At 41.8% G+C, this 60,948-nt stretch overlaps 1 protein-coding gene and 1 pseudogene across 1 annotated transcript; one reads left to right on the top strand and one right to left on the bottom strand.

Annotated features, from left to right (window-relative positions):
- Nucleotides 1–11,093: 11,093 nt before the first annotated feature.
- On the bottom strand, nucleotides 11,094–11,637 carry LOC127696806 (centromere protein H-like; annotated as a pseudogene).
- An 8,096-nt stretch (nucleotides 11,638–19,733) lies between these two features.
- On the top strand, nucleotides 19,734–60,453 carry Xpo1 (exportin 1). The gene is made up of 25 exons (XM_052199759.1): nucleotides 19,734–19,832; nucleotides 24,668–24,799; nucleotides 30,644–30,745; nucleotides 34,064–34,136; nucleotides 40,858–40,919; nucleotides 41,425–41,469; nucleotides 42,521–42,702; nucleotides 42,921–42,969; nucleotides 43,051–43,170; nucleotides 45,075–45,203; nucleotides 45,795–45,953; nucleotides 47,274–47,471; nucleotides 48,452–48,590; nucleotides 48,779–48,960; nucleotides 49,043–49,199; nucleotides 49,293–49,456; nucleotides 49,867–50,001; nucleotides 50,595–50,778; nucleotides 51,153–51,259; nucleotides 53,322–53,516; nucleotides 54,910–55,078; nucleotides 57,753–57,887; nucleotides 57,974–58,133; nucleotides 58,609–58,705; nucleotides 59,407–60,453. The coding sequence occupies exons 2-25, from the start codon at nucleotides 24,674–24,676 to the stop codon at nucleotides 59,551–59,553; spliced, it is 3,216 nt and encodes a 1,071-aa protein (XP_052055719.1). The 5' UTR covers nucleotides 19,734–19,832; nucleotides 24,668–24,673; the 3' UTR covers nucleotides 59,554–60,453.
- The last annotated feature ends 495 nt before the right edge of the window (nucleotides 60,454–60,948 follow it).

The following is a 60,948-nucleotide window of genomic DNA, read 5'->3' on the forward strand; positions in this document are numbered from 1 at the left end:
TGGGTTCCTCATGTGGATCCTGGGAACCGGTGCCCTCACAGCCCAGGCCTCTTGCCAGGGGCACCACAGAAGGGAAAGGCAGCAGCAGTCGCCAAACTGTTCAGCCAAGGGCACAGGCCAGAGAAGGAACAGGTGAGGGAGAGGGAATGCCGCCTCGGAGGAGAACGGGGCAGGGGGAGAGTCGCCAGTGAATTCTCTGTGCCCTCGACTTCTGTCCAGAGTCCTGTGACACTCCTTGTTATGTGTGTGTCCTCTCTCTGCGTACACATAAATATAGTTAGACAATACCAATGTCTCCGCTCATTTCCAGTGAATATACCATTTCCATTAAAAAACAAGAAAATGTTTAAAGATATTTCTTGTGGTGGCAGCGGTGGCACATGCCTTTAATCCCAGCACTCAGGAAGCAGAGACAGGCTCTGGGTTTGAGGCCAGCCTGGTCTCCAGCACAGCTGGAGCTACACACAGAGAACAGCTCCCCCCCCCCCCAGTCTCAAAAACATTAAGAACAAAAAGGTTTCTTCCTGGGTGTGCTAGCACACACCTATAACCCCAGCAGTTGGGATTTAGAAGACCAAGAGTTCAAGGTCACCCGTGGGCAGGCTGGTCTGAACTCTGTGAGACCAAATCTGAAAGACCAAAAGGAACAATGATAACAAAGGGCCAGGGTCATTTCAGAAGATAAATGGGAAGATATGTAAAGGCAGGGGTGGGGGAAGGCCTTTGAAATGGCGTCCTTCGAATGAGACACAACCGTCCAGTCACCGCTTACAGAACTAGGTGCCTTCACCAGTTCTGCACAAGAACAGGCCCATGGACAGTCAGGTGTGGGCAGAGGGGGGACTCAGGGGCCTGGCGCCTCTGTGCTGAGCTACAGACAGATTCCGGAAGTCATGCCTACAGCTGTGGGCACCGTGGTGAGTCCACCAGGCTTGGCTCTAGTCAAACTAAATAGGTCCCAACAAAACCAAAGTCATGACTGGGAAAGGGGCTGTGGTGGTAAGGGCTCAAAGGGAGGGGGAGAGAGGGGAAAAGAAGAAAAAGTGGGGGTGGGGGAGAGCAACCGGAATGCATTACACAAGGCCTTGAGGATCTGTCAGAGATTGCCTAAGGAATGCATATGCGCCTCCAGGTGCTGTGGCCTCCGGATGAGAAAAGGAGGTTGAAGTGGGAGGCTTTAAGGAAGAAGAAGAAGGAAGCTGGAGGGAGTGCAGGGCTAAGCACTTACCATTCCTGCCGAGAACCTGGGATAGGCAGACAGATAAACGCACACACACCACACACCACACACACACCACACTTATATAAGGTGACTCGAGGTTGAGATGTAGATTAGTGATTATTTGCCCTTCCAGGCCCCGGGTTGGGGTGGTGGCACACACTTTCATCCGAGCACTCACAGGCAGAGGCAGGGGCCAAGACACCTATTGGGGGCCTTCATTTTAATGGTTTCTTAGGTGTATAACACTTGATCCAAGGGCTGGAGAGATGGCTCAGAGGTTCAGAGCACTGACTGCTCTTCTAGAGGTCCTGAGTTCAATGCCCAGCAACCACTCAGTGACTTTCCACCATCTGTAATGGGATCTGATATCCTCTTATAGTAGGTCTGAAGACAGTTATCGAACTCATATACATAAAATAAATAAATCTTAAAAAAAAACCAAGTTGACCCAAGTTAATCATACTGATATCTCTGGACTCAGGATTAAAAAAGTTTGTGTGTACGTTTCTGAGATGGTTTATACTTGGTTGGTTAGTTGGTTGGTGTGTCCCCCATCCTTTCCTCTCTAGATAGTCTCGCTCTATTTTTTTTTTTTTTTTTTTTTTTTTTTTTTTTTTTTTTTGGTTTTTTGAGACAGGGTTTCTCTGTGTAGTCCTGGCTCTCCTGGAACTCACTTTGTAGACCAGGCTGGCCTCGAACTCAGAAATCCATCTGCCTCTGCCTCCCACCTCTGCCTCCCAAGTGCTGGGATTACAGGTGTGTACCACCACGGCCCGGCAATAGTCTTACTCTAGAACTGGCTGTATAGCCTAGTATGGCCTCAAAGTTGTGACAAACTCTTGTCTTGGTTCCTTAAGTGCTAGGATAACAAGTGCACAATGCTGTCCATATTAAGCAAATGTTTTGTGCAGAAATATAATAAGGATTAAGGATATAGCTTGGTGGTTTAGCATTTGCTTATCATGAACAGGGTCATGAGTGCAAGGCCAGTACTACTAAAAAAGGGAGAAGAGGAGGGAGGGAGAGAGAGATTCTAAGGTAATAACTATAAACTCTCATGCGATAATCCTTTGTTTTAAAAAAATGAAATTCTATTTGTTCATTCATTCCTACCCCAAACATTTATTGAGCACAATTTCCCAAGAGAATAGTGGCTGTGGCCTTTAATTAGAACTGTAAAAGACACTACTGTAGAGTGGAAAAAACAAGAAAGAAAACAAGCAATTAAGACACTGGTGGGTCTTTAATCCCAACACTCGGGAGGCAGAGAGAAGCAGTTCTCTGAGTCTGAGGCCAGCCTGGTCTACAGAGTGAGCCTCACAGAGAGAGCCTTTCTTGGAAAACATCACAGGAACAACAAAAAGACATTCTAGTAGATTGAACATAACCAGTGGCACAGTACTTGCCCAGCAGGCATGAGACCCTTCAGTCAATCCTCAGTGTTCCCTTGAAATCAGCGGAAGTGGGATGTGGCTGCTGGAGTCTTCGGAAGTCGGAGACATCCTCCTGAATTCACCACCCGGCTGTGTGCTAGGGTCTAGAGCTATAACCCTAAACAAGACCGGTAAGTCGAGGAGGGGAGAGGGAAGCCTGCCAGCGAAACAAGAAGAGAGAAGCTGGAGGAGTCCCCGAGGGCTTGGCATTGAGTACAGAGAGCGAAGCACCGAGGAGCCTCCGAAGGAAGGAGGCACCGCAAGCGCCAAAGCCCCGGTGGGCTGTAGGGAGAGCGGTCGGCGGCCGAGATCACAGCGGAGGGCTATTTGGGGAGATACCTTGGAGAGCCTGGCATGCATCCCAAGCCACTCTGGGGGATCATCAGGGAAATGACTGTGGAGTTAAAGGAAACTCTTCAGAAGTTGAGTTGGAACTTTTATACCAGGGAAGGGAAGGGGAAGGGAATGGGAGGGAGAGGCTTTAGGCTTTTTGTTTTTTGTTTTTTCTTTTGTTTGTTTTGTTTTGTTTTGTTTTTCGAGACAGGGTGTCTGTGTAGCCAGGCTGTCCTGGAACTCACTCTATAGACCAGGCTGGCCTCCAATTTAGAAATCCACCTGCCTCTGCCGCCCAAGTGCTGGGATTAAAGGCGTGTGCCACTACGCCCGCTTTAGGCTTTCTAAGCAAGCTCTTTACCAACTGAGCTGTATCCTTAGCTGCCATGCATTTTTTTACTGATTTCTTTTCTCCTCTCTCTCTCTCTTTCTCTCTCTCTCTCTTTCTACAAACTAGCAACTGATTATAAATAGTTAACACGCCTGTTTCTGTAGCCAGATTACCCGGGTTTAATACTAGTCACTTCCTAGGTCTTTGCAGGACTTGAACAGGCCACTTAACATCGTGCTCCAGTTGAGCTGCATCTGCCTCATAGGAGTGATGTGAGAATGAATTAAATGGATGTAAATACAGGTGCATTTTGAAGCCAGGTATTGTGCCTCACACTGCAACCCTAGCACTTGAGAGATTGAGGCAGGAAAATAAGATGGGGGGGGGGACCTCCATTAATAGAGTGGTTGTCAACAATCATAAAGATTTGAGTTCTAATACCAGCACCTGCCTGAACAAGAAAGAAAAAGCCAGTGCTGTGCATGATGGTGTATGCCTTTAGCCCTAACACTCAGGAGGTAGGATCAGGCAGGTCTCCGAATTCCAGGCCAGCCTCGCCTAGTGTTCCAGCCAGCCAGCAGTACATACTGAGACCTATCCCCAAAAGTTGGAAGTGTATATGCCAACACTGTTTTCAGGGTCAGTAAAAGAGCAGCCGAGGAAACAATGTGGAGACTCAGGCAGACAGACAGACAGACAGACCTACATGGTGGAGAGAACTAGAGAAGTGAGCCTGCTATCAACCTCTGTCTCTAGGGTTGCCTGCAAAAACACACACACTAAACCAAAAACAAACAGAAGAGATGTTCAAGGTCATCTTGGTTTCACAACAAGTTCAAGTTCAGCCCAAGTCCAGCAGATCCTGTGTCAGACAAAGAACCAGACATGGTGATGCGTACCTGGGATTTCAAGACTCGGAGGCAGGAGAGTCAGCAAAAGCCCAAAGCCAGGTGTGTGTTCCTATCTGGTTCTCCGTTGTTAGAAGTGCTTACTTCTCTTGTGGAGGACAAGTTTGGGCCTGAATACCAGTACTGGGAGGCTTGCAGCTCCCTGTGACCCCAGCTCTACAGCATTGGAAGCCTCTGGCCTCCTTGGGCACAGAACTCAAGTGTACACACCCATACACAGACCTGCACGTGCAGAACTAAAGACAAAACAAAACAAGCTGGGCAGTGGCACCCAGCACTTAGGAGGCAGAGGCAGGAGGGTCTCTGTGAGTTCAAGACCAGCCAGGGCTACATGGTAAGACCCTGTCTCAATAATAATAATAATAGTAATTGTAATAATAATAATAATAATAGCTCAGTGAGAGGGAAACAGACTAAGGCTATGCGTTCAGGAAAAAGAAAATAAAACCTCTTAAACTGAGGGCAAATTTCTCAACAATGAGAAAAATGTGGTGGTACCATTTTTTTTAAAGATTTATTTATTATATGTATGTGAGTACACTGTAGCTGTCTTCAGACACACCAGAAGAGGGCGTCAGATCTCATTACAGATGGTTGTGAGCCACCATGTAGTTGCTGGGAATTGAACTCAGGATCCCGGAAGAGCAGTCAGTGCTCTTAACCACTGAGCCATCTATTTCTCCAGCTCCGGTGTCATTTTTTTTTTTTATCCTTCAGATTGTCAAGTCACCAGAAGTTTATTAAGACAGCTGAGCTGGGCAGTGGTGGCGCACGCCTTTAATCCCAGCACTTGGGAGGCAGAGGCAGGCGGATTTCTGAATTCGAGGCCAGCCTGGTCTACAGAGTGAGCTCCAGGACAGCCAGGGCTACACAGAGACACCCTGTCTCGAAAAAAAACCAAATCCAAAAAACCAAAAAAAAAAAAAAAAAAAAAAAAAAAGACAGCTGAAACGCTGTGGGAAACAGGTGCTCTCACCTAATGCTGATGGAAGTGTAAATTGATTTAATCCCTGTAGAGGCCAGGGCAATATCTGTCAAAATTAAAAATGCATAGACCCTTTGACTCTACAATACCTGCTAGGAATTTGTTCCTCAGATGTATTTGCACAGGTACCAATTGATCTGTGATGAGGAGATTCATTGCAGCTGTGTTTGAAAGGGCCAGGACCTGGGACTAATCCAAAGGCTTTAAAGTAGGAACTGGTAAACAAATGCTAGTTTATCCATTAGATGGAATACTATATTATCAAGAAAAAACCAATGTGCTATAAAAGAGGGGAAAGGGGTATCTAAGAGACTCCATGATGAAACTCTCCTAATCCTACCATTTAGAAGTCTGAGGCAAAGAGGTGACACTGTCGCCGGGCAGTGGTGGCGCACGCCTGTAATCCTAGCACTCAGGAGGCAGAGGCAGGCAGATTTCTTAGTTCGAGGCCAGCCTGGTCTACAGAGTGAGTTCCAGGACAGCCAGGGCTACACAGAGAAACCCTGTCTCAAAAAAACAAATAACAACAACCCCGCCCCCCAAAAAGTGTAAAAAGTTATCTAGTATTCACAGAGATAGATACATAGATGGATGGATGGATAGATAGATAGATAGATAGATAGATAAATAGATAGATAGAAGCAACAACACAGCTAGATTTGTTAAAATAGTTTATAAAGCAGGGCATGATGGTGCACACTCCTTTAAGCCCAGCACCTGGTAGGCAGAGGCCGTAGATTTCTGTGAGTCCCAGGCAGGCCAGGCCAGCCTCAACTCTACAGTGACTCTGGGTGAACCAGAGCTGAATGGAGAGACTCTTGTCTCAGAAACAAAACAAAACAAAGACCACATGTAAACCTTTAAGCAATTCAATTTAAACCTCAAGTTTATGAGTCAGGTATGGTGGTACAAGCTTATAATCTCAGTACTTGAGGCTAAGATGAGCAGGGCGTTGTGAATTTTTTTTTTTTTTGGTTTTTTGGATTTGGTTTTTTCGAGACAGGGTTTCTCTGTATAGTCCTGGCTGCCCTGGAACTCACTCTGTAGACCAGGTTGGCCTCGAACTCAGAAATCTGCCTGCCTCTGCCTCCCAAAGTGCTGGGATTACAGGCGTGCACTACCACCGCCCGGCTGTCGTTGTGAATTTTAAACCAGCCTAGTATACATAGTGAGTTCTAGAATAGCCACAGCTACCTAGTAAGTCCTTGGTTTGTTTTTGGTTTTTTTAGGTTTCTTGTTTGTTTGTTTGAGACAGGGTTTCTCTGTGTAGCCCTGGCTGTCCTGGAACTCACTCTGTAGACCAGGTTGGCCTTGAACTCAGAAATCTGCCTGCCTCTGTCTCCCAAATGCTCCCAAGGGATTAAAGGTGTGTGAAACTTCTGCCCAGCTAAGTCCTTGTTTTTTAAAACAAACAAACAAACAAACCAGTTGCAACTGGGCATGATGGCACATGTCTATAATCCCAGTTCTCCAGAGATGAAAGCAAGGGCATTGAGAGCTAAAAAAAAAAACCCTCTACTAGGATGAGGCTGACCTGGAGCTGACTCTGTAGACCGTGCTGGTTCTGAACTCACTGAGACCCATCATTGTCTGCCTCACGAGTACTGGACCTAAACAAATAAACATAGGTAAGAACCCTGAGCCCTGGAGCTGACTCAGTGGATGAAAGCGCTTGCCTTTAAGCCTGAGAAGCGGAGTTCAAGCCTTGGAACCACATAGGAAAGAAATGACTCCAGGAGGAGTTCTCTGACCTCCACACAAGTGGAGTGACACTCACACCCACAGACTTAACCTACGCTGCTCTAGTCACTTAGTCATGGCTCTATCAAGGTGACACCATGACCACAACCACCATGACACAGCAACCCTTATAAAGGAAGCCATTCAACGGGAGCTTGCCCATAGGGGCTTGGTCTGTTCCCATGGCAGCAGGGTGGCAGCACACAGGCAGCATGGTGCCAGAGAAGGAAGGGGAGTTCACATCTGGATTCACAGGGAGAGGAAGAAAGCAACCAGGCCTGGCTTGCGCCAGCCCCACCCACAAGCAGACAGCTGCAGCATTTACTATTCCCACATTCTTAGGTTTTAGTTGATTCCAGATGTCATCAAACTGATAATCAAGAATAGACATCAAATGCAAGAATAAATAAAAGTAAAAAATTTCAAGTAAAATTTTGAGGTGTTATTTGTAAATTACATGAAAAGCAAACCCAATCTGAAGAAACCCACCTTCCTCTTTAGTGAGCGTCTCACTGTGTAGCCCTGACTGTTCTGGAACTCACTGTGTAGACTAGGCTAACCCCAAAGCCACAAAGATCTGCCTGCTACTACTTCTCAAGTGCTGGGATTAAAGGTGTGCACCACCACCACTCTTGGTAGCAGGGACAAATACAATGTCTTGCTCCCTAGCCTAGGCTGGCCTCAAATTCATAGATCTTCCTGTCTCGGTTTCCCAAAAGCTGAGATTACAGGTGTGAGTCACCACTCCTAGCCTAAGAAGGTGTTTTGGGAGATGGTGGTTCTTGGATCAGAGTTATGTGCCACCATACCTGCCCTGCATTTCCCTTTCAGGAAGAGAGGAGAGCCTCGTCGTTGTCCCCCCCCTCCAAGAACGGACTCTTCTAATACAGTCTAACTGCACAGGAGCAGAGGCAAGGAACCTAGAAAGAACCTAGAGTGGCAAAGGGTGCCACAATATCAGTGCCCTGGAGGCAGAGGCAAGGCAGAGGTAGGGGGATCTAGACATTAAAGTCATCCTCAGGTACCTAGAGAATCTGAAGCCAGCTTGGGTCACATGAAACTGAAAAATAAAATAAGCGAACAAAGAAATAAAGATAAATAAAAGATAAACAAAAGATGGGGAAGAGGCAAACCTCTGATGAGAATACCTGTTTTCATTTTCTAATTTGTTTTCCTTTCTTTCCCTTCTTCTTCTCCTCCTCCTCCTCCTCCTCCTCCTCCTCCTCCTCCTCCTCCTCCTCCTCCTCTTCCTTCTCCTTCTTCTCCTTCCCAAGACAGGGTTTCTCTGTATAGCCCTGGCTGTCCTGGAACTCACTCTTTAGACCAGGCTGGCCTAGAACTCAGAAATCCACCTACCTCTGCCTCCCAGAGTGCTGGGATTACAGGCGTGTGCCACTACCGCCCAGCTGTACTTGGCTTATAACACTAAGTTTTCAAAGAATAGTCAGATACAAAGAGTTGTTTAGCCTGGGTAATTCTCGCCATATTGCAGTAACGTATTCCCTGTAGGAGCAGAATTTGGAATAGAGATGTGCATTCCTAAGGAAGGGTTTACTTGTCCCCTGAGCAAACCTTGGGAGTTTGCTGTATGCCAGGAGGCCACATTGTCTCAGTTCTTAGACAGCCAACAATGTTATCCTGTGAAAGACCTTGGTGGTCTTCATAGATTTGTCTGTCACTCTGTTTTTCCTTCAACATTCTAGGCAATTCAGGCAAGCTGACTTTGAAGCCCATTTTACTGTGCTGTTTCTACCAGTTATTTCTCTGCCCATTTATTTATTTGTGGTACTGGCACCAAACCCAGGGCTTCCTGCATGCTTTGCCACTAAGCTATACCTCCCCCCTCCATAGGTCTCTTTTAACTTTGTTTTGCTTGAGATGGAATCTTGTTTTGTATCTGGATCTCACTATATAGCCCAGACTATCCTCGACCAGCTAGCCTTCCTTCCTCAACCTCTTTGAGTGCTGGGGTTATAGCTGTGCCTGGATTTCTTTTATATCAGTTTAATGATCTGCTTTCTCCCTCCCTCTCCCTCTCCCACCCCCACCTCTCCTTTTACCCTTTCCTCTAACCTTATTTTTGCTTCTGAAGAAATATTTGATAAGCCTCCCTAGTTAAGCTTCAATGCTTAAAAAGACAGAACCAACCTATTCCATCCACAAGAGAATGGGCCGTGGTGGTGCACGCCTGTAATCCCAGCACTTGGGAGGCAGAGGCAGGTGGATTTCTGAGTTCAAGGCCAGCCTGGTCTACAGAGTGAGTTCCAGGACAGCCAGGGCTACACAGAGAAACCCTGTCTCGGAAAAAAACCAAAGAGAATGAGAGAGAGAGAGAGAGAGAGAATGGGGAAAAGCCACCCTTGTCCCAACCTCAGTTCCCTAAAGGCAGAGATCCGCAGATGAAAGTCCTAAGGTCTGCCCTGGTGCCTACAGTCCTTTGGTTTCATAGGGAAGAACTCTAGTTTGAAGTGTGAAAAGGTCGTGGTGAGTTGAGCAGGGGCTCTTTTGGTCACAGCTTATACAAAAATATTCCCACTACTGAGATTCAGCCAGAGGGTTTTCAACAGAGGTGACAGGAGCCTGGAGGCCCAAAGGCTGCAGGCTCCCTGGAGCTAGGAGCAGGTAAACTTGTGAGATAGAAAGATGTGGAGCCAATCCCAGCACTTGGGAGGCAGAGGTAGGCAGATTTCTGTGTTCCAGCCTGGTCTACAGAGTGAGTTCCAGGACACCCAGGGCTACATAGAAAAACCCTGTCACGAACCACCCCCCCCCAAAGAGAGAGAGAAAGAAAGAAGGAAAGAAAGAAAGAAAGAAAGAAAGAAAGAAAGAAAGAAAGAAAGAAAGAAAGAAAGAAAGAAAGAAAAAGGATGTGGAAGATGTGGAGCCATTTAAATGCTAAGAACTCTACTGGAGGCTTACTTCCAGTAAGGGTTACATTTGGTATTCTGTATCTCCCTATAACACTAGAGACCCTGCTACTGTGAGGTAAACCTGGGTAAATTCTGACACAGCTAAACAGAGGAGTCCACTGACTTGCTTCCAAACTCCTAATTGTGGCAATAGAAGCACGAGTTCTTCAGGCCACACAGGCCATTGGGACAATTTAGATTTTGCAAGTGCTGGACCAGATGAGGGGCTGGAGAGATAGACGGCTTTGGGGTTAACGGCCACTTAGGGAGAACTTGCCACTTTTCCAGAGGACCTGAGTTTGGCTTCTAATGGCACTTCAGGCAGCTCACGGCGGCCTATAACTCCAGTTGGAGGGAATCTAACACTCTTCTGTCCTCTGAGAGAATCTGCACACACATGTACACAACACACACACACACACACTCACACACACACAGGCATTAAATAAACCTTAAAACAATTGGTGTAGGCCTGGAAGTTCTCTGAGCCCTGCACTAATTTGTGCAGTGTGGATTTCTTGGCCCTCAGAATCACTGTCTTCACAGCCACAGAAGTGAGACCTTTGTCATCATAAGGAGCTTTGTAGTTTGTATCCTGGTCCAATGCAGAAAAGTTGGAATGTTTACATTGGTGAAATTCATAAAATGTCATTTTAAAAGTTTCTGTTGTTTTTTATTTAACTATAATAGTTTTATTAATTGAGAATTTCAATTCTCAATTAATAATTCCAACTCCAAATATGATGAATTTTGATCATATTTACACTCTGCTCCCTCCAAGAAGCCCTTTTCTTTTTCTTTTTTAAATGTTTATTCTCTTTATTCCTTAACTTATAAAAGTAAAATGCATGCTAAATGGAGAAGGAGAAAAGTCACAACCTTATTTAACAAACACAATTTTACATGTTGGACACTTTTCTAATTTTTGGCTGACAAACCAGTACACATCTTGAAAGGGCTCACAGGAAGACGTCAGCAAAGGTGCGCATGTCCTGTGGTGGCGGACCAGGGGCTTCTTTCCGGGGCTGTGACAGTCAGACTCCTGAAGAGTATGCCAGTCACTTTAATGAGCACATTTAAAGCACAAGATTCCATGTCATATCATCAACTCAAAATCCCAAAACTGAAGCAGCAGAATGGTTCCAAAAACACTGTTTACATTTCCCAGGAACTCTGCTATTTAAATGAAAGATTGGCCACCAAACTGATTTTAAACTGCCAAGGCAGGATTCTTATAGCATGGTGAGATTCCTCTCCTGCTGAAGCACAGTCTCTCTGAGGGCAGGATCCTCTCTCTGCCCACTTGGTTTTACTCCCCAAAATAAGGCCCTGGAAGGCATGCTGAATAACTGTAGTAATCTTTATCTCCACCTGTAGATTTTTTTTCATGGCCTTTATCATTTCAGAATTCTCCATCTTGTCCACATCCTTTCTGTCTGGTTTTCTCTGTACTTCTAAAAGCTTACTCCTTGAAGCTTGTTTTAGTTGTAGTCTCTTCTTTCTGACATCAAACAGCTTTTTCTCCAGTTCTGAAGACGCCTCCTGTAACTTCATTACTAACTTCTGTAGCTTTAACATGTGCTTCATGCCGTCAGTGAGTGCGCCACTCTCAGGGCCCACGCTCTCCATGCAATTTTGAAGTGCAGCTCAAAGTTTCATCCTGCTCAGTGCAAGACTTTTCATTTCAAAATTAGTTTTTACATCTTCAATTTCATTCTCCGGGTCTTCAATTTTAAGTTCAATCTGTTTTTCTTGCAAGGAAGCCCTTTTCTTCCTTTCTTTCTTTCTTTCTTTCTCTTTCTTTCTCTTTCTTTCTTTCTTTCTTTCTTTCTTTCTTTCTTTCTTTCTTTCTTTCTTTCTTTCTTTCTTTCTTTCTTTCTTTCTTTCTCTTTCTTTCTTTTCTTTTTGATTTGTTTTTTTCGAGAAAGGGTTTCTCTGTGTAGCCTTGCTGTCCTGGAACTCACTCTGTACACCAGGCTGGCCTCAAATTCAGAAATCCGCTGCCTCTGCCTCCCAGAGTGCTGGGATTACAGGCGTGTGCCACCATGGCCTGGCTAAGGAAGCCCTTTTCAAAGCTAGGTGCGCTGGCCTGCAATGCCAGCTTTTGTGAGGCTAGAGCATAAGGATCAGGAATTCCCAGCCTGGGCCTCTGCAGGAGGCCAGCACTGCTTTCTCATTCTTTAGTGCAGAGGTCTGCAGGCTTGGTTTGTCCCAGCGTCCTGTGTGATATAAAGCTGACTAATACAGTACAAGCCTCTAGAGTGTTGATTTTGCTGGGTTACAGGGTTTGGGACCGCCGACCACAGGGGGCTGATGGTGGGAATGTGAGCAGGTTCCCAGCAAGAGTTGGGGAGCTTGGGGACCATGGAGACCCTGGTGGTGGGAGTTACCAGAACATAGCTGGTGCTAACCTATGCTGTGTGCCACCTCTTTATTACTTTACACAACATTATTATTATTATTATTACTATTATTATTATTTTAGACAGGGTTTCTCTGTGTAGCTCTGGTTCTCTTGGAGCTGTAGACCAGACTGGCCTTGAATTCAGAGATCCTCCAGCATCTGCCTCCCCAGTGCTAAGATCAAAGGCATGTAACACCACTACTCAGTTTATATAGTTTTTAATTTAATTTTTTGATATTTCTTCCATTGATTTTGTTTTTTTCTCAGTATGTATATTCATGGACCACATGTGTGCTTGGGTGTCTGTGGAGGTCAGAAGACGGTATTGGATTCCCCTGGAAATGGAGCTATTTATAGATGATTTTGGACCATTCTATGGAATCTGGAAACAAAGCTAGGTCTTCTGCAGGAGGAACAAATGCTCCTAGCCACTGAACATCATCCAGCCTCACTACTGTGCTTCTTCCTTCCTTCCGTTTATTTGTTTTGAGGCAGGGTCTCTCTATACTGGCTGTCCTAGGACTATTACACTTTTATTGCTATTGCCATTCTAACCTACATTGGCAGACAATATTTTATACTTTTTTTTTTCTGTTTGGTGTTTGGTACTAGGGATTGAGCGGGCTAGGCGGGTACTCTCCTGCTCAGCACAGCCTCAGTCCTTTTCAAGATTAATCAATAATTAATATATTTATTGGGGCTAGAGAGATGGCTCAGTGGTTAAGAGCACTGACTGCTCTTCCAGAGGTACTGAGTTCAAATCCCAGCAATCACATGGTGGCTCACAACCATCTGTAATGGGATTCTATCCCCTCTTCTGGTGTGTCTGAAGACAGCTAGTGTGTTTATTTATTTATTTATTTATTAATAAGTAAATAAATAAATCTTTATTTGGATTTGTAACTCTGTTGGCCTTTCTTTCTTTCTTTCTTTCTTTCTTTCTTTCTTTCTTTCTTAGCCCAAAGATGCTTTTATTAGAGGAGAAAGCTCCTATGGTCAGGACCCTGTTGTGGCGGCTATGCCATGTTGTTTGTCAGCTTGACCGTATCTGGAATGAACTACAATCCAGAATTGGAAGGCTCACCTGTGATCCTCATCTTTATTTCTTTACTTACATTTCAAATGTTATCCCCTTTCCAGGTCTCCTCTGGAAACTCCCTATCCCATCCCCTCTCCCCCTGCCTCTATGAGGGTGCTCCCCCACCCACCCGTCCACTCTTATTGCCCGGGCATTTACCTACACTGGGACCTCAGACCCCCTCAGGTCCAAGGGCGGCTGCTCCCACTGATGTCCAACAAGAACATCTTCTACCACATATGTGGCTGGAGCCTTGGGTCCCTCAATGTTTACTCTTTGGTTGGTGGTCCAGTCCACAGGAACTCTGGGGGGGTCTGGCCGGTTGGCACTGTTGTTCCTCACATGGGGCTACAAACACCCTCAGTTCCTTCAGTCCTTTTTCCAACTCCTCCATTGGGGACTCCGGGCTCAGTCCAATGGTTGGTTTCGAACATCGGCCTCTGTATTTGTGAGGCTCTGGCAGAGCCTCTCAGGAGACAGTCATATTAGGCTCTCTTCAACAAGCATTTCCCTGCAGTTTACAATAGCATCCGGGTTTGGCGACTGTGATCCTGATCTTGAGGCTGGGAGATACAAGTTTCTGACCTGGATCTTAGCATGGAGATCTTGAGGCATAATGGTTATGAATCCCAGGAGTTTAAGGTGAGGAGATCTCTGGGTTCAGGGTCATCTGGGACAAAGCAAGTCCCAGATACAGGTGTGGTGACACACACCTTTAATTTGGGCCACACCTTTTTTTTTTTTTTTGGTGTTTTTCAAGACAGGCTTTCTCTTTTTAGCACTGGCTGTCCTGGAACTCACTCTGTAAACCAGGCTGGCCTCGAACTCAGAAATCCACCTGCCTCTGCCCTCCAAGTTCTGGGATTAAAGGTGTGTGCCACCAACGCTGGGCCACACCTTCTGCTGGAGACCTACTTACATTGGAAGAAGAAAGACTCTCTTCTTGCCTGCTTGCCTTGTGGGTCTGAGCAACTGCTAGATCTTTGGACTTCCATCCACAGCTGCTGCTGACCATTGTTGGGGAGTCCAACTACAGACTGTAAGTCATCAACAAATTCTCTATATAGAGACTATCCATTCGTTCTGTGACTCTAGAGAACTCTAATACACCTGTAAGTCTCTCCAGCTGCCTACCTCCTCCCATCTCAGGAAGAGAAAGCAGGAGAAGGTGAGAAGCCATGCTAATTAAGCTGTCTGGAGATCAGACACTCAGAGGACAAACAACCTCGCGCTGGGGAGGGGGCTTTATAAAAAGTGTAAGGAGCCCAGGGTAGCAGAAAAAGCATCTTTAGTTCTGGCCAGCCTGTGGGGGTGGAGGAAAGGAAAGGGGAGGAAAGGAAAGGAAGAAAGTTAAAAAGGAGTTGTGCTTTTTTGACTCAGGCCAAAAAACCTGTCAGACCCAGGCAAACTTCATGATGACTTGTGACTTGGAGGGACTGCCTCTGTCTCTGTCTCTATCTCTGTCTCTCTCTCTAAGACAGGCTGCCCTTACTATTTTGCCCTGACTAGTCTGAAACCCTTTTATGTAGATTAGGCTAACCTTGAATCCATGAATTCATAGAGGTCCACCTGCCTCTGCCTCCTTATTTAAGAGTTTCACCACTGGGCCTGGCTGGCCTGAACTTTTCTCCCTGGCTGGTTTTGAACTCCTGACCTTCCTGCCTCAGTCTCTCAAGTGGGGAGGGATGCCACACCTCGTTAGAGCTGATCCTCTTCTATCAGGTGGATCTGTGGATCCTGTGACTCTACCTCAGGCCACCAAGCACCTTTACCCCCAGAGCCATGTGTGTGAAAGTCAGAGGACATCTTCTGGGAGTGGGTTCTTTCTTTTTACCGTGTGGCTTCAGGGATCGAACTCAGGCCCTCAGGCTTGATGGAAGATTCCTTTACTGGCTAAGTCTCCTTGCCAGGCCTTAAGTTTTCATTCTTGAAGCATGGTCTCCATATTTTCCCAGTTGCTCTTAAACTTAAACCTGTGATAACTTTTACCTCCTATATTACTGAGTTGTGTCAACATAAAAAACTACAGCTTTCTTTTTCTTTCACTTTTTTTCCCTTCGAGACATGGTTTTTCTGTGTAGCCCTGGCTGTCCTGGAACTCTGTAGACCAGGCTGGCCACAAACTCAGAAATCTGCCTTCCTCTGCCTCCCAAGTGCTGAGATCTAGCCACCACCGCCTGGACATAGAGCTTTCATCTTAAAGAAAATAAGAGATAGTTTGTTCTAGAGCCATTTTGAGTGACTATGCCCCGTACACAGATTTAGGTACCCCAAACTTTATGTCCCAATGTAGAAGCAGTTTCAAGAGGTTTTATTGTTGTAAAGAACAAAGAACGTCAAGGTAAGATTAAAATATATTACTGTACATCAGAGAGATAGTTACAAGCCGGGCGGTGGTGGCTCAGCCTGTAATCCCAGCACTTGGGAGGCAGAGGCAGATGGATTTCTGAGTTCGAGGCCAGCCTGGTCTACAGAGTGAGTTCCAGGATAGCCAGGGCTACACAGAGAAACCCTGTCTTGAAAAAAAACAAACAAAAAACAAAACAAAACAAACAAACAAACAAAAAAGAATGTTTAGGTAGCAATAACGCTAGAATGCTTGTCCTTAGTTTGATTCCCAACACCACACACAGAGCTCTGAGTATAATGCTGCCTGTGACTCCAACACTGGGGCAATGGAGGGGGATTATGAATTTACAACTATGCAGGGCTCTATAGAGTCATTGTCTCAAAAGAATCAACCAACCAAAAACACTCATTCTACCCCAGAGTGATGGCAGACACCTTTAATCCCAGCATTCCAGAAGAAGGCAGGTGGATCTCTGTGTAAGTCTGAGGCCAGCCTGGGCTACACAGTGAAATTCTGTTTCAAAAAACAAAACAAAGTACAAGGTCATTTTCAGGCAATGGGAGATCCTGTGTCAAAATAATCTTTTAGGGGACAGTTTGGCAGTATCTATCAAAACAAATATGCATGGCCTTTTGACCAAAACAGGAAATAGCTTAATTATCTACTAGAGGGAAACTTTTGAATCATTTATGGCATTGAAAAGGTGAGGAAACCTGGCCCAGTGTTCCATATCCAAAATCCCAGCCTAGGAGGTGGAGGGAGGAAGATCAAAAGTTCAACAGTTGCCTCAGTGCCATAGAAAGTTTAAGACCATCATAAAGTTCTACGGGCACACAGGCACAGGGGCGAGCTCTGTCATCAAGGATGAAGTGGACTAGAAACGGAACTACTTCTGGTTAAGGAAAGGGCAGATATAGGGAGCTTTACTTTGACTGTTTCTTTTGCCATTGTTAGAATTGTTAACAAAAATAGAATATAGTTTCACTTTATTTTATTCACTTAAAGATTTTATTTTTTATGAATGTGCGTATACTGTCACTCTCTTCAAACACACCAGAAGAGGGCATTGGATCTTGTTACAGATGGTTGTGAGTCACCATGTGGTTCCTGGGAATTGAACTCAGGACCTCTGGAAGAACAGTCAGTGCAGTCAGTGCTCTTAACGGCAGAGCCATCTGAATATAGCTTACTTTTTTTTTCCCCCCGAGATATGGATTCACTATGCAGCCCAGGCTAGCTCCTTCCCTCAGCCTCCTGAGCCTCTGAGCCTTGGGGATATAGGCATGCACCACCACACTTGGAAAATACTATTTGTTTGTTTGTTTTGAAGACAGGGTCTATTTGTCCTGGAACTCTCTATGTAGACCAGGTTGGCCTTCAGCTTACAGAAATCTGCCTGCCTCTTGTCTCCCCAGTGCTGCTACTAATGTCCCACCATGCCCAGCCACAAAGACTATTTTTCAGAAGGGCATACATATACCTGTAATTCCAGCCAGTACTAGAGACAAACACAGGAAATTTTTGAGTTCAAGGTCAGCATGCAATTTATCTAGTCACAGGATACAGCAGTACTAGGGAGGCAGAGGCAGGATGATCAGGGTCAGTTCTAAGCCTACAAGGGATATATACCAAGTCCCTGTCTCAAAAAAGAAAAAGGAACAGACGAATTAATTCAACAAGGTGCTCTGATTTCACTTGAACTGTGCCAAGCAGCCCCTGACCCAAACAAACAAAATGTTCTGTAAAAATAACGTCCTCACAGGGATATAAAGAATTCAATAGAACATTGCACATAAGGTCTTTCATACTCAATAAATTCAGGTATTCCACTTAGTTTATTTACATTTCCATATCCCTATCCTTGGGGGTAGGATTGATTTTTAACTATTGAAGGTAATGAAAATATATAAACCGTGTCAGATCTGTGTTCCGAATATTTGTTTTTGTGTATAGGGATTGCATCTTCTTCCTCGAGCTGACACTGAATTTATTCTGTATCTGAGGATGGCCTTGCATTCTTTATCTTCCTGTTACCTCCTCCCAAGTGCTGGGAGTTCAGGCCTGTGCCATTATGCTAGGTCAACTGTTGACTTAATAAATGATTTATCCATCTCTTTGTGGCACAACAGACAAGTCAATTTTGGTGGACTGCTGGCTGGTTTCCCCCCAGATAGGATTTTCTTTGTAGTTCTGGCTGTCCTGGAGCGTGCTCTGTAGTCCAGGCTGTGTTAGAACTCGAGATCTGCCTGCCTCTGCCTTCCAGTGTTGGGATTAAAGGTTTGTGTTACCACCACTCAACTGCTGGCTGTTTTAAGCCTAATCAACAAAACTGACCTGGCATCAAAACTTGGGAGCCATCTGTTAATCTCTGGGTGTGGCAGATTAAGGGCACCAAGTTGAAAGAAGTTGGCACAAGATCTGTCTATACGAATTGTTAAGTTGGTAACAGGACTTTCAGTGTTTTTAGGGCTAATTTAGAATTAACTTCTTGTTGAAGCAGTCTTGGGATAGAATTAAATTTCTAAGGAGGCTTGCCCAATAACTAACTTGACAACCGCTTCTAGGCGCCAAAACTGCATGCCCCACAGTTAATGCCAACCTCTGCTGGTGTTATTCTCGTCCCCAACTGCAGTGCCCAAACTCAGGCCTCCACCATGGATCCAAGGCCCAGGGCCTACCATCCGGCACCTAAGTGTTCTTTTCAGTCCGCCTATCCCGACGTAGAAACTGGGTGTGCCCTCCCTTTTCCGAGCACAGACCTCCATCCTAGGGGCCGGTGCTGGGGCCCCAGGACTAGGCCCTAGAGGTTGGCGGGAGCCCGAGGGGGCGGGCCGCCAAGGAGCTGGGGAAAAATGAGAGAAGAGCGCCGCGCGCGGCGCTCAAACTCGCGCCGCCTTCAGCTCACGGGCGAACCCCACCCTCTCCGTCACCAAAGGCGCCCAGCCAATGGGCGAGCCGGAAAGGCCGGGCTTACAAGCGAGGGGCCGAGAGGGGGAGCCACGCGAGGGGGAAGGGATGTAGAAGGCGGGCCGCACTTGACTGACAGCTCACCCTAGCCAATCCTCCGTGAGGCTTCTCTGCTCTCCTCTTTGCTGGGCTCTGTTCGACGTCCCACCTTCTCTTCCTCCACCCCCCTCACTCCTTTGCGTCCCGCCCCGCCTCCCCTCCCCCACTCTGCGGGCAAATCACTGCTGGAAAGAGGCGGGGGCCTAAGCGGCAGGCTCGTGTGGAGCCTTGAGGTAGGATTGACGGGCGCTAGGACCAATAAGAGGTAGGCTGATGGCGCGGCTGTGGCCAGGACCGACCAATGGGCGCGCAGCCTGGGGGCGGAGGCCCAGGTTCCAAACGCTCCGCGGCGCCATGGGCTGAAAACTCAACCGAGATGGAATCTCCCAGTCTGAACCGGTTTCAACCGGTTCCGAGTTTGAGGCACTAGGAGGAGGGGGAGAAGCGGCTGCAGCGGCCGCGGCAGGAGCAGCGGGAGCTTCAGCATCAGCAAGAGCAACAGTAGCTACAGCCCCGGCGGCCGTGCCTGTTCCAGCCTTTGCTGCAGCAGTCGTGCAACCATCCCGAGGGGGAGGGGGAGCCACCAGTCGCTGAGGAGCACGCGAAGGGGGGAAAGTTTAGGCTAGCCCGGGTGGGGGGGCTCCGGCGCCGGAGCGGCGTGAGCGAGCGAGCGGGCGAGCGGGCGAGGGAGCCCTGTGGTAGGGGGAGCCGGACTGCAACTGGCGGCAGAGCGGCCCCGGCCGTACGGACTCGCGCTGCTGCTCCCGCCGCCGCCTGTGGCTGGAGGGTCCTGGGCTCCGTCTCACGGACTGGCCCGCTCCCCTCCCCCTTTCTTCCCTCCCCAGCCGGGCGGGAGCATTTATTCCTCGGATTAATTCCCCTTTTTGGTGGGGCGCGTGTGTGTGCGTGCGCGCGTGTGTGTGCGTGAGTGTGTGTTGGGTGGAGTTGTCCCTGGAATAGTAAATATTGAGCTTTTTTTTTTTTTTTTGCCCTTCTCTGTTTTTTTAATTTCTTTTTTTTTAAGGTGGGAAAACTGTGAAACCCACCTTGATTTCCTCCCCTCTCCCTCCTCCCCACCTTCCCTCGCCCCGAGCCCGGACAAGGAAGGAAGAAGCAGTTGGTTGAATTTCTGGGTAAGTCGGTCGTGTGCTCGGGGCCGAGGGTCGGGAGGCGGCGCGGCGGGCAGGAGGTGAGGCGAGGCGGGCGGCGGGCGCGGGGCCCTCGGTGGAGCCTGAGATTGAATGGAAGCGCTTCTGTCGCTCGGTGATGGAGGCGGGGAGGCGGCCGCGGGAGGGGAGCGCTTGCTGGGTCATCGGCGTGTGCGGGTGGCGGTGGAGGAAGGCGAGGAGCGTGGTAGTGAGGCTGAGCCCCTGCGCGTGGAAGGGCTTCCCCAGTCCAAAGGGCTGGGGAGAGTTGGGGGTGATTTCAGGAACGTCTCTGTAAATTATTAGGAGTGGAAGTTTCCAGAAATATTTAGTGCAGCAGCATTGAAACGTCCGCCTGCATCACGTGGCCCCCTCGGTGGAGAGCTTGGGATGGGGGAGGGAGGGGCTACCGAGTCCCTTCTGTGAAGAAACTCGAAAGCCTTGTGGGTGATTTTTTTTTTTTGTTGTTGTTGTTGGTTTTGTGAGTGTGTGTAACAAGAAGTAGGAAAATCGAGTTGATTTCTTTTTTTCGGGGATCTGCAATTGGGGTTCCGTGTTGTAGGTTTTTTCCGCCCCAGGGCTTATATATCTTGGTGGAACCTTGTACTGCTGGTCGTGGACAGTGAATGATGCCCTCCCTGAACCCCCTCCTGGGTTCTTGAGTTTGGGGTGGAAGAGAGGAAGTGGTGGTAGTAGAGGATGCACTGAATCCTCGCCGAGGCGGGACCTCGGATCATTCAGAGGACATGCTGCATAGAGAATAGGGCGGTGAACTTAAGGCGCCGGGTCTAAATGCCTCCTCCGAGTATGGGCGGGGTGAGTGCGTGCTCCTGTGAGCTATAGTTAGAAGTGCTGAGAGTCTTTCGGGTGGGAAGCCAGGGGAGGGCGGGCCCTTCCTAGTGAGGCGTGTGTTTCTTACTGAATGAAGCTGGCGATTGCCCACACACTGAGTAGCAGTCTTTTGTAGCGTCTTGTTTTTTGACTTACCTTTTAGATAGGCAGTGGTTTTTTTTTTTTTTTTTTTCCTTGCAGCGCCATTGAAGGTTTATGGGCAATCACTTGTAGAGTCACAGTATTGCTTGATGGTTCCCTACTGTTCACAATTCAGTGAGTGGAATTTGGGATTGGGGGACACTAACGAGAAAGGTGAACCAATGAGACAGTGAACACTGCCTCCATAGCTGCATTCCCTAGTGATTCTGTATCTTACGCCTGTGGGTCATGGCCGAGAGTGGAAAAAATATTTGGAAGCTGTTTGATAGAACTGCTAAATGTGCTTGGCATTGACCAAAGAGCCGCCATTTCTGGATTACCTATAGTTGAAGAATAGGTAGGTCATTTTGGAAGATAACTGCTAGTTCCAAGGAAGGCCAATAACTGTATTTAAGTATTCTTAGATTGCACCCCTTCTCCCACCAGTCTAGTATCTGAATTTTAGAGAAGACCAACTTGAAAATGAAACTTATGTGTAGGGGCACTTGACTAAATATTTAATCATTTATTACTTTTTAAAAAAAATTTAAATTGTGATAGTGTCTGCGACAAGTTGGCTGCAATTTTTAACCATTAAGCCGAAAATTCTGCTTTAATCTTAAAAGTTATCACACTTGAAGGTTTTGGAAAGCATGCATAGACATTTGTTCGAGGGATTTATTTTCTCTTGTATATTAGTTTTTGTTCTTAAGACAGGTTATCACTGTGTATTCAATTCTGTGCTTCCATTTCTTCTGGGATTACAAATGTCTGTTATCCCATTCATCTCTTAGAGGGGGTGTTTTGAGTTTTGAACCTTATATAAATGAGACTGCTGGTCTTGGTGTTAATCTTCTTTCACACAGGTGCTTTCTTTAATTTTTACAATTTATTTTTACTTTATGTTCATTGGTGTTTTGCCTGATTGTATATCTTTATAGAGGTGTCAGAAAACCTGGAACTGGAGTTACAGATTAGTGTGAGCTGCAATGTGGGTGCTGGGAATCAAACCCAGGGTCCTTCGGAAGCACAACCAGTGCTGTTAACCACTGAGCTATCTCTCCAGCCCAGTTTATCTTTACGTGAGTGTAAATGTAAGCATATCTCTACCTATGACAGAATGTTTGGACTCTTTGAGAAGGAGCTTGTAGGGAGCACAGGCAGGTCTTGTTGCCTTTGTTAACAGTAGTATGCTGGGTTCAACTGGGCTTTGGTTTAGCCTTGGCCTGATTATTACCTGAGATAGGACTTCGTAGCTCAGGCTGGCCCTAAACTAGGCTCACATATGTGTAGGTGAGGCTCACATATGTGAGATTCACATAACCACTTCTGGTTTGAAACCCAGGGTTTCTTGCATAGTAGAGCACTTTACTGACAGAGACAAACTTAATCTTTGATTTATTGTAGCTAAGTTTTATCTTGGGCATGATTAATAAAACCTTTGTGTTGAAGTATCAGCAGCACCACCACAGAAGTAGAGTGGAGAAACTGCTGGCCTTAGCTGTGTTTTGAGGCAGGTTTCACTAAATAGTCTTGGCTGAGAGGGAAGGCTTAGGTGGATGATCCCCGCAGTCTAAGATGTCCTGGAATTCACACTTCTGCCTTCACCTCCTAGGTGGTTGGAGATAGGACTAAGCCACCAAGCCCCACCTTGTACACACTTTTTAAGAAAAGGATGGTACAGAATGGCTCAGCAGATAGGAATTCCTGTTGCTCTTAGTGAGGACCCCGTATCCATTTTGGGTGGCTCATGATCTCTGTAATGCTAGCTCAGTGAGAGCCCACCCTATTCAGGCCTATATAGGGACCTGCACTCAGGCACACGCAAATACAGTAAAAAATAGTCTTAAAAACACAACTTTTTTCATAACAGCCTAATTATTCAGAAACTGTGCAATCAAGCATATTCATTTTCCAAATCCTGGAGGTTTTGTGAACACTGATGTAAAGGTATTGTGGATATGTTTAAAGTACCCTCTTTAAATAGTATGTAAGTTTAAATTTGAGCTATAAACCAAATGTAGTGGCTCATTGACTGGAAGATTGAGGCAGAGCATTCTTCTGCAGCTCTATAGTTAGGAGAGGGTTCTACTGTTGAGGTACTAGTACAGACCCAGCCTGCAATCTCCAGGCTGTGTTGAGTCCTAGACACGGATGGCACGTTTAAGGGTTGCCAGCTAGCAAGTCAGTCCTATCTGAAAGTAAAACCAAGGCGCAACAGAGAATCAGCCCAGTGATAGTGTGCTGTGCTTAGCATTTACAAAGTTCAGCCCCTCAGTACCACAAAATATGAAAAGTTGGCAGAATATTTATATGCTTGTGTACACTTTGGAGGTAAAAGGTCAACTTATGGGGGCCAGGTCTCATGTGCCTGTGTGCGTGCGTGTAGGTCCCTTGGATTGAATTCTGGTTTTTGGCAGTGTAGCTTAGGCTGGTATTACAGAGCTTTACCTGCCTGTGATCCCACCCCTACCCCCCCAGTGTTGCAGCCAAGCCCAGCCTTATTTATTTATGTTTGTTTGTTTGTTTGTTTAAGACGTATTCTTACTGTGTAACTCAGATTGGTCTCTAATAATGCAGGAAGTGTGATCCTCTTACCTCAATAATGCTGGGATTGGAGGAATGAGCCCCACATGTTCTTCTGGCTAGTTTCTCAAAGCTAATGCTCTCGGGATTGACTAGTTGACTCAGTAGGGCTAAACAGTGGGGTAGCACAGAGGTGGGGGTCAGAATGCCTTAGAATCCTCCTCCAACCTTTTAAGATAGACTCTTACTATTTAGTCCAGGCTAACTTTGTATTCATGGCTTGGTTTTTACAGTGTATTTTTTTTTTCCTTTTGATTTAAGGGAAGTGTATGCTTGAAGATTTTGATTTCTTTCAGATAAAATCTTAATGTGTATCTCGGGCTGGCTTGGCTCTTGTCAGTTATAGTCCAGGGTAGTTTCAGGTTAAAGGCTCCTTGTCTCAACTTTTCAAGTTCTGGGTTACATGCATGTGATACCATGTTCTTGTTATGGATGGTACTTTAATGTTTAAACACAGTTGAGAATGGAAAGTAATGTAGCCGAGCAGCTTGGATGTAGAAGATAAGCTCTGTGGTGGTTAAGGGGTACCAAGACGTATTAGGCTGGTTTCACAGCTACTGTGGACAATGAAAAAATATCAGTGTTTTAAGATTGTCCTGTTTGAGATGCTTAGATTAAGCTATTGAAAAGATTCACTTGGGAATATCTTAAAAAATAAATCCTTGAAATCAAATTTAAATTTTTGGGAAAAGAACTTGTAAAGAGGGCTGGGCATAAAAGTGGTAGAGTACATGCCTAGCATGCCATTCCTGGCACTTCATAAACCAGGTGTATGGTACAAGGGGGCTGCAGAAGTAACGGAGGGCATGAGGGTCAGAAGTTCAGGGCCATTCTTAGCTTCGCAGAGATGCAGGTAAGCCAGGGCTAAAGACCATGACAGAAACTGGGGGGAAAAATCAAAAGAGTCTGTAGGTAGCCTTGTTATGGTCATAACACTTGTGCAGTCACCACACTTGGAAACTGGTGGCTTACCTACTGAATGAAACCTGGCCCCCTTTGCCTCCACCACCACACCATCCATCCACAACTGAGAGCTGTGGAATCCTAATGGACTCAAGTTGAAAATAGATTGGTGTAGTAAGTGGAGCAGGAAAACATTAGGAAAGGGGAATGAACCTCAGTAATGTAGTTATCCAATAGCTTAGTAATGCAATTTTGTTAATTGTTAGGTAAAATTTCTGTAATCCAAGTATTTGTATGAATAATGTTTACTTGACCAGAAAGTTAACTGCTTAAGTAACAAACTTGGTCTTTTTTTCTTTCAGTAATCTATGCCAGCAATTATGACAATGTTAGCAGACCATGCAGCTCGCCAGCTGCTTGATTTCAGCCAAAAACTGGATATCAACCTTTTAGACAATGTGGTGAATTGCTTATACCATGGAGAAGGAGCCCAGGTAAAGTAGATGACCAAAACCTTAAAAAGTTATTAATTAAAATGTAACAAAAGTAGTTAAGAATATTTCTTTTTATAAAATATATTATAGTTTATATAAATTTGGAATTATTTGCTAATGAGAATTAGTCTGGGGAAAGTATTAATGTTGAATGTGGTCAAGAGGGAAAATTAGCAATGTGCTTGTCTGGCCTTTCTATTTTTTCCCTTTTGAGACAGTCTAAACTGTTGACCAGGCTGATGGCATACACCACCAATCCGGGCTCTTTTTTTGGTACCTTAGAGGCCAGATATGCTAGAATTGTGAGCCACCTGATTGTGGATGCTAGGAGCCGATTTCCAGCCTTCACATGTCAATTCTTTGCAACGTAATGTACTTGTTCTGGATGTGATGGATACTTGTAACCCCAATACAAAAGAGGTTCTTTTTTTAAATCTATTTGGGATACATATGGAGTGAATAGTTTTTTATTTTTTAATGAATAGGGGCATTTGCCTGTATGTATGTGTATCATTTTATGCCCTGGGCTCTTGGAGGCCAGAAGGTGGTGTCAGATCCCCTGGTCTAGAGTTACAGGCATTGAGCTACCATGGGGAAGAGTAGCCTCCACTCTTTATCAGCTGAGTGAATTCTCTCTCCTGTCCTTGTCTTGTTTTCTGAGATGGATTTCTCTGTGTAAGAGCCCTGGCTGTCCTGGAATTCACTCTGTAGACCAGGCTAGTCTTGAACTCAGATCTTCCTGCTCTGCCTCCTGGGTGCTGGGACTAAAGGTGTGTCACTACCATTGCCTAACTTAAATTTTTTCTAGATATTATTATACATTTCTTTTTATTTTATGTACATTGTGTATTTCCTGTGTGTGTGCTTGTGGGAGGAGGTATCAGATTGCCTGGAAATGCAGTTATAGAAAGTTGTGAGGGGCCACGTGGGTGCTGGGAATTGAACCTGGGCTCTCTGGAAGAGCAGCCAGTGTTCAAAACCGCTGAGCTATCTTACTAGCCCCAACTGCCTGGCTTTTAATATCTATTTTTTTTAATTGACTTTGACATTTGTTTTTGTGTGTGGGTGTACCATTCAGTGTGCCACCTAGTTGCTTATGTGGAGGTCAGAGGATTACTTGGTTCTGTCCTGTGGATTCTGGAGATGAGACTCAAATTGGTTATGGCTACTAAGCCATCTTACTGACTTCTACTCCAAATTTTTAAACATTGAAATTGCAGAAGTCTTTCAGGTGTTTTATCTGAAAATCAATATGAGTCAGGTGTGATACGCACCTTTATTTTTGGCACTCTAAGAGGCGGAGGCAGGAAGAAGTTAAGAGATGAGTTCAGTCATCATAGTGAGTTCCAGGCTAGGTAAGAACATTAAAAAAATAGTTTTTGTGTTTTATTTGAGTTTTGTGTTCTTGAAAGATGTTGTTATTGGGGATAACTATCTTTAAAAATAAGCTTTATTTTGATGACTTACAAAATAGGTTGTTTGCCTATGGTCCTAGCACTTGTGACACAGGCACGTCAAGTCAGCCTTAGCCCTAAAAGGAAACTGCGGAAAGAAAAGGTATAAGACAGAAGTAGATGTAGATTATTAAAACCATGTAATAAATACAAAATTCTGAAACTTTGTAGTAGTTTTGAATAGAATTGTATGCAGTTGGCTTGGTGATATGTAAACAACCTGACTTTAGTCTGGGACCCACCTGGTAGAAGGAAAACCCACTTCATAAAGTTAGTTGTCTTCTGACTTATATACATCTCACACACAAATAGACATGTTGAAAAATAAGAGTATAATGCTGTGAAATTGGGGCAACATCCTTCAGTAGAAGTTTGCTGTAGAGGAGCATCCTTTTCACTATACCAGCACTAGGGACACAGGAGGATTAGGAATGAAGACTACCTTCTATGGGCCAGGTTCAAAAGCCAGGCTCTTTAGGAGTACCTTTTTTGTGACCCTAAAGTCTTGTAACATGACAGCATCTAACAGTGCAACTATTGTTGCCAGAACATTAGACATTGGACAGTTATCTGCTGGAATTTAATTTTGTTATATGTGAGTTGTTTTGGAGTGGGATGGAGGTAGGTTGAGAGAGGGTCAAGTATCTGAGTATTGAGAACTCAGTATCTAGACCAGGCTGGCTTTGAACTCAGATCTGTGTACCCTGCCTCACAAGACAGTCAGCATTCTTGTTTAACCTTGGGTGTTATCATACATTATAAAAACCTGAAAGGTGGGTATTGTTTATAAAGTGTTAATGAATGAGAGAAAACCTATGCATAGGTACTTTGATTCACTTAGGAAATTGTGATGCTGGCTTGACTACTGAGAGCTTAACGGAGGGCTGGAGAGGTGGCGCCACAGTTGAGAGTACTTGTTGCTTTTGCAGAAGACACAGATTTAGTCCCGGGTACCCACAGGAAGGCTCATAACAACCTTGAACTCTAATTTTAGGGGGTCTGAGGCCTCTTGATGGTACCCATATATAAGCAGGCAAAACAGTAATACATATAAATCTCAACTTTAAAAAAATAGAAGGGTTAAATAAAAACAAATGAGCAGAGAATAAAAATTTCCATGGGCATTTTTTTCCCTTAAAGATGTATTTCACTTCATGTGTATGAAGCTTTTGCCAGTATGCATATATGTGTACCATATTCGTGCCAGGTAGATCCCCTAAAACTAAGGTTCTAAATGGTAGTCACCATGGGGGTGCTAGGGATGGAAACTTCTGCAGTAGCAACTGAAGCTTTTAACTCCTGAAACATCTTTCCAGATAGCCCCCCCACACCCCCTTCTGTTGGGAGACAAAATTTTGCTATGGATACTAAGCCGACTTGGACCTCTGTATAATCCAGGCTGGTCTTATTCTCCAAAGTACTTAAGTACTTAGTTTTTTTGTTTCTGGTTTTTTGTTTGTTTTTGTTTGTTTTTTCGAGACAGGGTTTCTCTGTGTAGCCCTGGCTGTCCTGGAACTCACTCTGCAGACCAGGTTGGCCTCGAACTCAGAAGTCCACCTGTGTCTGCCTCCCAAGTGCTGGGATTAAAGGCGTATGCCATCATGCCTGGCAGTTTTTTGTTTTTGTTTTTGTTTTTTTGTTTCTGTTTTTTAATGTAGAAAAGGTAGAAGTAGGGTATTCAGCATTCAAGGCCAGCTTGAATTACATGAGAACCTAGTCTCAACAGAAATGTTTATTAGCTTTTCCAAAGTATAAGATATTATTTCCAGTAACAAACTGACAAAATAAGGTATAGAAACTAATCTATCACATGACTTAACTTTTGGTTGCTGTCTTTTGAGATAGATCTCATACCCTAGGATGGCCTCAGTCAGGATGACCTTGAACTTTTGGGCCTCTGCCTCCCTGTAGATAGTGCTAGGATTACAGGCATGTCCCACCCTATCAGGCTCATGTGCTGGGGATTAAATCCAGGGCTGCTTCATGCTAGGTAGGCCTTCTCCCAGCTGAGCAATGTCTCCAGTAATTTGTTGTCTGTTACAACTTGGTGGGGGGCTAACTGCTTTGTTCTCTTGAATGCATGATCCTGCCTGCACCTACAGTAGTGGGATTAGATACAAGTGCTATTCCTCATTCCCTGATTTATTATATATGTTGATTGCCTCATGGATGTTCCAGTTACATATTAATTTCCTTATGGAACCTTAGTTGTTACTCTTAAAGCCCCATGTACAAAAGATTGCCTGCCTTATAAGATGTAGTGATGAAGTCTGTAAAGGCTCTATTGCAGTGTACTTTGGCGATGAGGTAGACAGTCTATAATCTTAGCTCTGAATACTGAAGCAGAGTTATCACAAGCCTGATGATATCGGGGTAATTTGATAAGGTTCTATCTCAAAAGTTTAGGAAAGCCTAGAAATATTAACTCAGTGACTATCTAGTATGCAGGAGACCTTTGATTCAAATCCCAGTGCTGGAGAAATGGAAAAAGAAGGGTGCATTTTGGTATGTATTCTCAGGAAAAAGATAAGGCCTGGTTTGATTCCATTGTTAATCTCATAATAATAGGTTGTTTTATTATAAAGTGAAATCTTTGGGATGTGGGTCCTAGGTCACTAGGTCACTAGGGACAGGATTAAAAAATTGTACCTATTTCTCTTTGCTCTGACAGTCTCACTGTAGCTCTCTGACTGGCCTGAACTTGCTATGCAGACTGTAAAATGAACATGTTTCTGCTTCTGAGTGCTGGCATTAAAGGTGCATGCCTCTGCCCAGATGTGCTAAATACATTTTTCAAGATAAATTGTCAGAACCAAAAGTTCTTTTGAAGCATGAAATATTAGAATTTTCACTTGTAATTTATAGACAGAACTTTTGCATGTATGGACAGTATAGTAGGACTTTTAAAACACTAAGCCTAGAGTGGTTTCCCTTTAATCCCAGCACAGGCAGGCACATCTCTGAGTTCTAGGTCACCTTGGTCTACAAAGCAAATTCCAGGACAGCCAGGGCTACCTAGAGGAACCCTGTATTGGAACAGAAAAAGAAAAAGGGAGAGGAAAAGAAAATAGTAAAACTGTAATGGTTGGAGGCTGCAGCGATGGCCCAGCTGGCAGGAACATGTGCTCTTCTAGAGAGAAGTTCTGAGTAGTTCCAAGCATCTACTTCAGGCAGATCACAAACACCTGGGGGAATCTACGACTGCACACACCACTACCCCAACACGGTCTTTCTATTTTTTTAGCCAGTTAGCCAAAAGAAAGAAGGAATGTGTTTTTATTATTATTATTATTATTATTATTATTTTTTTTATTATTATTATTATTATATTGACTATTTTTGCCTCTTGTATTGAGAAGCAACAGAAATTCTTATACCTTTATTTAATAGCATGGGGTGACATTAGACTTTTTTCTCCTTTATCTTTTATTTGTATTTTGATGTTTATAAGCCCCTTAGAGACTGGAAGGTGAGAAGGGTGGGGACAGAGCAGTACAGAAGTACACCTGACCAGCAGCAAAGGCACCGTGTCGTGTGTGGAAAGTGTGTGAAGTAGTATGCTCAGCACATGAGATACTTGGACCTATCTGACCTGCTGTGTCGCAGGCCTGCGGCTGAGAAAGTCCTGGGTTCAGGACACTCATGTCTGGACCAAAGAATGAATGAGAATAGCAGTTGGGCCAAGTTAGATTTACTAGGTAAAGACTCATGATTTATACTGTTTTATTACAAGTTCACAGAGCAGTTATTTTCAGGGAGAACATTAAGATAAGACACTACACAGCTTTGGATGTGGTGGTGATCATCTGTAATCTTAGAATGCAGAAGCCAAGCTGGGCGGTAGTGGCGCACGCCTGTAATCCCAGCACTCTGGGAGGCAGAGGCAGATGGATTTCTTGAGTTTGAGGCCAGCCTGGTCTACAGAGTGAGTTCCAGGACAGCCAGGGCTATACAGAGAAACCCTGTCTCTGGAAAAAGCCAAATTCAAAAAAAAAAACAAAAAAAGAAAGAAAAAAGAATGCAGAAGCCAGAGGCTTGTAGTTTCCAAGCAACTGAGTTCTTTCAAACTCCACAATAAATAGATTTATTTCTAATAATATTTCTAATAGTGTGTATTTCTAATGAATGGGGTGGTGTATGTGCAGATGCCCTTAGGCCAGAGGAGCATGTTAATTGATCTCTGGGAGCTGCAGTTACAGGCAGTTGTGAGCTACCTAATATGAATACTGGTAACTCAGCCTTGGTCCTCGCAGAGTTCATTCCTCAACTGTTTCCAGAAAGTGAAGGAAGTATCACTGTGCTGCTGGGGTGTGTGCCATTCTCTGTACTTTACATTTTACCCAATTTTAAAGAACACACTAACTTAAACTCTTTTGGTATAACATTCTAGCAAAGAATGGCTCAAGAAGTACTGACACATTTAAAGGAACATCCTGATGCTTGGACACGCGTCGACACAATATTGGAGTTTTCGCAGAACATGAACACGAAAGTAAGCAAGTGGTGGTTTTAAATATCTTACTCTTTTCTTCCAGTCATAAACTTTGAGGAAGGTATCTCATTTTTAGTATTAGCAGTTGTTACCAAATCATTTTATATTGCTTACTTATTTCAAAATTATTCTAAAGCTTAGAATTCTTGCAAACAGTCCTAAGAATTATGACTTAAGAATTGGGACTAGGTGTGCAAGGTGTTTTTTTTTTTTTCTTTTTAGGGGTGGGTGGGTATTTTTCCATTTTAGAACATGTACATAGGTCTTAGCATAATTTGTAAAAGTTATTCAGAGATGATACATAACATTATTTTGAGCAATTGATACAATATAGGTTAGGCACTACCAACAGCCAGTAGTATGGACAGCTTAAACTCCTACTTCATGGTACCAGTATTTATAATGAGACAGCACACAGTTCTTGTTTACACTTGAAAATGTTACTCAGGGCTTTTTTTTTTCCTTGAGTTTGAACAGAAGGGTTGATCAAAATGTGTTTTGACTGTTTAATGCTTGGTGATTCACGCTTCTCCTTAAAGTAATGAGACGCCATGGCACTCTGTTTAATACACAAAGGGTTTCTCCGTGATATACATTGTGTTAAAACAGGAAGATCGCCATGTGCACATCTGTTTATGAGATCAGAGTGTATTAGATTGCAGTTTTAAAATATTAATTAGTTTTGACATCTTGTAAATTTTAAGGCAAAAATACAGCCCAGAACTTCCTCAAAGTGCTAACCATAAGTAACATAACAGTGTTTGCCTGTTTGCTTGCCTGGTAAATTTTGCTTTTTATACTGACAGACATTACTAATGTTTAAGTTGATTTATCAACAGTATTTTTAAAAACTCAAATTTGTCTTGTGAAAAATGAGATGATTAGAGGAACAGAAAGAAAGCAACAGGTAAAGAATTCTTCAATTTACATAAATTACAAATGATTTGGTGCTAAATTTATGCACTATGACATTTGGCTTTTATGCAATCATTTTTTTTTCTTTAAAGATGTTAACACTACCTGATATTAATCATAATGTTCCATTATGTTGATTGCTTGTAATAGGAAGAAAAGGGGTGTCTTCCTGTGCAACTGACACAGCTAGGCTTTGACGGCAGGCCTCCACAAGGTCTACCCTTTTGATTCCCTTTAACTGAATTCTGTTCATCAATTGTTTTTGTTTCATGGGTGGTGGGTGGGGTAGGGGAACTCAATGCATAAATAAGTATTTCTAAGGGCTCCGATTTCTGCCATAGGGATCATTTCATGCGTTTGTTTGTTCATGTAGTCTTTGCTGTTATCTGTCCCTCATCGTCATAGCTCAGCAGCGGATACTCAAGTTTTGAGATTTAAAGAAGTAGGGTGTTTTTTTTGTTTTTTTTTTTTATGTTTTTTTTTGTGATTTGGTTATGATCTATCATATTTATGAAGAAAATTATTTCCCCAAAGGAACAAGGATTCTCTTTCCAAGTTTCATATCCAGAGTCATTAGGATATTAGTAACTACTTAGATTGTGGTGATGGAAACACCCAAACATACATCTTTGGCCACATGTGTAGGATCCTTTTATTGCTTCCAGTCCTCAAATTCAAGCCGTGTGCTCAGGAAGCTGATCCTACTTTTATAATTGTTGAAAGGGTTGTAGGTAGTAAATTAATATTATATAACAGTATTAATTTTATTAATAAGTGAATGAACAAATATGATAGAATGGAAGTGGGTGTTTTCAATTGAAACAATAATTAGGTCAAGTAAAATACCTTAAGAGGTTTGCTTTGGTTCTTTTTTTGTTTGTTTTTTTATAGTCTGTTGTATTTATGGTGTTTGCTTCTTGGTGCTCCATGGGTCTTTTTAGTTAGTTATTAGGAAGAGGACATATTCTGTAACAGTTATTCTACTTTGATTCTTTTTTTTTCTTTTGAATCTTTAGGTAGTGTGATTTGTGCTTGAAAAAATGTATAGAATAGAAAGTTTTATAATTAGAGGAACTTTTGTCTTTTATGTGCTTCTGAGCACCAGCTCTGCAGAGCTCCTGACCAGGGTAGTAAGCTTCACTGCCGCTGATTATGAAATGCTGCAGTGACATGTAGTAATCGTCAGAGTTTGTTTTGGCCTCATTCTTATTTTAGATGACTTTAAGGAACGTTCTGCAAATAGAGAGTTTGAGTAGAGATTGCAAAAATTTTTTGTAATGTATAGAATATTAAAAAAGAAAACAGCAAAAACATTTAAGCACAATGTAGTTTGGGACAGTCTATATTGTGCTGTGGCTAAAATGGGCATTTATATGATCCCTTTGGTTGAAATACTAATGCTCCTTTTTTATTGTGTAAATGACTAACAACTTTAAAGATGAACTCTTATTCTCAGCCAACACTTGCAATCTGAGGCTATGTCTGTGTGAATGAGTTTACCTTTCAGGTATTACAGCTGGCTTTTCAAATGCCAAAACTACATTTTAGTTCCCTTTTCTTTCTCCTGCCTATCCACACTAATTGGTCATAGTAGTAATTTTAGGTAGTAAATCCTGGAGCATTATAAATTCTTACATGTTGCTGACTGTTTAGAGTGCATAAGCAGTGGGAGGGATAAAATGGATTGAAAGTGGTGTCTGTTATTTAACTTTTTCACAAATGTAATTACAGCTTTCATGTTTGTAAGGAATACCTGAAAGGTAGATACAGATTGCAACATGCATTTGTATTTTGACTGTGCACAAAAGTTTATCTTTAAATCAGTAGAAATAGAAACTGCATAAGGGTGGGGCTAAAATTGAAAATAAACCCATGGGTTTGTCTTGCTGCTCCTTTAAGTAACACACCAGTGATGCTTAAACCCTATATAGAATACATCTGTGACAGACAGTACTTTATATTTGGCTGAAAGCTTGTAACTCCTAGAGGGTGGTAGGAAACTTCATAGCATCCAAGCTACTAAATTTTTAGGAGCCTGGTTGTGTTAATGTGTGAGTCCATGATCAGTCACTTACACTATGAATTCCTATTTGGCTGCTATTTTTCCCTCTACAGATAAGCCCATTTGTCTGCTAAAGGACTTTTTATTTGGTTCTTCCTCCTGGTGTGAGCATGTATAGACAGCAGGACGTTACATAGAGTAGTAAACAGTAAATGAGGAAAATGCATGAAATCTCAGCTTAGGGGTGAATAGATCCTTGTTTAATATATGTAATTAAATTTGATAGCATAATGTTTTTGAAATGTTAGCTATAAATGTGTGAGTGTCTGTCCATTTGTTGATCCTAAAAGGTCCTAGTCCTGTGCCAAGAAATTCACATAGTTCTATTCTCCAATTTTCAGTACTATGGACTACAGATTTTGGAAAATGTGATCAAAACAAGGTGGAAGATCCTTCCAAGGAACCAGTGTGAAGGTAGGAAACAACTTAAAGGCAAACAATGCAGACTTTGGCTTCTGATACTTTTATTACAGTTGATTAATGTCACATGGCAGGATCTATTTGTATTGGGAAGGAGTGGGCTATCTTTTAGAGCAAAGGCAACCATCACTTTAGTTAAACCTTGTACGAAAGAAAATAGTACCGTGTTGCGTGTGATGGAGGCAGGATGATTTGAGAATGCAAGTCCTGGGCTACACAAGATCCAACTCAGTTTAAAAAAAAAAAGATGGAGCCGGGTAGTTGTGAGCACCTTTAATCCCAGTACTTGGGAGGCAGAGGCAGGCAGATTTCTTAATTCGAGGCTAGCCTGGTCTACAGAGTGAGTTCCAGGACAGCCAGGGCTACACAGAGAAACCCTGTCTTGGGGGAAAACAAAACAGTATGATGGCTTAGCTGGTAAGACACCTGTTTTTCTCTGACCTCTCCATTGGTATCATTCAGGACAAATATGTCCCCCTCCACACACACACACAGATGAGCTGTCTAAGTAGCTCCGTGAATAGAGACATTCTTTACTAAGGACCACCATGTGGCTGCAATCCCCAGGACCTATCTAGAGGAGCCAGCACATGAAGTTGTGCACTTGGCAGGCCTGTCCCCACACCTGGATAACCCTGGCTGTCCTGGAACTCACTCTGTAGACCAGGCTGGCCTCGAATTCAGAAATCCGCCTGCTTCTGCCTCTGCCTCTCAAAGTGCTGGGATTACAGGCGTGCGCCACCACCACCCGGCTAAGTTAATAGTTTTAATAAAAGTCCCGACATACACTTCTCAGGGATTTGATTGTGGAATTGTATTCTGGCTATGTATCATCATCCCAGCTAAGATGATACTTTATGAAAAAACAGTAACAGTGTAGAGAGATGGCTCAGTGGTTAAGAGCTCAAACTGCTCTTCTACATGACTTGAATCTGGTTTCCAGGTTTGGAGGCCAAATGACAAGTTTGTTTGGGGTTTCTCCTTCCGCCATTAATTCCGTGAGGTTTCTGGAATTGATCTCAGGTCACACATCTTGTATGGATGGCAGGTATTTTTACCCGCTGGGCCATCTTGCCAACCTCTATATAGGTCTTAATTCATCGATGTGTGTCTGCCTTCACATTTGAAGTGTATCGTGTGTGTGTAGATGCCTTTGGAGGATAGAGGTTAGTAGGATCCTCTAGAACTAGAGTTTCAAGCTCAGACAGCTTCTGTGGGTGCTAGAAACCAAACCTGAATTCTCTGAAGGAGCAGTCACTGCTTTTTTCCCCCTCCTTTTCTTCTTTTTCTTTTCTTTTGTTTTGTTTTGGTTTTTTGGATTCGTTTTTTTCAAGACAGGGTTTCTCTGTATAGCCCTGGCTGTCCTAGAACTCACTCTGTAGACTGGGCTGGCCTTGAATTCAGAAATCCTCCTTCCTGCCTCTGCCTCCCAAGTGCTGGGATTAAAGGTGTGCCCTGCCACTGCCTGGCCTTTTTTTTTTTCTTTTCCTTTTTTTTTTTTTCCCTCTTCCCCTTTTGAGGGACAGTAGGCAGAGATTGTCTGTCCATCCTTCTCCATCTGTGAGAGACAGAAGGAGGTGACATATCTTTTGGTACTGGAGTTATAAGTAATGAAATGTAGCTGGGGCAGTGACACGGGCCTTTAATCCCAGCACTTCAGAGGCAGAAGCAGGCAGATTTCTTAGTTTGAAGCCAGCCTGTTCTACAGAGTAAGTTTCAGGACAGCCAGGGTTACATGGAGAAACTGTGTGTCTAAAAAGTCTGCTCCTCCAGAGGCCATGAGTTGCATTCCCAGCAAACACCTGGTACCTCATAAGCATCTACAGTGAGATCTGGTGCCCTCTTCTGGTTTGTAGGCATAACACATTATACATAATAAATTAAACAGATTTAAACAAAGCAAACAGATAAGTAATGGAACTTCCAAAGTTTGTGATAGGAGCTGGGCAAAGGTTCTCTGGAAGAGTAGGAAGTGCTCCTAGCCCTTGACCATCTTTCCAGCCCTGTTCCTGTTTACTACAAGTTCTTGATTATTTTTTTATTGGGATGGTATCCTATTGTAGTCAGGTTTTATAGGTGAGGATGACTTCAGTGCCTCTACCTGAGGACTGGGAAAACAGAGATCTGAGCCACCACAGCTTTGGGAGTGCTGATCAAACCCAAGACTTCAAACATAGTAGACAAGCATTCTACCAACTTGAACTATGGCCTTAGCCATAGCCTTTAAGTGTGATTGAGAATGAAATGTTTGTTATTATAGGTATTGTGTACATTCTCTGTGGATGTCCAATGCTAGCCAGATATATCCAGATATCTTTTAACTTGGCATTTTTAAAAAAAAAAAGATTTATTTATTTATTATTTGTAAGTACACTGTCTTCAGACACTCCAGAAGAGGGTGTCAGATCTCATTACAGATACCATGTAGTTGCTGGGATTTGAACTCAGGGCCTTCAGAAGAGTAGTCAGTGCTCTTAACCTCTGAGCCATCTCTCCAGCCCCTTAACTTGGCATTTATAATAATTAGGTTAAAAAGAAGCCAACCTATTTGGTTGTGATTATGCATACCTGGAATTCTAGACAGTATGGAGGAAAAGGAAGAAGATAGCCATCCTTGTTACATAGCAAGAAACAGGACTCCTAGGCCTGACACTCTGGGAGCTCAGATTTGTAGTGAAGTCCTGAGCAGCTTGTCTCTGTAGGCTTCTGATACAGCCTGTGCTCCAGTGTTACCCAAGTACTAGTGTCTCCAACCTTCCAGTACAGGCGTATTTGTTTTTGTTTGTTTGCTGTCTTTTTCTTTTATAGACAATGTTTCCTGACACCATCCTGACTGTCCTAGAACTTACTCTGTAGACCAGGTGGCCTTAAACTCAGACACCCACCTGTCTCTGCCTCTCAAGTGCTGGGACTAAATAAAGGTGTGTGCCACCAGGTTAAACTAAGACACATGCAAGAGAGAGACTCTTGTGTTCGTTATTTCTGTGTGCTATATCTTTTACTGACCTGCAGGCAATCCTCTTTGTACTTCTATGTAAACCTTATTTACCTTATTTTCTGCCAGAAAGTCTCAAACCATTTTTTATAACCAAATTCATTGGTTGGGTGTACACATGGGTAGTCCCAGCACTTTGAGGGTATAAAAGTGAGACTGGTTCTGAAATGGTGTTTTTACTGTAAAGATTTGCTTATATTTATATGTATACATGTGTGTGTTCTTGAATGTATATATGCACATCAAGTACCTTTAGGAGCCAGAGAAGGGCACAGGATCCGGTGGCTTCTTGAGTTAGACCTTGTGAGTAGGTGATAGGGACCAAATTTGAATCATCTGCAAGATCAACCAGCACTCATAACAGCTGCTCCCATCTCTCCGAACTCTGTAAAAAGCCATCTAATGAGAAAGAGGTAATGTGTAATAGGGGGAAAAGAACTTTGTTACAATGATACAGTTTTGTTCTGCTTTGCAGTAATGGCCATTTAGCCTTATGTCAGAAAATAACATCTATATGCTTTGTGGTTTTTAGTGTAGGGTTTTGTTATTTGAGAAACTAAACTACAGCCCAAGGAAACCAAGAACTCACTTTGCGTAACCCTGGTTGGCAGGTGTGAATTATCACACTTGGCTGAAGTTTAAGGTTGTCTTGTCTCCTATACACATACAGTTTGTTTGTTTGTTTTTAGTATAGAATAGAGTTTATTCAGGGCATGGGGAGGGGAATTAAGGGGGTAGTAGAGGCAGAGAGAGGGAGAGTAGAGGAGCAGAGGCCAGCTATGACCACGTGGAGAGAGGGAGGGGGGAGGGGAGAGGCTAAGAGTGAGAGAATGAGAGATGGTAGAGGAGTTTTAAGTTTTAAAAAGAAATATTTCTTAGTATTTGAGAAAAGGTAATTAAATTTACTGCTTGGGTTTTTGAGACAGGGTTTCTCTGTGTATCCCTGGCTGTGTATCCACTGTGTGAATCAAGATAGTTACACTGCCTCTCCCTCTCAAGTGAAGGCCTGTGCAACCCAGCTGCTTTGACACTATATAAATGATTATTTATATATACAAATTTTATTGTAGAGGAGGTGTAGTATTAATATGCAAGGATCTGATGGAATTACCAGAAACTTAAGAGAATGGTGAAAGTAATGTGTGCAGAGCACATATAGTAAGTCACGCCTCTAATTATCCTCTTGTTGGGTCCTGGAGCATTCTGTTCTCTCCTGCCCTGGGTACTGGGCCTTAGAATTAAAGTTGGTGGGGAGTGCCTAGAGTTGCTGAGCCAACCAACTCTGGTCCTTTCAGCTGTACAGTTGAGAATGGTCTTCACACTTGTGATCTCCTTCCTTCACCTGAGTGCTGTGATCCAGACATGAACCACCACTGCCCACTACCTATGAATACAGACTAAGCACTTAGCCGGAATTTTTTTTTTTTTTTAAAGGAAGTTGCTCATTTTCACTCCCCACAACCACCAGGGGCTAAGATTAGTTGCAAGCCTGTGCCTCTATGCCTTATACCCGCAGCCCCTATAATCCTGGGGTGGAACTCAGGACCTCATGCATACTGAGTATCCTATCAATTGAGGTGCATCCATAAAGCCATTAAAGGGAAATACTTTTCTATTTTTCAGAACCAGATTATCCAGCTTTTTTTTGGGGGGGGGGGGACAGGGCTCACCATGTCGTCCTAGCTGACTTCATGAGCCACGTTCTTCTGAATCTCATGCACCACCATTCACAGCCTATATCAAACTGTTTGGTTTGGCTTTGCTTTTGTTTGTTTTCCTCAAGACAGGGTTTCTCTGTACTGGCTGTAATGAACTGGAGGCCAAGCTTGCCTCAGACTCAGATCTGCCTGCCTCTGCCTTTTCAGTGCTGAGATTAAAAGGTGTGTGCCACCTTCTAATCCTCTTTGCAATCTTTTTTTTAAGGATTGTAGAATGATGGTGGTGCTGTTTGTTTTTTTTCCCAGATCGGTATTGTCATTGTTGTTTTTAGTGCCAAGATTTGAAACCAGTGCGTTGTACATGATACTCAAGTACATTTTCACACACAGCTCTACACCTGTAGACATACCCTTCCTTTAGATTTTATTTGAGTTTTTAAAAATTAAATGTGTGTGGTCTAGATGGAGTGTATAACTCACAGTATGCATGCAGATGTGGGAACAGTTTGGCAGTAGTTGGTTCTCCTTCCAGCTTTTGAGTCATAGCCCCACTTAGTTTTTGAGGGGTTCCATTTTGAGATTCCATTACAGATGGTTGTGAGCCATGGTGTGGTTGCTGGGAATTGGACTCAGGACTTCTTGAACAGTTGGTGTTCTTAACGACTGAGCCATCTCTCTAGCCCTGGTTTTGTTTTTTTCAAGGGAGGGTTTACTGCATAGTTCTGGCTGCCCTCAAACTCACAAAGATAAGCAAAGATCAGCCCTGCCTTCTGAGCTCTCAACCCAGCTGCTTCAGACCAGCCAGGAGTATACATTGAGAAAATAAAAAAATCAGGTCAATGTAACACAGGCCATTCTCAGCTACAGAGTCAATGATCAGTCTAAGTTCAAGCCGCGTGTCACAGGTAAGAGGCAGATGGTGAAAAGAAGTAAGCCCTGAGTATTATCCAGCACTTGGGAAACAGATATGGGCCGGTAAACTCAAACTCAGGACCTGTTGAGTGTACACAGTGTGTCAGGGTAGTTACTGTTTAAAGATAGCTTTGGAGGGTGAGGAGTTAGGATCATTCTTAGGTACACAGCCCAGCTACAAGAAATAAGAAATCCTCTTGTTCTATTATTATGCAGATGCCAAATGATTACTGAATTTTAAAAAACTATCAGTAAACACTAAAGCACTAAGTGATCCTTTGAGGAAAATACCGACAGTCTTAAACTGGTATGGAATTTCTTTGCAAAAATTCTGGATGGGAGATGTCTTAGCAATTATGAAGCCTTGCTGCTCTTCAGGCCTACAGAAGTCCTCGGTTCAGCTCCAAGTTAGACATAGCTCTTGACACCTTTAACCCTTCATCTTTTGTTCTTTGGGCTTTCACACACAGGTAACATATAGTCACAAACAAATGGCATAGTTTAAACAGCATGTATCAATACAGTGGTGGACATATCTTTAATCCCAGCACTTAGGTAGAGGCAGTTGGATTTCTAAGTTCGAGGCCAGCCTGTAAGAACTCACTTACAGAGTGAGTTCTAGGACAGCTAGGGCTATACAGAGAAACCCTGTCTCAAAAAAAAAAAAAAAGAAAGAAAGAAAGAAAGAAAAAAATAAAGAAAAATATGTAATTTAGGCATGATTTCATGGTCCTATAATCCCAGGCTAGCCATCTTGGCTAGGGCTACATAAATCCTTATTTCTTAAAGTTTAAAATGAAAAGCATGGAAGACAACATTCTTAGCATTTTTTGAAGCGATTACCTCAAACCTTGGGACTTTGTGTGTTAGGCACGTGCTTTACTAGTGCTGCATCCAAAGTCCTAAGTGGCGCTCTTTGCAGTTGCCAACACTGTTAAAGGCCTTGGAGTTTGAAACTGGCCCTGCCGTCTATCAATTCCCGAATCTTTGTTAGCATAGCGTAAAAGTGTGATTTTTATTTCTAATTCAAATTAAAAGTCACATTCTAACTCTTCAGTGCTGGAATTATAGGCAAAACTTCCTTGCCTAATTTAATTTTTCATGTTAATTTTTAAAGTTAATTTTTTGTGTACTGTATATATTTTTATAGGAATAAAAAAATACGTTGTTGGTCTCATTATCAAGACATCCTCTGACCCAACTTGTGTAGAGGTAAGGAAATGTTAATTTTTCAGTTTTAACTCATTTCAGAGTTTTGGGTGTGCACTTGCATGAGAATGGAGGTCAGAAGACAACTTGAGAGTCAGTTCTCCCCTACTCTGCTTTATCCCTGTGGGTCTGGAGATTGAATTCATATGTCTACACTGTAAACTATCTCAGATGCCCCAGAGATTTAATGGTTTTTTAAAATTAAATTTGTTTTAATAATATTCTGTGTATGTGTTTGTAAACACTTGTGCTATTTGAAGGTACAGGGCAGTTTTGGGGAGGTGGTTCTTTCCTTAGAGAACTGAGCTCAGGTTGTCAGACTTGCTGGACCACCACCTCCTTGTTCCCAGAGAATGTATTCACGAAAGGAAATTTATTTAAATGTTAGTCTGTTTCTAATAGTCCCAGGAGCATGTATATTTCTTATAGACATAATCATTTCTTATACTTATGTTTGTGTTGACTTCTTTAAGCACTTTTTAAATCTGACCCTTTTTCCCCTCCCTAGAAAGAAAAGGTGTATATTGGGAAGTTGAATATGATTCTTGTTCAGGTAAGCTTTATAGTAGTCATCTTCCTCAGAAAAATTGAATGATAGTTACAATTAACATTTGGACCCTTTCTTATCCTATAGGTGAATATATTCTTAAAATTCTTTTTGGTTTTTCAAGACAGGGTTTCTCTGTGTAGCCCTGGCTGTCCTGGAACTCACTCTGCTCACTCTGTAGACCCCGCTGGCCTCTAACTCAGAAATCTGCCTGCTTCTGCCTTCCAAGTGCTGGGATTATAGGTGTCTGCCACCTTGCCCAACTTAAAAATCTTACTTTTATTTTTAATTATGTTTAAATGTTTGTGTCTGCCAGTGGGTATATGCATGCAAGTGAAGGTTCCCACAAAGGCCAGAAGGCATATGAAACCTGACAGGGGCCCTGGGAATTAAAGTCAGGATTTTGATTAACATTTGATAAGTCTTTTGCGATAAAGATCAACAATTATTTTAAGACTCAGTTATATGGATGTAATTGTGAATTGGATTAAAGTTTAGAATATTTATATTGGCCTGTTCTCTACATTTTGAAACATACTTGGCTATGACACTGTCCAAATTTCATAAATCTAATTCATTTAATTGGCATTTTAATAGATGTCTCCGTCCATGCTTGAGCTCTCTTCTTCAAAGCTTAAATCCTTCAAACCAGGGTCTGGTGGCATTGAATTATATAAGAGCCTGAGTTCAGCTTCAGCACTGCATCAAATAATGTTATGATTACATTATATCCAACAGAAAATGTCTGTTTTGTGATGGTAGGAATTGATCCCAGGGGCCTAGGCCCTAAACCTATTTCACTTAACCTGTCACCCTTCATCCTTTAAATCAGGTCTCATAGTTTGGGTTATACGTACCTATCAAGCACGTATTAATATTCATACATATTTGAACATATATAAATGTCAGGTAACTGATGGGCTCTTCAAGTATTGAAAGCACTGTTTTATATTATTTGTGGTGTATATATTAGGCGGGGGGTGAGTAACACTGAGGCTGTGATAATGTTTTTTCTTTGTCAAATAAAGTGAAATGAACATTTCATTTTTAATTTTAGATACTTAAGCAAGAGTGGCCCAAGCATTGGCCAACTTTTATCAGTGACATTGTTGGAGCAAGTAGGACCAGTGAAAGTCTCTGTCAAAATAATATGGTGATTCTTAAACTCTTGAGTGAAGAAGTGTTTGATTTCTCTAGTGGACAGATAACCCAAGTTAAAGCAAAGCATTTAAAAGACAGGCAAGTACTTGTGTTTTAAATTATCACTTGCTATGTGGAGCTCTTCGTGTAAAGGTTTTTAATTAAATCTGATCAGCAGTGTTTCCTGGGGGGGGGGGGGGGGAGGAGCGATGAGTGCATAAGGCAATGTCCCCCTGTCCTCCATCAGGTAGGACTCCCCTAAGTCAGCATTTATCTCATCCCTCCTTTCTAAATTGTGTTGTTGTTTTTTTTCTTAGCATGTGCAATGAGTTTTCACAAATATTTCAGCTTTGTCAGTTTGTGATGGTAAGTGCTTTTAATTTTCTTCTTTTTTTTAAAAAATAAGAGTTAGAGAAAAGTATATTTATGGTATGATTGTGTTTCTAGGAAAATTCCCAAAATGCTCCCCTTGTACATGCCACATTAGAAACACTGCTGAGATTTCTGAACTGGATTCCACTGGGATACATCTTTGAGACTAAGTTAATCAGCACATTAATTTACAAGGTAAGGCTGGTATACTTCAGTTTGTCTTTGGATATCACAGATAGTTTCTTTACTGCTTTCATTTTTGAAATGAAGGACTGCTTTCAAGGTCTTTGCCAGTAATGTTTAATATGAATCTTCGTACTATGTGTGGTTTGTTTTCTTTAGCTCAGGATTAGTGGTAGACATTAATTCTGATACTATAGAGTCAGAAGCAGAAGGTATTTAAAAGTACATTTTAATGTTGTGTGTATGCATGGACAAGGTTGGGTGGAGATGTCATAGGATATCTTGGTTGAGATTTGGTTCGCTGTACCGTGGGTGTTGTGGGAATGAATATCAAGTGCTTTTTTTTTCCTACTTGCTGGGCCATCTCAGAGGCCCCAGGTCTAAGGATTTGGACTTGGAGTGTGGCCTGAATCACATTGAAGGTTTAACGGTACTGTCTCTTATCCCACTTTTTCAATGGTAAGCAAGACCTAAGTGGGCCACACCCAAGTTGAAAACTTTACTCCCAGCACTTAGTCCTTAGCCCAGGACTACTACATAGTAGGGGTTGGAGAGATGGCTCAGTAGTTAAAGAGCACTAGCTGCTCTTCCAGAGGTCCTGAGTTCAATTCCCTACAGCCACATGGTGGCTCACAACCATCTGTAATGGGATTCAATGACCTATTTTGGAATGTCAGAAGAGAGAAAGTATACTCACATATATAAAATAATTTTTTTAAAAAGAGAATACATAGTAGCACCATGTCTCAGAAAAGGCAAATCATCAGTCATAATAAGTGTGAAGACTGAAGATGATTGTAGTTCAGTGGGGTAACTGGCATGTCCTAGATGGACACCCTTGGTCCTGCCAAAATCAAGAATGCTAGTACTGGTATAATTAATAAATTGCTTTTTTTTTGTTTGAGTAACAGTGAAGTAAATCGGGTGTTTACTTCTGTAAAGTGGGGGTAAATTATTTACATTATTGCAGAATTGCTTGTCCCCAGGATCATACTCAGATTATCAGTCTTAGTTACAAATGCTCCCAACAATGTTCAGAAAATTCTATTTTACCTGATAAATTAGAATAACATGCATCTGGCTACTACCTCCAAGGATATGCAGGATATAAAACTGAATTTCTTTATAATATTACTAATCTTAGTTATGTTAATTAGATCCTTAAGGCCCTATTTTGGGGGTTTATAGAAGTGGTAAGGGCATCATGGTCCAAGTTAACCTCAAATTAGTTGATATGTAAATGGAGACGATGCTTTCTCTTTGACTATTGTCTAGTTTTCTACAAAGTATGTACTGTACAGTGGTCCCTAGCTAATGTCTGTTTTCAATATTTTCTTCAGTACTACCTTCAAACATTTATACGTTGCTTATTTTATTTTGTAATGAATCCCATGTAAACGTTAAGTTATTTACATTTTTAAAGACGGGTCCCAAGTCAATCAAGTCAATAGTAATAATCTTGGGAATTACCAGACAGGTACCTCCCACCTTGCCCCACATAATGGAGATGCAGCTTCCTTACTGCTTGCTTAGCATGCACAGAGCATCAGGTTCTCGCACGCCTGTAGTGAACATCTAGGATATAAGCAGATGTGTAAGGTCATCCTCAGCTATAAGCCATTTGAACTCCCATCTGGATTTCTGATATAAAAGAAGAGCATACGTGCTCCTTAGACTTTTTTTTTTTTTTTTTTTAAATTTTGTGGGAATGGGATTTGACTGCATGCATGTATGCCTGTTACATGAGTATCTGCTGCCCCCTGATGGCAGAGTGCATACAGGCCGGAAGAGTGTTGAATTTCTTGGGCTTGCTGCTGTGGTTGTTGGGTCCTCTACAAAGCACCAGATGCCTTTAACCACGCTCCCCCTTGTTTCTTGTGTTTAACTTTGATTTTTTTTTTTTTTAAATAAAATAGTTCCTGAATGTTCCAATGTTCCGAAATGTGTCTTTAAAGTGCCTCACTGAGATTGCTGGTGTGAGTGTAAGCCAATATGAGGAACAGTTTGAAACTCTGTTTACACTTACAATGATGCAGCTAAAACAGGTACATGCCACTGTCTTCTAAATCATTTGAATCATTTTAATGCATTAGAAATGGTTAGATATATAACCAACAACACTGGCAAATAGTTAAAAAAGGTTAGGTTTAAATTACACTGTAGAACGGTCACTGTAGATCAGCTATGGGGTGATTGTGTGTATGTTACGTGCAATCTTAGGTAGAAATTTTTATGTTTTTCTCTTCAAAATATTAAAGATTTAGAGATACCATGATACAGTTCTAGAAATTTGAGGATGAGTATTGTGAATGTGTGAGGATGAATATTCCCACTGATCACACTGGGAAACTGACCAAATGCTCCCTCAGACCGACCTAAGATCTGTTGTCGTAGGTGTAAAGGAATTGTTTTAAGCCCCAATTTGATTCGTCTGAATGCACTGTTAAAGTTTATATTTGTTGTTATTGTTGTCTTGAGGAAAAGTTTGATAGAAAAATTAAATTATAAAATCAGTCTGGATTAACTAGAAACAAATCTAAAATAGTCCTTTGCATGTTGATTAGCAGAAGGGTGTTAAAATCTTAGAGGTTTTTGATGGTTTCATAATATGTAGATTGATGGTTTTCAACTTGCAGATGCTTCCCTTAAACACTAATATCCGACTTGCATACTCGAATGGGAAAGATGATGAACAGAACTTCATTCAAAATCTCAGTCTATTTCTCTGCACCTTCCTAAAGGAGCACGGTCAACTTCTAGAAAAGCGACTGAATCTCAGGGAAGCACTCATGGAGGTAGGTCTGGTTCTTAAAATTTATTCCTATAAAAAGATGCTCTTAAATATGAGCCTATAACGTGTATGTGGATTTTGGACAGGGTCCCTGTATGCCTGGTTGTCCTTGAACTCAACTGTGTAGATTACAGTGACCTTAAACTCACAGAGATCTTCCTCCCTCTGCCTCTCAAATGCTGGGATTGTATGTAGGTACTGGGCTCTATTTTGTTGTTTTTTGAGACAGGTTCTCATAATCCTTCCTAGGTTGTTTGGAACTCAGTAGGGCATTTGTAGTGTTGAACTAGTGGGAACTTTTTTTCTTAGCTTCCGAGGTGTAAGATTGTACTGGCCCTATGTGATATTTTATTTTTTAATTTATTGCTGGGTGTATTTCTGTGCTAAGCATCACTTTTCTATGTGTTTTGGGATCTAAAAGTTTTCCAGTCTAAAAGTATAAAAATTGTCAAGCATGGTAGTGCAGATCTAATTCCATCCAGCCCTGGAAAAGCAAAGACCATCTGATATCTGTGAGTTCAAGGCTAACCATGTTATAAAAAGTGAATTTTAGGATACCTTGGGCACACATAGAAACCCTGTCTGAAAAAAAAAATTATAAAAAATGTAGTGCTCTTTTAGTATATTTCAAATACAACTTAACTAAGAGTAATGTGATTACCAAACATTTTTATCATCTCCACAGCAAATCATTACTGTTGTATCAGTTCTCATAAGCCCAGACCCATTGCTTTATATATCTGGGATTATTTGTTACTTTATATATGTTATACGATACATGATCTTTTTAATAACAGGCCATCCTCAAAGTTGTGAGGCTCTTGTCTATGTTTTACCATCACCCGCCACCATAAGGCCCCTTTATGACTGACCTCAAACTTATGATTTCCTGAGGATGGCATGGAGTACCTACCTCCCCATGTTGTGGGACTAAAGCTGTAAGGCAAGCTTAAAAACTAAAGAGGCTGGATTGTACCAGTTTAAAGTATGCTGGAAACATTATAGAACATGTCAGAATAAAAGATGCCAGCTTTCTGTCTGTTTGAGGAATAAAATTCCTTATCTGTTTCATATAGAGCCTTTTGGTTTTGCTTTTTGAGATAATGCCTTGCTGGTTAACCTAGAGCTAACTGTGTGGACCAGACTGACCTTGACTCAAAGCCCACCTGGCTCTGGGGTCTCCTGAGTGCTGGGGTTAACAATGTGTATGTGCCTGTACTGCACAGATTCAGAAGATTAATTTTTCATTCTTATTGTGGGTGACAGGGGAGCAACTTGAAAATTTGGAGATAATGCTTTTAATTTTCTTGGTCTTTATATGTAGGCTCTTCATTATATGTTGTTGGTGTCTGAAGTGGAAGAAACTGAAATTTTCAAAATTTGTCTTGAGTACTGGAATCATTTGGCAGCTGAGCTCTACAGAGAGAGTCCGTTTTCTACATCTGCTTCTCCGTTGTTATCTGGGAGTCAGCACTTTGATATTCCTCCTAGGAGACAGCTGTATTTGACCGTGTTATCAAAGGTAATGATGAAGTGGTTAGTCATCTCTATCGTTTTCTTACTATAGTTTTGGTGGCTAAAGTGTTAGAAGTAGAACTTAAGGAGTGGTTTTCCAGTTGCAGCTTTTAGAAGTATGGGTTCTTAAGGTCACAACCATCTATAATTGGATCTGACGCCCTCTTCTGGTGTGTCTGAAGACAGACAGCTACAGTGTACTCATAAATAAAAATAATCTTAAAAAAAAAACAAAAAATTTGTAAATGAGCAAAGCACAGATCAAAACAGGGTTCGGAAATGCAGTGTTGCACAGTTAATGTTAGATTCTTTTCGAGAGCTTAGTGTATATCCCTTGCTGATATGAGTCTTAGCTGTGTAGGCCAGGCTGGCCTTGAACATAGGCTTCCCAATTCTGAGATTCACCGTGCCCACCAGTTGGAAGTGATCATTTAGGTGGGTTCCCCCCCTATCCCCCCCCACCCCCCCCCAGACAGGGTTTCTCTGTGTAGCCCTGGTGTGTCTGAAGACAGACAGCTACAGTGTACTCATAAATAAAATTAATCTTTTAAAAAACTCACTCTGGAACTCACGCTGTAGACCAGGCTGGCCTCAGTCAAACTCAGAAATCCGCCTGCCTCTGCCTCCGAAGTGCTGGCTTTAAAGGCGTGCGCCACCACCGACCAGTGAGGTGGGTCTTAAGTGGTCAGGGCTGACCTCTCCCTCTTGGTCTTCATGGAGCCACCTCCCAAGTTTGGGAATTACAAATGTGCTCCACTTCATTTGAGTTTTACTTTCATCTTGGTAGCCAATCCTAGTCTCTTAAGTAGGGAGGGATCCACTCAGTTTTAGGAGTGCTGAGTCTGTAGGAATGTGCCACCATGCATGACTGAATATTTTCTCTAGACTCTTGGCAGAATTAGTTTGATTTTTAAGTACATAAGTAGCCACTTATATTTGATGTGGCTAATGTCTTAATGGTTTCTTTACTGGTTTATTGATTAATAGGTCCGCTTATTGATGGTTAGTCGCATGGCTAAACCAGAGGAGGTACTGGTTGTAGAAAATGATCAGGGAGAAGTTGTAAGAGAGTTCATGAAGGATACTGATTCCATAAATTTGTATAAGAATATGAGAGAAACATTAGGTAAGTAGATAAATTACAATAATTCTTATAATTTTATCCCTTATTTGTGAAAATATTGTTTGGTCAAAGTTCTACACTTACCTGAATCTTTCAGGAACCATATACTTATTCATATGCTTTTATACCTTAGCAGAAAAAATTATTTTGTTTTCACTATGAAACATCTAGATTTTTGTTTGTTTTTGTAGTTTATCTCACTCATCTGGATTATGTAGATACGGAAATAATAATGACTAAGAAACTTCAAAATCAAGTGAATGGTACAGAATGGTCATGGAAAAATTTAAACACATTGTGTTGGGCAATAGGCTCCATCAGTGGTGCAATGCACGAGGAGGATGAGAAGCGCTTTCTTGTTACCGTTATCAAGGTATGCCGCCAGTAGGATGACGTGGAACCATTAAAAATATATTTTGTTACTTTATATGACTAAAGCTTGTCTTATTTTATAGGATCTTTTAGGATTATGTGAGCAGAAAAGAGGCAAAGATAATAAAGCTATTATTGCATCGAATATCATGTATATAGTAGGTCAATACCCAAGATTTTTGAGAGCACATTGGAAATTTTTGAAGACAGTAGTAAACAAGCTATTTGAATTCATGCATGGTAAATCTCACTTAATATATTCATTGTATTTAATATTACTTTTCATTTGTTACGTTGAACAAAAAAAACAAATAAATGTTTTTATCTTGTTAGAGACCCATGATGGAGTCCAGGACATGGCTTGCGACACCTTTATTAAAATAGCCCAAAAATGCCGTCGGCATTTTGTTCAGGTTCAAGTTGGAGAAGTAATGCCATTTATTGATGAGATTCTAAACAACATAAATACTATAATTTGTGATCTTCAGCCTCAGCAGGTATATAAGTCGCTGTGCTTATTAAATACCTAGGAGTTCTTGCTTGCATGTGTTTGTGTGCATGTGTGTATGGTTCCTGTGCATGAAGAAGCTGGGACGAGGATGCCAGAAACCGTGGAGCCAGAGTTGGCCAGACAATGGCCACCTAGTGGGTGGTTTGGCTTGAACCTGAGTTCCTGGAAGTGTATCCATTCCTCATAACTGTGATCCCCTAAACCAGTTCCTGATGGTTTATAGAAGTTATATGCTTGAAGGGTGGAGAGCAGCTCAGCAGTTCAGACTGGGCATTCCTAGAAGCTTACTGTTGGGTTCCCAGCACCACACAAGTATATTTGTAATTGGTTACATGTATTTTCTGTGATTTGGGTCCATGAGAAAATGAAAATAAAAATGTTTGCATTTAAAAACAGGTACATACATTTTATGAAGCTGTGGGGTACATGATTGGTGCACAGACAGACCAGACAGTTCAAGAACATTTGATAGAAAAATACATGCTACTCCCTAATCAAGTGTGGGACAGTATAATTCAGCAGGCAACCAAAGTAAGTTTTTATTTTATTTCTTTAGGTTTTCGTTGTGTTTTTTTTTTTCCTGTATGTGTATTTGTTATATTTTCTTGTTTGGAGTTCTATTGAGGTTTAAAGTTCAGTCTTAGCACTTTTGAAATGTATACTTTATACATTTTAAATTGTATGTATCTGAGGTGTCCACCGTACCTACTAGCACTTAGAAATAGAGGCAGAGGAGAAGTTCAAAGCCATCCTTTACAATGTGATGGAAGTCTTCTGAGACCTAGAATACTCTGTCTCAAAATAAGAGAAAGGATTTTGTTTTCTGTGGAGTGATATTTGAAACAGGTTAGTGAGGCCCTAGGGGCCCTGGAGAGATGTGCTGCCGTGTGCTGATTAAAAATATCCTTCTCATTGATCCTAGTGAGACTGTTTCACTGCTCTGTTTAATGTAGGTTTTAGATGCTTGAGCTTTAGGGCCGTTTGGTGATGGGGATGAACTTAGTGCGGCATGTTGTACAGCATGCAGCACTGAGCTGTACCTCAGGCCTTGTGTTTGCCTTTGAGATTACAAAGAAGATGAAGTTTTCAATAACTGAGATTGTGTTTTATTGTGTTAATTTCAGAATGTGGATATCCTGAAAGATCCTGAAACAGTCAAGCAGCTGGGTAGCATATTAAAAACCAATGTGAGAGCCTGCAAAGCTGTTGGTCATCCCTTTGTAATTCAACTTGGGAGAATTTACTTAGACATGCTTAATGTATATAAGTGCCTCAGTGAAAATATTTCTGCAGCTATTCAAGCTAATGGTATGTGATCCTGGCTTCTTGGGGAAAGTAGAATGCTGTCTTTCATACCCTTTCTGCATTTCTCACATTCAAGTAAACCTGCTGTCTGGAGTGTCAGTTGCTTGCTTACCCAATTAAGATTAGTCTAGCCTACAAGGATAGTTTATCAACAGAGTAACTACTTTGCAAAATGATCAAAGATCTGTGTTGTTGGATCTTGGCTATTCAGAAGTTTACACTTTAGAATTCTCTCTTACATCCATTAATTTTTCAGCCTTTCCCCCAATAAATTATTTTGAAGTTAAATCTTTTTAAATAGCTCGTGGAGTGATATCATTTGAAGTAGACCTAACTTTGCATACTATCAAGTTAGCTTATATTTGATTGTTCTTTAGGTGAAATGGTTACAAAGCAACCATTGATTAGAAGTATGCGGACAGTAAAAAGGGAAACTTTAAAGTTAATATCTGGTTGGGTGAGCCGATCCAATGATCCTCAGATGGTAAGATACTGTTTTTTTCTTTTTCTTCACATTCTCAAATATGCCATGTCTACATTAAAAGTTACATGCTTAATTAAAAGTTAGTTAAATGTCTGTGTTTAGGGTTATTTCGTAACAGTATTTATTGGAGTCCTTTTATAGTAAAAGAGTGGTGATTTAGCTTTTTGAAGAAATTTCTGTTTGCTACAGTCAATAATATATAAGAATGGGTTATTTGGGGCTATAGAGATAATGTCCAAAGGCAGATTGAAGGGTTGTTAAGATAAAAACTTAGATTAAAAAATGTCAATGGAACCTATGTTTTATATATAGGTCTCAATGAAATCCAGGCCATATGGTTCATGGTGGCTTTGAGGTAGGAAGGCTGCAGATGAAGGCTTTTGAATCATCTCAACAGCTCTCATCATTGGTGTTGAGCGTTGATGATGGTCAGAATAATAAAGTCATCACTTGAGAATTAAAACTAAGTAAAGAACACTGTAATAGTTTGTTATGCCTAATCCTCAGACCAGCACCAAAAATAGTTCCTGCCCTATAAGCTGTTAGTATGTGATTTAGCTATAATGTTTGTGAATCTGTGAAATGGAAACAGAAGCAGCCAGCTCAGTAGATGATGAGTTTTCTGCCAAATCTCAATGGATTCCAACACTGGGACGCACATGGTGGAAGGAAAATCAATTCCACAGATGAACCTCTCTGACTTCTATGTGCATATGCGCTGACATGAGAAAACCCTGATACTTAGGACTAAAGTATTTGTTGTCTTAAGTTGTCCAGTATAAGTAAAACAGCATCTACTTAATGTTGTGAATTCTTCCCTGTGTCCTTGTCACAATAAGAGCCATTTCATCACCTTCATTTCTAAAGTTTAAGGCTGATATTTTGCCACTTGTGCTTGTGCACTCTGGTAGTATTTGCCAAAGTAGGCAGAGACCTGAGTTACACAGAGTGGTGGTGGGAAATGCTTTTTTTTGGGAGGCAGGTTCAGGCAAGTTCTAGGATAGGTAGCCAGGGCTACACAAAAACCACTGTGGGGTTTTTGCTGTTTGTCTTTTGGGTTCTTTTGTTTGTTTTTGAAGATTTTATGCTGAGTGATTCAAGAGAATGCAATCTGAAGTGGGTGAGTGCTAGTGACTGGTTGTATTTGTGTGTTATTGTACTAAGAGCATGTAAGAGGCAGTGATAGGCCAACACGGGAGATCTACTGTTGCTGTTTGCAGGTTTGAACACCTTAGTCTTCAGGAAGTTCTTGAGCTGAGCCTGCTTGTGCTTGGGGAAGTTACCAGAAACACTTGTCCATTGTTGCCGTTTGTAATGTTAATAGATACCTTGTGTGTGTTTGTCACTTTGATGTTCAGTGGTTCTGGGGACTCACAGAACTCTAGTGCTATCCTTAGCCCCAACTCTGATTCTAATGGGATAGCACACGTTACAAATAAATTAGTTAAGAAATTACTTGAAACATAATTTTTGCCCCCATTATTAAGTGACAGGGACTCATGGTCTAAAATTTGCTATGGCAATCCAGCCACTTTTTTTTTTTATTTGTGTATGTGTACGGTATATATCTAGGTATTCTAGATGTAGAGTTAAAGATGGTGTTGGTACCAAGAACCAGTCAATATCTGGCCTGTTCGGTGAGTCATTCCTTCCATATGAGCTTCTTCACAGCAGTGGCTACAGAACACTGCAGTCGTCGTCTTGGATTTATTTACCCTACTCTTTAGAGCATGCATCCATATATCCATGGATATAGCCAGTGTAGGACTCTTGACTGCTGAATATATATGAAAGTTGTGTTTTGGTACACACCTGTCACATAGGCCCTGGGGACTATAGGAGGATGAATACCATGAATTTGGGTCCAGCCTATCTATGAACAGATAGACCCACAGATAGATTTCAATTAACCTGTATCTGTAACCATTGTTAATGTTGACTTTACTGTTCCTGTTGCTAGAATATTTTAGCATCATATCTCATCAGATAATCTGAATTACCTTAGAGACTAGAGTGATCTATATTGCTTACTATAGTAAGAACTTCACCCCTCCCCCAACAGGTAGCTGAAAACTTTGTTCCTCCGTTGTTGGATGCAGTGCTTATTGATTACCAGAGAAATGTTCCAGCTGCTAGAGAACCAGAAGTGCTGAGTACTATGGCCATTATTGTCAACAAGTTAGGTGGACATATAACAGCTGAAATACCTCAAATATTCGATGCAGTTTTTGAGTGCACATTGAATATGATAAATAAGGTAGGTGATTTGTGGGTTTATTATACAATGTTCTCCACTCATAATTACATAAATGACTTTTCTTTAAAGTTTCAAAGTCCTAGAAATCAGTATTATAGTATAAGCAGTAATTGGGGTTTTTTTTTGGTTTTTTTTTTTTTGTTTTTGGTTTTTTCAAGACAGGGTTTCTCTGTATAGCCCTGGCTCTCCTGGAACTCACTAAGTAGACTAGGCTCGAACTCAGAGATCCACCTGCCTCTGCCTCCCGAGTGCTGGGATTACAGGCGTGTGCCATCACTGCCCTGCTAATTGACATCTTAATAACAAAATCTTGACCAGAAAGAAAGGTCAAAAAGACTAAAGACTGGCCATGGACACACTTAGATCTAAGAGTGTTCAAAGGGCAGCGGTGAATGGACAGATAGATCTATGATCTCTAATCTCTGCATATCCACAGCTGGCCTGGACCTTGCTCACTCTGTAGATCTAGCTGGCTCAGAACTCAGATCTGCCTACCTCTAAGATTATATGCCCTACAAACTACAGGCTAGAATTTGTATTTTAAGGATTTAAGTACCATGCTCTGCAAATAATCACAAACTAGCAAACATTGCTAAATTTCTGGTCTGTATAAAACATACACATATAACCACTTGTTATACATTTGACTATCTTGGTCTACAAAAGAAAGGGGTGGGGATTAAATCTGGACTGAACCTCAGTTTAGGGGATACAGGTTTTATTGGTTTCAAGATACAGCAGGATAAAATTAGGTAGTAATGCTTTTAAAAGTTCTTTGACTGCAGAGAGGGGGCTCAGTGGTTAAGAGCACTGACTTGTTTTTCTAGAGATCTCAGTTCAATTCCCAGCAACCACATGGTGGCCCACAACCATCTATAATGGGATCTGATGCTCAGTGGTGTGTCTTAAGATGACAGTGTGCTCACATAATTAAAATAAATACTTTTTAAAAAAAGTTCTTCCACATGTGTCTTGACACAAACACACAAACACACCAAGGCTTTTGGTAAGTGGATTTGGGCAACAGCATCTTCTTGCAAAGCACAGACTGGACTCAGACTTCACCAGGACTCCTGAGAGGAGATGTTTCACAAAAGCATGCTGTGTGTTTGCTAGTTTGTCTTTAAAATATAAATTCTAGCCTGGAGGTGGCGGACACACCTGTAATTCTAGAGGCAGACGGATCCCTCTGAGTTTTAAGCCACCTAGGTCTACAAAGTGAGTTTCAGGAGAGCCATGGCTGCACAGAGAAACCAGTAAGAAATAAAATGAACAAATCCTAAAATTTGGGCAATCCTTTGGGGGAAATTCTGATGAGGGGTGCAAGCCCAAACTTGCTCTTTCCCTTTTTCAATATGACATTGAAATGTTACTGTGTTCTTTCTTTCTTTAGGATTTTGAAGAGTATCCAGAACACAGAACGAACTTTTTCTTATTACTTCAAGCTGTCAATTCTCACTGTTTCCCAGCATTCCTAGCTATTCCACCTGCACAGTTCAAGCTTGTTTTGGATTCTATTATTTGGGCCTTTAAACATACTATGAGGAATGTTGCAGATACAGGTAAATATGTTTAAATCATTTGATAAACCAGAAATATACACTGTCTTAGTAACTGTTTAATTTTGGTGGGAGGGAGGTATAAATGTTCAGTTCTCAGAGGTTCCTAAAATACTAAATCAATTCAATAGTGAAAATGTATTGTTTTTAAATGGAGCCATTCTACCAGCATTATGAAAATCTGGTAGGGACATGTTTCATCATCCTTCTGGAATGAATTTTGTGTATGCTCTTTGTTCATTAGCTTTTAGTAGCTATCTTAAAAACTAGTGTGGTATTAGTACTGTTGATTTTCTTCTCTTTTTTGTTTTCCTGTACGGGCCTGTCTGTCCTAGAACTCAGATCCATTTGCCTCCTGAGTGTTGGCATTAAAAGTGTGTGTCACTACACTCAGTGCTGATTTGGTGGTTTGCTTTTCATTAACTCTTTATCCCCCCCCCTCAGCCTGTGAATGGAGGTGTGTGTCATGTGTAAGTGTGCTCACTGCTGTTCCTGGGAACCTGGGTTTAATTTCTAGTGTCCATTTGCATACAACTCCAGAGTATCTGTTGTACTCTTCTGGCCTCCACAGTACCCTGCGGGTGTGTGTATATGTATAGACAGACAGTGTAAACATCCATAAACATAAACTTAAGGACAGGATCTCTTTACTAACCTATGCTCCATGATAGGAGGGCCAGCTGTTTCCTAGGCATCTTGGATTGCTTTCTCTGGGATCCTATGTACCCTGCTGTAGGAACCCTACGGTCTGGATATGCATGGGGAATTGCATAGTTGTAAGGTTGATTTTGTTATGTTTGAATCTCCAAGAGGAAGTTATGTACAACAGTTACATGTTAAACATGGCCACAAATTGGAGGTTAGGAGAATATCACTTAAGAGAAAACAGTTTCATAGCTACTTCATGTGTAAGAGCAATGGTTCTCAACTTTTCTAGTGCAGTTCCTCATCATATTGTAAACACTCAACCATATATAATTTCAGTGTTACTTCATAACTGGCTTACTTTTATGACCTGTCTGTAATGTAAGTATCTATTTTCCAGTGCTTGTAGGCTGCCCCTGTGAAAGTGTTATTCATCACTCTTGGTTTCAGCACTCAAAGGTTGAGAACCATTGTTTATGGTTGTCTAGCTTTTGTGAATGTCTTTACTCCATAATCCGTGCTACTTATGCCTGGAGCCTGTGGAATCCAGAAGTGGGTGTTGGATGCCATTGAACCAGAGTTGGTGATAGTTGTGAGTCAAGATGTTTGTTGGTGCTAGGAATCAATCCTTTGTAGGAGCAATAAGTACTGTAAACTGCTGAGCCATCTCTCCAGCTCCCATTTATTGACACAGGGTCTCATGTATTCCAGGCTAGTCTAACAACTTAATGAGTCTATCTCTACTTCCTAAGTTCTGGGCATGTTGGCTGGGTACAACTGAGTTGTATCTCAGATTTTTATTATTATGTGTTTTAAGTATTTTGTCGACATTTATGCCTATGCACCACCCATATGCCTGGTACCCACAGAGGCCAGAACAGGGTTTTACAGTAACAGGTGTGTATGAGCCACCTTCCATCAGGAAGAACAGCAAGTACCCTTAACCACTGATACAACTCCAGTGATACTCTGGCTTTTGTTGGGGCATACAACTCTTACCTTCACTATTAAATCTACCATTATTTCTAAGTAATAATAAGTGGTTTAAAATGCTTGTTTAAAAATCACCCAAACAAACACCAGATTTGGTCATTTATGCCTTTAATTCCAATCCTGGAGAGGTTCAAGGGAAGTAATGTTTCCAGCTTAAGTCCAACCTAATTTATAGGGCAACATCCTGAGTAAATAAAACAAGGCATATCTTCTCTTAGTTCTTATATCTGAGTTCTCATATCAGTGTGTTCTGATGCTTGTGGCATATTGTGGAGTCTGAGCTCCATTACTAATGGAAAATTAATAACACAGATTCAAAACAAATGGGAGTGGGGTGGGCTCATTGGGCATGGTGGCACATATCTTATCAGCACTTGAGTGGACAGTTTGTGGTTGAGGCCATCCTGCTCTTACACACCTAAGTTCTGGGACTGCCAGGGCTACACACACACACACACACACACACACACACACACACACACACACACACGAAGGAAGGAAGGAAGGAAGGAAGGAAGGAAGGAAGGAAGGAAGGAAGGAAGGAAGAAAAAGAATAGAAAAAGGAAAACTAGATTAATTTGGAGCCTGTGGTGGGTTAAGAAAGAAATTACCACAAGTCTATACTAGTGTTAACTATATCATGAGGATCAGAGAGACAGAGAAGTAGATCTTATCCTCCTTAAAGAAGAAAGGACTGTAAGTTATTATATAATTCTGTGGGGCTGGAAAGGTACTACTCAATCATTAAGATCAGATAAGAGTTCATATCTCAGCTGGGCGTGGCGTAAGCCTGTAATCCCACAGCACTTGGGAGGCAGAGGCAGGCAGATTTCTGAGTTCCAGGCCAGCCTGGTCTACAGAGTGAGTTCTAGGACAGCCAGGACTACACAGAGAAACCCTGTCTCAAAAAAAAAAAAAAAAGAAAGAGTTCATATCTCAGGAGCTTACAGAAAAACTCCAGTACCTAGACCGCTTCATAAGAGTATGTCTTTTTTATGTAAATGAATAGTTTGTAATTTTTTTGTTGTTGATAATTTAGGGTTACAGATACTTTTTACACTTTTACAAAATGTTGCACAAGAGGAAGCTGCAGCGCAGAGTTTTTATCAAACTTATTTCTGTGACATTCTTCAGCATATATTCTCTGTTGTGACAGACACCTCACATACTGCGGGTAAGAGCTGAAAATCACTAAATTACTAAGTGTTTCAGTTGTTTTCATTATTATTTTTTAATTAACAAGTTTCTTATTTTCCACAGGTCTAACAATGCATGCATCAATTCTTGCATATATGTTTAATTTGGTTGAAGAAGGAAAAATAAGTACACCACTAAACCCTGGAAATCCAGTTAACAATCAAATGTTTATTCAAGACTATGTGGCTAATCTCCTTAAGTCTGCATTCCCTCATCTACAAGAGTAAATTTTTGTATTACTATTATTATATGGGTGTGTTTCGGTGAATATGTCATGTGAGAGTGTAGGTTGAGGACCAGAAGCATCTGTCGTGCAGGCAGTTGGGAGACTGCTGATATGGGTGCTGGAGCTTGAATTTGGAATCTTGGGAGGAGAGTATGAGCTTTTACCTACTAAGGCATCTCTCCAGTATAATTTTTATATCTAGTTTATTTGTGGATACTTAAGGCTATATACATGACTGTCCGTGTGGACAGGTCAGAGGGCAGACGGCAGTTCTTTTCATCTACTTTGGTTTCCAGTAATGGGTCCTAGACCATCAGGCTTTATTACAAGTACTTTTGCAGGCAAAATCATCTGGTTCTATGTGATTTAAGTTTCTATTGTGATAGGTGTTTTGGGGATAAGTAAGTTATTTTTTAAAAAAAAAACCTTAGATGTTTAATTTTTAAACATTAAATTTTGTTTTGATTTGCAGTGCTCAAGTGAAGCTCTTTGTAACAGGACTTTTCAGCTTAAATCAGGATATTCCTGCTTTCAAAGAACATCTAAGGGATTTCTTAGTTCAAATAAAGGTACATATTTCAGTTTTTTTATTCCTGTTTTGAGCAAGGCTTCCTGGCTGGCTTATGCTTTGTATGTGTCATGCATCTACACTGTGTTTAGTGAAGGCCATCACGAAGGCTGCTGTGTTGTTTTGAGAGCAAGACTGACTCTACAGCTCACCCATTTCAGACAGACTGATACTCAGCGACGTCCAGGGCTGCTCTTGTCTCTGGAGGTGCTTGTTTGTTTGTTTGTTTGTTTGTTTGTTTTAAATTTACATGAGTTCTTCAGACACACAAGAAGAGGGCATCCCATTCCATTATAGATACTTCCAAGCCACCATGTGGTTGATGGGAATTGAACTTAGTGCTCTTAACCACAAGCCTGGGACTTTGCGGTTTGTACACACAGTTAAGAAATGATGTCAGAAGATCATGCATTATGAGAGGGCTTTGAAGACCATGGGACTATGTGATTATGTGAGCTAGTTTCCATGATCATGTTCCATGTTGATTATTTAATATGGGATAAAACTGTATTAAGAATACTCCCATTTTAAAGTTTTGTTTTTAATCTAGATTATAGTTTTACTAATACATTTCAATTAAAATGAAAGTGACAAATAATTTATACTTCTATTGCAAGTGGCAAAATGCCAAATGTCTTCTTGCCAGTCCCAGAGGCAACTTGAAGTTTTACTACAATTGATATTTCAATTGTCTGTTAACAGGAGTTTGCAGGTGAAGATACATCAGATCTATTTTTGGAAGAAAGAGAAACAGCCCTTCGACAGGCTCAGGAGGAGAAACATAAACTTCAAATGTCTGTACCTGGGATTCTTAATCCACATGAAATTCCAGAAGAAATGTGTGATTAAATCTGAAGTCATGCTAGGCTTTTCTCTCTGCAACATTTGTTCATAGAAGAAAACAGCAGATGGATTATTTGTCGACCAAAATGATGCCAATTTGTAAATTAAAATGTCACCTAGTGGCCCTTTTTCTTATGTGTTTTTTGTATAAGAAATTTTCTGTGAAATATCCTTTCATTGTTTAAGCTTTTGTTTTGGTCATCTTTATTTAGTTTGCATGAAGTTGAAAATTAAGGCATTTTTAAAAAAACTTTTACTTCATGCCCATTTTGAGGCAATGCTGAGGGGAAGCAGTAAATTTGATTTGAAAATATACTTGTAAATTCTAATACAAAATTAATTATAAAATTTTTTTCTTGTAAACAATACAAATTTTAATTAGGGAGCATTTTTTTCTAGCCATTATCTCGGGCTAGAAGAAAAGTAATGAGTAAAAGCAATTGCGTTAAGGGGGTTATAAGAGCTGCATTGTCTGGAGTTGGCACCTCCCGAGCTGAATTGTCTGTCTCTAGACTACATGTATTAAAGTCTGTGTGTCACGTTTGCAGCAAGATCATGTGCATATCATCCCATTGTAAAGCAACTTCACAAATATGGGAACAGTTAGTTATTTTTACACAGTTCTTTTTGTTTGTGTGTGTGTGCTGTCGCTTGTCGACAACAGCTTTTTGTTTTCCTCAATGAGGAGTGTTGCTCATTTGTGAGCCTTCATTAACTCAAAGTGAAATGGTTAAAAATATTTATCCTGTTAGAGTAGGCTGCATCTTTTTAACAACTCATTAAAAACAACAACAACAAAAAGAAAACTCTGGCTTTTGAGATGACTTAACTAATATACATTGTTTACCAAGCTGTAGTGCTTTAAGAACACTACTTAAAAGGCAAAATAAACTTGGTTTACATTTATTTTCCCTTCACTGGCTTAAAATTATTCCTATATAAATGAAGGTGATTTTAAGGATTGCAATATTTTTATTTGAGGTTTGGTTCTTGTCTTAGAAATTTTTAGCCCAGCACAATGGAGGCAGAGACGATCTCTTGAGTTGGAAATTACACAGCAATTTTTAGTACAGTCAAGGTTACATAATAGATTCTGTCACCAAAACAAAACAAGGGTTTTAAGGTTGTTGATAGGTCTTAACAATCAGAGCTTTGTGCCAAAGGTTTTTTGTTTTTGTTTGTTTGTTTGTTTGAGACAGAATTTCTCTGTGTAACCCTGACTTTCCTGGAACTCACTTTGTAGAACAGTCTGACCTCAGAAATTGCTTGCCTCTGCCTCCCAAGTGCTGAGATTAAAGATGAGCGCCACCAACGCCTGGCTGTGCCAAAGTCTTACAAGCCCATCAGAGGCAGATGGATCTTGAGCTTTGTAAGAGACTGGTCTACAAGGTTAATTCTAGG

Source organism: Apodemus sylvaticus, chromosome 11, assembly GCF_947179515.1.
Source record: "Apodemus sylvaticus chromosome 11, mApoSyl1.1, whole genome shotgun sequence".
In the NCBI taxonomy this organism is placed as follows: Eukaryota; Metazoa; Chordata; class Mammalia; order Rodentia; family Muridae; genus Apodemus; species Apodemus sylvaticus.

Coding starts and splice junctions, on each gene's coding strand:
- Xpo1 (XM_052199759.1), top strand. CDS start 24,674: ATGCCAGCAATTATGACAATGTTAGCAGACCATGCAGCTCGCCAGCTG. Junction 24,800..30,643: donor ACCATGGAGAAGGAGCCCAG/GTAAAGTAGATG, acceptor ATAACATTCTAG/CAAAGAATGGCTCAAGAAGT. Junction 49,200..49,292: donor GCTATTTGAATTCATGCATG/GTAAATCTCACT, acceptor TTATCTTGTTAG/AGACCCATGATGGAGTCCAG.